A 62,657-nucleotide genomic window follows, 5' to 3' on the forward strand; every position below is an offset into this window, starting at 1 on the left:
TCTGAGTACCTGGGATTACAGACACCCACCTCCATGCCCAGCTAATTTTTGTGTTTTTAGTAGAGATGGGGTTTCACCACGTTGGCCAGGCTGATCTTGAACTCCTGACCTCAGGTGATCCGCCCACCTCGGCCTCCCAAAGTTCTTGGATTATGGACGTGAGCCTCCATGCCCAGCCATCCCTGCAGATTTTAACCTATTAGATTAAGATAAGCTATCCTTTCTCTTAGTATCTGAAGATAGATGAGCCTCTATTGCTGACTTTAAGAGCCTACCCAAGGGTCCCCTCTGTCACCTGCACACTAACTACAACTGGGACTAGACCCCACCACCAGTTTATAATAAACTGTATCCCAATTGAGCCTTCAGATGAGACACCAGCCCTGGCCAACACTTTGACTGTAGCCTATGTGAGACTTTGAAAGAGAAGATGGAAAGTTATGCTCAGGTTCCTTACCTACAGAAATTGTGAAATGGATGTGGTTTTAAGTGACTAAGTTTGTAGTGATTTGTTATATAGCAATAGATAGCTAAATACAGCACCATTTGGAAAACCTCCTTTTCTCAAACTTCTTCTATACTGTATTAGTCTCACAGAGCTTCTATAACAAAGTATCCCCAGCCCTCTATTTCTGTGGGTTCTGTATCTATGGACCTGACCAACTATGGATCAAAAATATTTGAAAGAAAAGAATGAATGCCTGCATCTGTGCTGAAGCATATACATAGTTTTTTCTTGTCATTATTCCCTGGGAAATACAGTAGAACAACTCTTTACACAGCATTTTCATTGTATTAGGTACTATTACAAGTAACCTGGAGATGATTTAAAGTATATGAGAAGATGTACCTAGGTCATATGCAAATTATACATTACTTTATATAAAAGACTTGAACATGTGTGGATGTTGGTATCCACATGGGGTCCTGGAACCAATCCTCCAGGGATACTAAGGGATGACTGTGCCACAAACTGGGTGGCTTAAAACAACAGAGATTTATTGCTTCACAGTTTTGGAAGCTAGAAATCTGAAATGGATGTGTTGGCAGGACTGTGATTCCTCTGAAACCTGTAGAGAATACTTCCCTTTTCTGTGGTTGCTTCAGTCCTCGACAGCTCTTGGCTTACAGTTGCATTAACTCTCATCTTGCCCCTGTTGTCACATGGTTTTTCCCTGTGCAGCTCTGTCTTCACAGACCCTCTTTCCACAAAGACACCAGTCATATTGGATTAGGGGCCCACCTTAGTCCAGAATGACCTCATCTCAATTTAACCAGTCACATCTGCAGTGACCCTATTTCCAAACAAAATGACATTCTGAAGTACTAAAGGTTAGAAACTTACATATCTCTTTTTTTAGTGGGGCAATGGGAGGCAGTGAAAATTCAATTCATAGCCTCTACCAAGGATGCTTTTTACTAGCATGCTACCGTAGCCTGAGTTAAACAAGCTTAATCTGTTTTGACTACAATGTTTTCACAGGGAGTAAAGGTTTGTGTTTTTCCTGATCCATGTGAGACTGATTAAATAAAAAACGAAAAGTGAGAAGTGGCAGGGACATCCATCACTTAAAATATTTAGCCAGCACTCTCAAAACCCAATGGTGCACAACTGCAGAGTCAACGCTTCACCTGATGACCTTTCTAATATCGCCGGTCAACATGGTTATTGCTCAGTGGAGAAAGGTGACAGAGCACTGAAAAAGATGGCATTTTGTTTTTCTCTCTAATGTGAGTAATAGAAGAGCTGGGAAGTTTATGGAGGTGGACGAGGACCAGTAGTTGAAGAAGAAATACAATGTTTTATATAGTTTCCAGATGAGTGTTTTATTAATGGTGACAAGACCTTACATTTAGATAATGCTCCACAATTTACACTGATCTTTCCTCCCTAGCAATGTGCCTTTTACATAGTGGTTGCCCAAAACGTGTTGGAAAACTGATCATCACAATGAGGTTGGGGTGTAGAGCAGCTCAGGTGAGAAATGTGTTGGGCAGATGTTGTTATTTTCATATTCAGATGTGTGAGTAGAACCTGGAGATATTAAGTTACTCTGTTCAAAGTCATTTCCAGATGTTATAGCAGGTTGTCTGATTTGCCGTCTAGTAACCTTTGTTTTCAGTATATTGCCTGGAACAACAACAACAATAAAAGGTGTGTTAATGAGGGAAGGAGTCTGGGGAAGAATAATGTAACCACGAAGAGGAGAGAGATAAAAGTGGATTCACCCACTCTGAGAAATGTCCCAGCCTGTGGGAGGAAGGGATGTCCACAGGCTTCCCTGGTCCTCTCCTTTCCCTGAGGAGGCACAGGCTAGAGCAGGCATGTGAGGAAGATGTCCTCAGGAGGTCAAGGCCCTTTCTGAGCGTTTCAACAGCAGTGGGCAGGAACATTCCAATCCAAAAGCAAGAACTAATTGGAGAACCAGACTCTCAATTAGCATGCCTGCCCATATCAAAACGCTAAAATGTTATTGGCCAGGCACAGGCAGGCACCTTGGTGCTTCTGCAAGCCTCAAGAAAGGTGTCAGTTTGGGCGAGGGGGCTCAAGCCTGTAATCCAAGTGCTTTGGGAGGCAAAGGACGGAGGATCACTTGAGGTCAGGAGTTTGAGACCAGCCTGGGTAACATAGCAAGACCCTATCTCTACAAAAAATTTTAAAAATTGGGTGGGCATGGTGGCAGGCGCTGTAATTCCATCTACCCTGAGGCTGAGGTGGGAGGATCATTTGAACCTAGGAGTTCCAGGCTGCGGTGAACTATGATCACGCCACAGCACCCTGGCACCCTGTCTCAAACAACAACAACAACAACAACAACAAACAAAATAAAACAAATAAAAAACAGAAAAACCTCATTAAGTTGGGTTATGAAGATATCATGTCCCAAACAAATGCTGCCTCCCTGACTTTACCCATTTTCCCTGAACATTAAAGATGTCTCCGAGAAGCCTGTTTATCCACCAAAGCGTTTAGAAAGGTGTGTGGAAGACCTGCTCCAGCTCGTAAGGACTGTGGACGGTGAGATGGAAAGAACTGTAGACTGTTATCAGGAGACGGGGTCCTGGTTTCCGATCTTGCTCTAAACAACCAGTGATCTTGGACAAGTCCTTCAACTTTGGCCTGTTGGACTCTGGTTTCTTGCATAAAATGAAATGTATTGAACATGATAGTATATCATACTTATGACCCTTTTGCAATAACAGGCAGCCCAAAATGACTTAAACAGTAAAGAATGCGTTGGCTCTAGAAGTGCAGGATGGGTTTGAGGCTCAATTGAACCCTGTGGCTCTGGCTCCATGTCTCTGATTCTCTCAGCTCTGCCCTCTGCCAGGCGGCAACTTCATATTCAGCTTTGTAGAGGAAGGAGAGACCCGTAAAGCAGGAAAATGTATCCAGCAGGCTCCAGCAAACTCACTCTTGCTCAACCTGGGCCTGCATGATGGACTCCTGGGCCCATTTCTGAACCAGTCACTGGAAGGAGCTGGTGTTCCCAGTGCTGGCTGAGATCCCACCACTGGCTGTGACCACATTGGCCCAGACTGTGAAAGAGACAGAAAGGATGTTGGAACAGACTTTGTGCATCTGCTGTCGAAGGTCTCTAAAGTTTCATCTAACTAAAGAGTCAACAAGTTTTGTGAAACAATTTAAAAAATTAAAACTTAGAAAAATCAAGGAAACCAGACTAGAGGCATACTATTAAAGAAACCTAATTCCAAATAATTTAGCTAAATTGTCCCAGGCCTTCTCGTGATACTGTGTGCAATTTAAGGATCAACGTCTTTTAGGTTTTCATGTACTTCAAAAGGGATGTTATATCATCCTAGCCATGACAATTTTACTAAGACAGCCTCTCTTCATGCTATACGGTGGTGTTATCTCTTCCTAAAGAAGAGACACTGGGAAGAAGATGCTAGAAGGAGGAAGGCGAAGAGTTACAGTGCATCTGCTTTGCCCTTTTAGTGTGTGTGCACGTGTGCATGGGTTCATATGCATGTGTATGTACATGTGTGTATGAGTGGGTGCATGTGTGCTTGTGTTTCTTTTTTAGAACCAAGGAGTGTTATTTAATAGTTATTGGCCAAAGTAAGAATGATTTTCTTATTTGATTGTACTAATCAACTTCTTTCTAGACTAATTTTTTTTTTTTTTTTTTTTTTTTTTTGAGATGGAGTTTCGCTCTTGTTGCCCAGGCTGGAGTGCAGTGGCACAATCTCGGCTCACTGCAACCTCGCCTCCCAGGTTCAAGCGATTCTCCTGCCTCAGCCTCCTGAGTAGCTGAGTACAGGCATGCACCACCATGCCCGGCTACTTTTGTATTTTCAGTAGAGACAGAGTTTCTCCATGTTGGTCACGTTGGTCGCGAACTCCCGACCTCACGTGATCCGCGCGCCTCGGCCTCCCAAAGTGCTGGTATTACAGGCATGAAACACCGTGCCGGGCCTCTAGACTGAATTTTTAATGTCATTTTAAAAGTCTGTGTAATTTTGACCCTGAGTTAAAATTACACAGACTTTTTCTTTTATATAAGCTCATAAGAGGTCACAGGGCGCCTATAAACTTGCAATTAGTATTTGTGCCTCAGCACAATAGCTAGTTAGGTAATAATTTTGTGATTTATTATGTTGTTTCTAATTATAACCTTGAGTATCAAGATACTTGTTTATATAACAATCAAATGTTTTATTCAACTGAGAAAAGCAACGAGCTCAGCTCCTGGTACAATTGCATCTGTTTAATATAATTATGACCTTTATGATGGTTATTTTAGCAAGGGCTTAACTTATGAATACTGTCTTTGAGCACAGCACATGGAATGACTTGCCCAGGTGATGTGGTTCAGACACATTTGCCTCAGTACTTGGGAATGGATGTGCAAGTGGCCTTCACATGGGTCATTTAAACGTTAGCAGGAGGATCAAATCTTGGAAGTCTTAGAGTTTACTTAGCCCACTGTCCTTGCCCAGAATGTGTCACCAAGTTTAAGTGACTCGCAAACACTCCCAAGGAAAAAATAATTAAAAGTTAGCAAAATACAAGTGGAATCCCAGATCCCTTGACTTTGGATGGACACAGTTTTCAGTAGCTTTTCTAGGCCAACTTCTTCAAAACAAAGATGCTCAAAGCCTTCTTGAGCTAACTTTACTGCCGCAGCTGGTGGATTTATTTTATTAGGCATTAAAGAATAAGGACGGAGCTGACCCAAACCGCTTTTGTTCGTGGTACTTAAGAATAGTTTGCTCTATTTCAGAATTTGCTTTTAGAGTTGAGACCAATAAAAGAAAAGCCACAAATAAGCACATTTTTAAATACATATCTGACACCAAATTTAAGGGATGTGAGCTAATTGTGACTAAAATATATTAAATGGGTAACCCAGACAGCCTAAGTACTGGGTTGTGCCTGGTTTTCAGATGGTCGTTTTTCATGCTCACAGGGACTCATTTGAAATCATTGTTATATAAATGAATCATAGTTATTACATGTCTTGTACCAACTAGCAGAAAATAATATTTATGGAAATTATAGGCTTTGAGCAATAGGCTTCAGGCAAGAGAGGCACGTATGGTGCAAATGTAGAGGGTGTATCCCTTGACCCAGTAATTCCATCTCCAGGAAAATTTCCTAAGGAAATTGTCAGATACTCAAAATGTATGTTCAAGTGTAGTTAATTTCTTATTAGTTACTGTAGTTCAATTTTCAAATATTAAACATTTTATGATAAAGAATAGATTGGCTTCCTCATACCACAGAATAATGTTCTGCCATTAGGAAAAATGTTTGTATATTTTTTGGTGGTATTAGTTTTCTGTGACTGCCATAACAAAGTACTATGAACTGGATGGCTTAAAACAACAGACATGTATTCTCTCACAATTACGAAGGCCAGAAGTCCAAAATCAAGGTGTTGATAGGGACATGCTCCCTCCCGAGACTCTAGGAAAGGATGCTCCATGTCTTCCCCAGCTTCCGGTGGCTCCAGGTGTTCCTTGGCTTGTGGTAGTATCACTGCTACCTTTGCTTTTGTGATCACATTGCCTTCTTCTCTCTGTGTCTCTGTGCCTTCCTCTCTTATAAAGACACCTGTCCCCCAGTTAGGACTTATCCTAAACCCAGGATGATCTCATCTCAAGATCCTTGACTGAATTATATCTGCAACGACCCTTTTCCCATCTGAGGTCACATTCACAGACTCTGTTTGAACACGTTTTTTGGGGAAGGGGAATGAAGGGACCACAAGCCAACCCACTACCATGAGTCAGAAAGGCAGTAGAAATATATTTATATATATATAACTATACACGGTCCACCTCTGCTCTGGTCCCTCCATCTCCTGGTGGCAGTTGGATCCCAGGCCTCTGTCCGTTTTCTCCATCTCAGTTTTGGATTGAACACCAATATAGTATACATTACTATACACGGTCCTCCCTCCACGGTGGAAGAACATAGAAATGTAACAGGATGCTAGGATGGGCCTGGAGAACCAAAATCACCAAAAGGACCCTGCTGCTAAGCCCATATGCAGATTTTTCAAAGGGAATGGAGGAGAACTTGTGGCCCATGGCAAGGAGCTCTTGGCAGGACCACAGATATGCCAAGGGGTCAAAGGGAGGGAGGCTTTGGATAACAGACTGTGAAGAGATCTCTGGAGAGAATAGTTTCCTTGCTGTGGAAGCCCACCCTTGGGAAAAAGGAAGGGGATGCTAGTGCTAAGCCATAGCCTTGGAGGGAGCTTCAAGGGGACCATTTGAAGTTAGTGATACCTGGTGTTCAATCCAAAACTGAGATGGAGAAAACGGACAGAGGCCTGGGATCCAACTGGCACCAGGAGGTGAAGGGACCAGAGCAGAGCTGTACAAGGGCTTTGGAGGAAGGGCCAGGAGAGGACTGTGCTTGGAGGACCAGCCTGGCCTCCAGGGTTTATGAGGACAAACGATGCATGGGTGCTTCCTGGGACTACATGTGGGCAAGTGGGGAGCAAGCCAGTGTATTCTCTTCCGGGGGCTGCCATAACACATTATCTCAAATGCAGGCGTTTATACCAACACGTATTAATTTTTTCACAGTGCTGGAGGTCGAAAGTCTGAAATCTGGTTGCTGGCACGGTTGCTTCCTTTGGAAGTTCTGCAGGGCAATCTCTTCCATGCCTCCCTCCTAGCTCTCGGTGGCTCCAACACCCCTTGGCGTTTTCTGGCTTGTGGGCGTGCACCCCCAGTCCTGCCTCCATCATCACATGGCCTTCTTTCCTCTGCCTCGGCATCTCTGTTTTCTCTTCTTATAAGGACACCCATTATTGGATTAGAAATCACTCTAATCTAGTATGATTTCATCTTAAACAAATTTAACTAATTTAAACTTCATTAATTTCATTTACAAAGACCCTATTACCAAATAATGTCACCTTCTGGGGTTCTGCATGCACATGAATTTTGGGGTGACACTATTTAACCTAGGATGAGATGGGGTCACCCTGAGTCAGTTCACATGAGGTGTGGAGGGGTAAGAGACCCAGGGAAGGAGGGCAGGTGTGTTGCAGGTTGGCCTGGGGCTGAGCGAGGAGCTGCAGGTAATATTTGGAATGGAGCTGGGTCCACTCTGAGCCCAGGGGAAAAACCTCCAGGCAGAAGGGAACACAGGGCATTTCTTAGGAGCCCTGAGTGGAAGGACCAGATTACCAATTGCCAGGGCCAGGGCACCAAGCTACCCAGTCCCCTGCAAACTGTCCAGTCCCCAGCCTGTGCTTGCAGGGTGAGGGTGGATAACAGAACCACCTCCTTTTCCCCTTCGCAGGTTCAGCTGCAACTGCAACTGAAAGGAAGAGGCAAGAAATGTGACAGTTGGCTTAGAGTGCTGGCTGTATCGAAGACATATGCTAATACATTTGTACTGATATGCACTATGCCCATGTATCCTGCAACGTGGCATCATCCTAATTAAAGACGTGGGTCTATTTTAGCACTGGAATTGACCACAGAGCTTTTAATTATCTGAGAGTAGCCACAGTCAGCCAGCATTCCCATTCTTGGTCAGGGGAGGATTTCCCCAACAGATTTTAAAGGGAGCACAAAAGACACAAGATGTATGTGGTGGGATTCTTGGTGAATTGATTTTTTGTTGTTGTTGATGTTTTTTGAATCTGAAGGATCCTTTTACAATGCAATGCATTTTCTTGGAAATCTGAGTTTTGCCCCCACAGAAGCAAACCAGTGAAGAGATGAAAATGAAATGTTCCTAATAGCAGGTGTGGTTTGGAATGGAAAACAGTGACCTCACCCATCCTCTGAGACACCAGGGTGGTAGACTGGGTGATGTCCCAGCAGGCCCCAGTCCGAGCGAGCGGAAGCAGGCGAGGGGAGATGGCACGTCAGGAAGAAAGGAGAGGAAGAGCAGGTTGAGAGACACAGGAAAACGTCAGCAGCTGCAGCAGCCTGGAGAGCTCTATTTTGGAAGAAGCTGCGGCAGCTCCTGCAATTCTGTCCACAGAAGGACATGCATGTTCCAATTTAACCGTGATAATTGACTGGAACCTGGAGAAAATACCAAGCCTTGCTCTCGTAGTCACAAGCCTGGGGCCCTGGGAGCCCACGGAGCCACGGTGCTTAGCAAACTCTGCCACCGAGTGCCCCCTAGCTCAACACGCCTGGAGCAGCTGGGGGAACCAACCTTGGAAACCCAGCTTTGTTTCTCTCTCCCTCCTCCTCCAGTTTATTCACAAAGCCATTAACTCCCCCGTATCCTACTTCAGAGAAAAATAAGTCTCAGATTTCCTGTCTGTTCATTAATTTTGTTTTCCCTTTTGAGGTAGGTTTTATTTGGCTTTTCAGGATGCCAATTTTCTGTTGAGTGGAAGCCAAGGGAGTGTCTGTTTGGATGTCAAAAGAAAGAATGCCAGGGTCACGGGCAAAGGGAAACTTGGAATGAACCCCAGCTCCTTGTCTAATTTCATGAGCTGAAAACTTCACGCCTTCGGTCTAGGATTTAGGCAAAAGTGTGAGTGTTTAACAGGGTCCTTTAGGGTAAAATAATTCCACACTCACATCTCCACAGTTTCTGTAGCTGCATCAGACTCAGAGAACCAAGTTCTCTGGATTTCCTTATGAAGCCACTCAATGCACATTTTTCAGAAAGGCAGGCAGGACGGCAAGGGGGGCTTGCAATCGCTGTGTAAGAAGCAAACACTGGCAACATCTGATAGCCAGAGAGGTACATCAGGCCTGCAGTGTGGCTGTCATCCCCTTTGCTTCATATCTATCCAGAGAACTGCAATTCCAATGTTTTTTTTTTTTTTCTTTTAATAGAAGGGAGAAGACAGAAACCAGAGAGCTAAAATGTAAGTCTTGCTTTTGCCTCTTACTAGCAATGCAACAAGTTTTCTCTAAGCTATCTTTTCCTTATTGGTAAAATTGGGATAGTGATGGTAGCTACCCAGTAGGGTTGTTTTAAGAATTAAATACTATAATACATGTAAGGTTCCTGCCTGGCCTGCAACATTCAACACGTGGCAGCCATTTGGACTGGTTTGTGGTGGTTGTGGTAGATTGAAAAATGCCCTCCCCACCCACAAAGATGTTCACATCCTCATCCCCAGAATCTGTGAATATGTTACTTCCGTTTTGTTTGGGCTGCCATAACCAAATACCACCGGCTGGGTGACTTAAACAGTAGAAAATTATTTTCTTACAGTTCTGGAGGCTAGAAGTCTGAGATCAAAGTGTCATCAAGTTTGGATTGTCCTGAGGCCTGTCTTCCTGGCTTGTCGATGGCTGTCTTCTCCCTGTATCTTTGCATCATGTTTCCTCTGTGTGTCTGTGTCCTAATCTCATCTTCTTATAAGGACACTGCTCATGTTGACCCACCTCTGTGAACTCGTTTTATTTTAATTTCCTCTTTAAAGGCCTTCTCTCCAAATACAGCCACATTCTGAGAAACCGGAGATTAGGACTTAAACATACGGGTTTTGGGAGACACAATTCAGTCCATAACAGTTCCGTTACATGGTAAAAGGGAAAGGTGTTATTAGGTTAAGGATCTTGAGATGAGGAGATTATTCTGGATTACCCAGGTGGACCCAATGTAACCACAAGAGCTCTTCTAAAAAGGAGAGAAGAGAGTCAGAGTCTGAGAGAAAGCTGGCCATATGATGATGGAAACCAAGGCTGGAGTTTCACATGAGGAAGACAGAGGAAGAGACCACGAGCCAAGGAATGCAGGTGGCCTCTAGAAGCTGGAAAGAACATGGAAACATTCTCCCCTGGAGCCCCCGCAGGAACCAGCCCTGCCAACACCTTGATTTTAGCCCAATGAGACCCATTGCAGATGTCTGTCTTCCAGGACTGTAAGGTAATACATTTGAATTGTGTTAATCTACTAAGTTCGTGGCAATTTGTTTAGCAGCAATAGGAAACCAATACAAGTATAACTACCAAACCCCCAACCCCAAATGTGTTACATGAATCATGACATTGGGTCAGGCTCCTTCTTTGAAAATTAATAAACTTTAATTTTCAGAGAAGTTTTAGGTTCACGGTCAAACTGAGTAGAAAGGACAGAGTTCCCGTATACTCCCTGCTACCACACATGCTCAGCCTCTCTCATGATCAGCATCCCACACCACAGTGCTGCATTTGTTACAACTGATGAACATGCATTGACACATCGTCACCCCAAATCTATAGTTTCATTAGGGATTACTCTTAATATTGTGCATTTTGTGGGTTTGGACAAATGTATAATGACATTTTCCCACCAATATAGTATCATACAGAATAGTTTCACTGCCCTAAAAATTCCCAGTGCTCCAACTATCCATCCCTTCCTATCCCCAACCCTTCACAACCACCAATCTTTCGACTGTCTCCATAGCTTTGCATTTTCCAAAATGTCATGTAGTTGGAATTGTACAGTGTGTAGTCTTTTCAGATTAGCTTCTTTCGCTTAGTAACATATATTTAAGTTTTTTTCCATGTCTTCATGACTTCATAGTCCATTTCTTTTCAGCACTGAATAATACTCCATTGTCTGGATATGCCACAGTTTATCCATTTATCTACTGAAGGACATCTTGGTTGCTTCCAGGCTTTGGCAATTATAAATAAAGCTGTTGTAAATATCCAAGTGTACATTTTCAAATCATTTGGGTAAACACCATGGAACATGATTGCTTGATCTTAGGGTACAAGTATGTTCAGCTTTGTAAGAAACCACCAAACTGTCTTCCAAAGTGGCTGTACCATTTTGCATTCCCACGGTAATGAATGAGTGTTCTTGTTATTACACATCCTCAGGAGCATTTGGAATTGTCTGTGTTTTGGTTTTTGGCCATCCTAGTAGATGTATAGTTGTATCACATTGTTGTTTTAATTTGCAATTCCTTAATGGCATGTGATGTTTAGCATTTTTTTATATGCAAATGTTTACCATTTGTACACCTTTGCCATTTGTATACCTTCTTTGATGAGTTCTACTTACATCTTAAAGTTGAGTAGTATCACTCTTCTGGCTTTCTTGTTGTTCTTGATTTCTGCATTTGGGGTTTTCAGCATCTTTATATACACTTTAGAATCAGTATTGATATCACAAAATACCTTCCTTGGATCTTTATTGGGATGGTTTTGAATAATTCTGATTATACATTATTATATTTGATGTGTTAATATTTTGTTGAGAATTTTTGCATCTATGATCAAGAGCGATATTGGTCTATATATTTTTTATTTTCTTGTAACCTCTTTGTTTGGTTTTGGTTTTAAGTTAATGTTGGCCTCATAGAATTAGGAAGCATTTTCTTTGCTTCTAACTTCTAGAACAGACTGTAGAGAACTGGTATAATTTCTTCCTTAAATGTTTGGTAGAATTCACCAGTGAACCCGTCTGGGCTTTGAGCATTCTCTTTGGAAGGTTATTCATTACTGATTCTATTTCTTTAAAGGTATAGGCTTATTCCAATTGTCTATTTTTTAATGTGTAAGTTTTGGCAAATTGTATCCTCTAAGGAATTAGTTTGTTTCATCTAGGTTATCAAATTTGTGGACTTAGATTTATTCATAGCATTCCTTTACTGTTCTTTTAGTGTCCATGAGATCTGTAGCGATGTTCCTTCTTTTATTGTGATATTAGTAATTTGTGTTACCTCTTTTCTGTTTTTTTTCTTTTCTTTCTTTTCTTTTTTGTATTCTTTGTTATCCTGGCTAGAGGCTGATAAATTTTATTAATCTTTTCAAAGAACCAGCTTCTGGTTTTATTGGCTTTTCTCTGTTGAGTTCCTATCTTCAGTTTCACTGATTTCTGTGCCAATATTTATTATATTTCTTCTGCTTACTTTGGAATTAATTTTCTCTTCTTTTACTAGTTTCCTAAAGTGTAAACTTAGACTATTGATTTCAGATCTTCTTTCCTCTTTTTCACATGCATTCAATGCTAAAAAAATTCCCCTAAGCACTGCTTTTCTAGCACACCACAAATTAAGTTGTATTTTCATTTTAATTCAGTTCAATTTTTTTTGTAATTTCCCTTAAGATTTTCTTTGACCCATTTGTGACTTTAAAGTATGTTGTTTAATCTCTAAGTATTGGGGAATTTTTCAACTATCTTTCTGTACTAATTTCTAATTTAATTCCCCTGTGGTATGAAAGCAGACATTGTATGATTTCTATCCTTTCAAATTTGTTAAGGTGTGTTATGGCTCACAATGTGCTACATCTTGGTGAATATTCCATATGAGCTTGAGAAGAATGTGTAATATGCTGTTGTTAGATGAAGTAGTCTGTAGATGTGAATTACATCCAGTTGATTGATGGTGCTATTGAGTGCAACTATGTCCTTCGTGATTTTCTGCCTGCTGCATCTGTCATCTCTGATAGAAGAATGTTAAAATCTCCAACTATAATAGTGGATTCATCTATTTCTCCAAGCAGTATTATTGGTTTTTCTCTCACATATTTTGATGCTCTTTTATTAGGCACATACACGTTAATGATTGTTGTTTTCTTGGAGTATTAACTCCTTCATCATTATATAATCATCCTCTTTAACTCTGATAACTTTCCTCGCTCTGAATTCTGCTCTGTCTGAAATGAATACAACTATTCCTCCTTTCTTTTGATTAGTGTTAGTATGATATATCCTTTTCCATAGCTTTACTTTTATGTGTCTTTATATTTCAAGTGGGCTTTTTTAAGACAAGATGTTGGGTCATATTTTGATCCATTGAAACAACCTCTGTCTTTAATCGATGTATTAGGTTGGTGTAAAAGTAATTGCAGTTTTTGCAATTAAAAGTAATAGCAGGCCAGGCGCGGTGGCTCACACCTGTAATCCCAACACTTTGGGAGGCTGAGGTGGGCAGATCACAAGGTCAGGAGATCGAGACCAACCTGGTCAACATGGTGAAACCCCATCTCTACTAAAAATACAAAAATTAGCTGGGCATGGTGGTGCATGCCTATAATCCCAGCTACTCAGGAGGCTGAGGCAGGAGAATTGCTTGAACCCGGGAGTCGGAGGTTGCAGTGAGGTGAGTTGAGATCACGCCACTACACTCCAGCCTGGCGACAGAGTGAGACTCCAGCTCAAAAAAAAAAAAAAAAAAAAAAAAAAGTAACAGCAAAACCCACAATTACTTTTGCATCAATCTAATATTTAGGAAATTGATGTTTAAAGTGATTATTGAGATCATTGGACTAATATCTACCAAACTTGTTACTATTTTGTTTGTTGCACTTGTTCTTTGCTCTTATTTTTGTCTTCTACACTGTTTCTGCCTTTTATTTCAATTGAGCATTTTATATGATGCTATTTTCTCTTCATTGTTAGTATATTATTTTTTTTCTTTCTGTACTCTTTTTAGTGACTACCTCAGAGTTTCCAACACACATTACAACTAATCCAAGTCCACTTTTAAATAACACTTTGCCATTTCATGGGTAGTGCAAGTACCTTACAATAACAAAATATTCCTAATTTCTCCCTCTTCTTCCTTGTATCATTGTTGCCATTTATTTCATTTATGCATAAACATATTATATATATATTAGAACACAATGTAGCTATTGTTATTCTGAACAAACTATTATCTGTTAGATCAAATAAGAATAAGAACAATAACACTTATTCCTTCTTCAATGCTCTTCATTTCTTAATGTTGATACAAGTTTCTGACCTATAACATTTTCCTTCTCATCAAACAACTTCTCTTAACACTTCTTTCAAAGGCAGGCCTACTGGCAACAAATTCTCTCAATTTTTGTCTAAGAATGTTCTTATTTCTCCTTCATGTAAGAAGGATAATTACATGCAGCGCAAAGAAGTGGGTTTCTTCTCTCAACACTGCAGATATTTCACTCCACTCCCTCCCTGCTTGCGTGGTTTCTGAGAAAACGTCACATGTCATTGTTATCTTTGTCTCTCTATAAGTAAGTTGTTTTCTTCTTCTGGCTTCTTTCAGGACATTCTCTTTATCTTTGATTTTTCTGAAGTTTGAATATGATGTGCCTGGCCCAGGTGTATTTCTTTTGGGCGTTTATCCTGCTTGGTGTTTTTTGGGCTTCCTGGATCTGTAGTTTGGGCGTCTGACATTAGTTTGGGGAAACTATCAGTCATTGTTGCTTCAAACATTGCTTTGTTTCTTCCCCTCTTTCTTTGCCTTCTAGTATCCCCATTACACATATGTTATGCTTTTTATAGTCATCTCACAGTTTTGGGATATTCTGCTCTGTTATTTGTTTGGTTTTGTTTTTGGTTGGGGATGGGGGGTGGGATTGGTCATTTTTTCTTTGCTTTCCAGTTTTGGAAATTTCTATTGACATATCCTCAAGCTTGGAGATTCTTTCCTTGTCTATGTCCAGTCTACTAACGAGTCCATCAACAGCATTCTTCATTTCTCTTTCAATATTTTTAATCTCTAGCCTTTCTTTTAAATTTTGTCTTAGAATATGTATCTCTCTGCTTACATTATCCATCTGCTCTTGGATATTGTCTATTTTTTTCATTAAAGCCCTTAGCATATTAATCATAGTTTTGGAGTTCTAAAAATTATTCCTATACTGAAAATTCCAAAATTCCTGCCATATCTGACTCTGGTTCTGATATTTGTTCAGTCTCTTCAAAGTGTAAGGTTTTTTCCCTTTTAGTATGTTTTGTAATTTTTTTATTAAAAGGTAAACATGATTCCTGGGGGTATTTTTCTCCAATGTTCACGGTGAGGATGCTAGAGCATCTCAGGGTGAAACATAAATGTGTGGAGACTTCCTTTGAGTGCATCCCCTGGAGTTTTTCAAACTCAGACCTGTCCATCCTGAGCCTTCAGCAATTCATCAATTACAGCTCAGCTTTCCCTACCCTGGCGTTGTTTCCCCAGAGGCTTATGCTTGTAGATTTCTGCTCTGGAAAGTTGTGACTCTCTGTATTCACCCGTCTATCTCTCCAACTTTAAGATCAGCAGTTTGTCCTGTGACCTAACTTCTCTGACAAGCCTAAGAATGTAAGAATCTAAAAATCTTGATTTTTCAGTTTGTTCAGCTTTTACTTTCTGTTAAGACAGACTGGAGACTTCTAAGCATCTTATGTGATGGATAAGAAAATTCAAGATTTTTATTTTTATGAAAGGGATTTCCTCCCAGTCAATAGTCCAAGGGTTCAGTCAGGGTGAGCCTATTAGCAAGTAAAATATTGATTGAGAAACTGACCATTAAATATATTAATATAGTCACGTTCAAATAGGATGTAGAAATGAGTAGACAGCATTTGAAATAAAGGTCTGCACAACAAATAGCACAAAACAATAATGGACAGTGAAGGGAGATATTCAGCTCATTTTATTACTAACTTAAGAAAGTTAAGAAAATAAATGCTTGACACTTTGCATAAATTGGATCATAAAAGAATAATAGCCAAAGCAATCTACTACCAAGGAAGGAAAACATGGGAATCCATCACAGACATTTGGGACCCAAACCACGTCCTACATTATAAGGGCACAAAAATACCAGGAGGGAGATGTACAGACTTGAGCTGGGCAAGGAAGAGGTCAGCTCTGGGGCCCCACTCAGGGGTGGTACAGAATATCCTGGTGTGGTGGAGGGCACAGGTGAAGGTGGAATCGAAAGAGGGAACAAGAAAAGGTGGGTTTGGGGGTACATATGCAAACTCTTATATGTGCGTTTGAGAAATCTTCAGGTCTCAGACTGTGGCTTCTGTCACTGACCTATTGCTGTTCCGTGGAAATAAACGTGGTTGGAAAATCAATAAGAATGAGCAGGTTGAGGAGGTTTCTCTTTCTCTGCCTGTTGGTACCTCCAGGAAGACTGGTTCTTACCCTGGGGAGTCCTTTGGCGGGGTGATCTTGGGGGGCTGAACTGGGACTGTAGCAACTGTGAGAGTCCAGAGATGCAGCAGACACACTCCTGCTGATCTGGGGAATTGGCTAGCACTGGATCAGGAAAGTGGGGGTGAAGTTGGTCAGCAGCTAAATATGTGACCCCAGCTCTCAGAGCTCCCGTGGTCAGTGGAGTGTGTAACAGCTCTGGTGTGTCTGATGCTCCATGACTGTTATGGACTGAATTTTTGTCTCCCCCTCAAAATTCATATGTTGAAGCTCTAATCCCCGATAGGATGGGGATTATTTGGAGATGAGGTTTAGGTGAAGTCCTGAGGGTGTGGCTCCATGATGGGATTGGCGGGTATCCTTATAAGAAGAGGAAGAGGGGTCAGAGTTCATTCTCTCTCCACTGCGAGTGCACAGTGAGAAGTCAGCCACCAGCCAGAAAGAAGGCACTCACCAGGAACCAAATCTGCTGGCACCTTGGTGCTGGATTTCCTGGCCTCTAGGACTGTGAGAGCCATAAATGTCTGTTGTTTAAGCATCCCAGTCTATAGTATCTTGTGATTGCTGCCCAAGCAGACTAAGACCCTGCCATTGTTCCCTTGTCCCTGTCTAATCCTGGACGCTCCCTACAGCTCACCCCAGTTAGAGATTTCATGTGTTCCTTGGACCAGCGGCCCCAGCTACTCCCATAGCAACTGTAGCTGGGCCCCTAACTATGCAGTGCCACTCGCAGCCTGTGTTTAGACATCAAGCCTCAGCCTGGTCTGCTAAATATCTGGAAGCACCACCTTCTCACTCAAATTCTTCCTCTTGCCAAGCAGTCTGATCTGACAGGGGTCTTGAGCAAGAAAGAAAGATAGAATTTGTCATATTTGCAGTACATAACATTCTATAGAGTAATTCATAACTTGCCCCTTTCCCTCTTCTCTTACATACATCCTTTTGTGTCTACTAACATTCCAAAATCACTGAAGAAATGAAACAACATATTATGAAATGCAATATAAAATTATTCTCATGATCAAAATTAAATCTCTTGTCGCAACCTGGAAAGAAAAATAACATGGATCAGAATAGCCCTAGGAAGCTGCCTCCAAACTTGAGGAGGGCACCAGCTGACTTTCAGGCTGACACATCACCAAAGGTGACAAGAACTGACTGTCCAGCTTCTCATACACGCGGTAACCTGGGCAAGGGAGGAACAATGTGGTGTACGTGTTGGCAACAAGTCAGGCGACACTGAAACATTCCAAGGGTAGAAAACAAGACAGAACATTAAATATTTGAACTCTGGCAATTTTTAATCCCAGCTGTGAAGGGACAGGAGGGTAAACACAGTCCACTTATAAAAGGTGTGCACATTCACAGGGGCTCTAAATAATGCAACATTGTTTTGCTCGTCCGTGCTGCTGATAGTTTCATAGTGAAAAAGTCACTCCAGACAAGTTGGCTCCGGTCACACCCGCCTCTGGAGAGAGGCCAAAATTGTTCTGCTGCAAGCCTTGCAGTGGCACCCAGACATTTTAAAAGAGGGGCTTTCCACTGTTTTGTGCTGGGATTTCTACAGAGGTGAGAGCTGAGAGGGAATCCTGGCAGTGACCACATTCTGCAATCCCACATGTGGGGACAGGTGTGCTCCACTCAAAAAAAGCCACAGTTCTCTTTGTTTAACAGAAAATTAATGACACACATGGATTCCAGTCTGAAGGAAGTAGATCATGTTTGTTTTCAGAAACAGGCTCAGCTGAGTGTGCGGAGTATGTGGGTCCCACAGCCTCCATCTGCATCTTCCATGACGTCTCTGTTGCTGCCGACAGCCATGTTCCCCACTATGTGTATTTCTATTCCTACTGGTCTGCTAATGCCCAAGGAAAGGCAGTGTTCTGAGAAGGCATACACTGAGCTGGGGCCTGGTAGCCAGGTTAATGATGGAATTGCCTGTCACAATCCCAAAGGACACCTTTCTAAAACACATGAGACAGTTCCGATGCCAGTACCCCTTACACACCCCAGCACTCTCCTGGGCCAATGACTGTGGCTAAGCAAGGATCTAACATTCCATGCCTAGTATTTGTTTGCTACTATCCTCTCTCTCCAGAAGAAAGTGAAATAAAAATGAAGAGTATTTTTGCCAACTTTCCAGAAGAAAGTGGAAGAAAAAGACTTGGGAAAGGTTGCTGAATTCAAAGATTGACAGATTACAAAAATATGTAAATTAATATATATTACTTTATATACAGTTAATATTCTATTCAGACCATAAAGAAAAATCACACCTGCCCTCCGTGGATGTTTAAAGATAGGTCCTTTACTAGACCAGAGTGTTGGAGGTTGTTGGGACAGGAGGCGATGCCGTGGAGAGACCATAGAGATGGAACGGACTTCACAACCCGGACACCAAAACCAAACAAAGACAGCATAGAATAAACTACAGTCGGTTCCCACTTAGGGAGCTTAGTATAAACAACCTGAATGAAACAGCGGCGTATTTACAGAGTGGTAAACCATGACCAAGTGAGGTTGTCTCAAGAAAGCAAAGATGGTTCAATAAAGTGATTTGTTAACAATTCATTCTACTTTTTTTTAATCAAGGAAGAACAAAATGAGATTATTTCAAGACATTTAGTAAAGTTAAATATACATTTATGTTGTAAGCTTTTAATAGTGGAAGAACAGATGCAACTTTAATGTGCTTAAAAATATAGACCCTCTTACACCGAAACTGACGTCAGCATTGTCCACGGTGAAACACTAAAGTGCTTTTTAGAACGCTGTCAAAGTAAGGAACGGGACGCAGAGGAGTCTATCATCACTCTGGCATTTAGTCCTGTTGAAATAGACTCATCAAAGAAAATAGGAAAAAGAAAGAACGTTTAAAAAACGAAAAGAAGGCAAAATTAATATGATTTGAAAAAGTTATGGCTGTAATACATGGAATATTCAAGAGTGTCAGCTGAAAATCTATTAGTAACAATATGAAAAGTCAGCAGGAAGAGAGGCCAAAATCTTAATATATGTTAGTCAATTTTATATTATGAAATATGATGACAAAAGATCCCATTTATAACAGCAATGAAAAGAATTATAGCAATAAATAAATCTTAAGGGAAATACGCAGAACACATATGAGAAAATTCTTAATCTCCAGAGGGGCATAAAGGAAGACTTTAGCACATGGAAACGTATATTTTAGTCTTATGGAGCAAAACTCAAAAATCCAAAGATGTCATGTTTTTCTAACTTAATTTGTAAATTTGATGTAATTAATTTGATTTGAAATGCTATCAGAGTTTTCTTCATAACCTGACAAGTTGATCCTACAGTTGAAATAAAATAAGCATATGAAAATATTCAGGAAAGTTCTGGAAAAATTATAGAAGAATTTGGGTGAGATAGGGACTAGCCTTATCAGACATTTAAAAGCTGTAATAAGTAAAGCAGTTTGCTATGGAGCAGAATTAAATAGCCACATCTACACCCAGGCACAAATGACTGATAATGGCTTAGTGTGTCATGCATCCTCCAGGAAATAGTTTTCAAGGGTTCATGATGTTTTCAAGGGTTCAGCCACTGCCCTGGTAACGCACGTGGGCTTCAGTCCTAGCAGGAGACTGTGATTGGTTTGGGGGATTCTCACATCCTCAAATTCTTTCACTGCTCAATCAGCCCCAAAGCAGGCCTAGCTCCAGGAACGGAACCAATTTGGAGCACATTTCTAAGTAAGTGGCTTGGAGAACAAAAGCCCCAGTCCTCTGGACCGCTTCCTGGCAATACCTGCTTTGACAGAAAGCTCACTTTGCTATTGATTCCCTAGACTGAGAAACCTGGAGGAAAAGAAGCAACAAGGGTATTTTCATGGGGACAATGACGACTGTGATACCTCTTATTCCTAAGGCACCAGATAATTCTTTTATTAATAAACTTTATTTTTTAGACCAGAGTTAGGTTTCTTAAAAAGTTGAACAGAAAACACAGTGAGTTCTCAGATACCCCCTTTCCCCACCCTAAACCTCACCCCACAGAATTTCCTCTACCATTAACATCTGGCATGAGTGTGGCGCATTAGGGTATGCACTCTGCATTGCACATCCTCCGGGTTTCCACAGTGCATAATGTCATGCATCTCCCATTTCAGTATCATACAGAGCAGTTTCACTGTCCTGAAAGTCCCCCGAGCTCCATAGATGAATTTTCAAAATTAAAATCAGACACAGGCCGGGCGCGGTGGCTCACGCCTGTAATCCCAGCACTTTGGGAGGCCGAGGCAAGCAGATCACGAGGTCAGATCGAGACCATCCTGGCTAACACGGTGAAATCCCATGTCTACTAAAAATACAAAAAAACTAGCCGGGCACGGTGGCGGCACCTGTAGTCCCATCTACTCGAGAGGCTGAGGCGGGAGAATGGCATGAACCCGGGAGGCAGAGCTTGCCGTGAGCCGAGATCGCGCCGCTGCACTCCAGCCTGGGCGACAGAGCGAGACTCCATTTAAAAAAAAAAAAAATCAAACATAAAGAGAAAGACAGAACTCTTCTGACACTGAGCTGCTTGCCTTTCTAATAACAAGAAATTTACAACCATTGTAAACTGACCTGAAATACACCAGTCACTTCGAGAGTCCTCAACTCCTAAAATCCTTAGCTAATACCAATCTTATTAGTTTCTTTTATTTATCAAGGAAGAACAAAATGAGATAATTCCAAGACATTTAGTAAAGTTCAATATACATTTATGTTGTAAACATAAATCGAAATTGGCTGCCACAACCCCAAAGGACACATTCCTAAAACACAAGAGACAGTTCCGATGCCAGTACCCCTTACACAGCCCAGCACTCTCCTGGGCCAATGACTGTAGCTAAGCAAGGATCTAATATTCCAGGCCTAGTATTTGTTTGCTACTATTCTCTCTCTCCAGAAGAGAGTCCCATCTCTTCGATGGGAAGAGAAAAATTTCATAGTTAATGTTACTTTAAAAAAAAAACAAAAAACAAAAAACAACAACCAGGCAATGAAAGACAAAGTCTTACCAGAAAAATAAAGCATTTATTACAGATTGAAAGTGATCAGAAGAAATATCACAGAATTCACAAAATCATTCTTTGTTGGAGCTTCTCTTCCTTCCAGTGCATTTTGCTGTTAAGAGAAAAGGAGCGTGAGGGTCAGACCACCACGGCATGCATTCACAGTCCAGCTGTGGAGGCCCGGGACCCAGGACTCCTGGGCATTACTTAAAGCCAGATCCGATGATACGAGACACTAGAGCAGCTATGCGAAGCAGCAGCTTCTTGAACAAACCAAAAGGGCGAGAGACACCTACAGGAGGAAGAACAGGTGACTGGGTCTGGGGAGCAGACACACAGCCCCAGAAAGCAAGCTCAAATCTCATCAAGGGAAGAATCGAAGAGACCCCAAGCAGAGGCTGCAGCCAGGTGTTGGGCCCCAGGCTGGTCTGTGAAGGTGTTTGTGGCGTGAGGTCAGAAAGGAAGGAACCAAGCCAAAGCAAAAGAGTAGGCTGTCCACAGCTGCCATCGTGAGCAGGTGTGGGGCTGGAGATCAGGATACTCCCTCCAGCCATTCATCCATTTATCAATTCATCTGTTCGATAAACACGTATGCACTGAGCATTTGCTGGGGGTTACAAAGATCAATGAGGCATAGTTTTGACCTCAAAAACCTCCCACAACCTAGTGAAGGGGGTGGAAGTAGAGTACAGCTTGGTAAATGCCAATTCCAGAGACGCCCGTGTGCAGGAAACCCGCGGAAAAGGGTTCCTGGAGAGGACACGTAAGCTGAACTCGGAGGATGAGCTGGGGTGGGGATACTGTATCCCAGCAGAGGGGGCCTGAGAGTGGAAGGGAGACCCAGACTCGGGCCCCAGGAAAACAGTCAGCTGTGTGAGGCTCTCCCATGTGACTCAGGAGACAGAAGCAGCATGCAAGGCTGGGGACAGACAGGCAGCACACTGCCAGGTGTGTGGACGAGGACTGCTGAGGCGCACACTCTGAGGGAACTCATCCCCATCCTCCAGCAGAGCAAGGTCCCAGACTCGTGATAAAATGACTCTGATGACAATGCACAGCTGCCTTTGAGGGGAACAAGACACAGCCACCAGGAAAATGCTGAACATAGCAGGCTGGAGATGCAGCTGGAACTGGAGCCAACAGTGCGGAGAGGACAGAGCTGTGAAACATTTCGGAGGAAGGATTAGCAGACCTCAGTGACCAACTGGGTGAAGTGGGGAGGAGGTCTGAGATGCATCTGCTTCAGGCCTGGGGGCCCTTGGAAGATGGGCTGGAGACAGGGGGAAGAGTGATTCTCCGAGGGAAGAATTGCATTTTGAAGGTGGTGTGGAATACCCAGACGGAGGTGCCTGGCAGGCTGCCGTTGACTCAAGCTTGGAGTCCAGGCTGGAGGGACAGTGTGGAGGAGAGGGGGAAGAATCCCCAGACAGCTGGGTGTCAAAGCCCTGGGGGTGCTTGGCATCACCCAGGAGAGGGAAGGCCATGAACAGAAGGAGAGCCGAGGCTGGAATCCTGGGGAACATCGTGGTTTCAGAGGCAGCAGGAAGAAGCTGGTCTGTGAAGAGTGAGAAGTCTTGGCCTGAGAGGGGACCAAATCTCAGAGGTCAGAGGGTTTCAAGAAAGGAATGGTCATCCACATCCAACGCGGCTGTGAGGTCCAGGAGGAGAAGGGGTGGACGTGAGGATGGGACAGCAGTGAAGTGGCTACGGAGCAGGGCGGTGTCGGGTGCAGGAGGAGAGACTGCATGAGGCCCTGGGGAACTCATGCAGATGGCGTTTTTAAAAAGACAGGATGAGGAGAGATCAAGGGAGAGTAATGAGAAGTTAGGGATAAACGAGGGGCCCGAACCCGCTCTGCAGTCAATCCTCATTGGTCACAGATGCTGTATTTGTGAATTTGCCTACTCACTGCTAACTAATAGTTATTTGAAACCCCAAAATCAGTGCTCATGGTGCTATCTCATTCCTTCTCAGACAGGCACGGAGCAGCAAAAAATTGGAGTCATCCTACCCACACCTTCCCAGCTGAGGTCAAGCAAGGCAACGCTCTGCCTCCATGTCTCAGCTCTCCTGCTATCAACAAGTGTCCTTTTCGCGGTCTATTTAATGCCCCAATTTTTGCATTTTTGTGCTTTTTGTTGATGATGTCACTGTTTAAAATAGCCCTCAAGTATAGTGCTGTCAAGTGTTTCTAAGTGTAAAAAGGCTGTGATGTGCCTTACAGAGAAAATATATGTGTGTTAGAGAAGCTTCACTCAGGCATGAATTACAGCACTATTGGCCATGAGTTCATTGTTAATGAGTCAACAGTATCTATTAAATATGGATATGGCATCTAAACAGAAACACACATGAAACAAGGTTATATACTAATCGGTTGAGGAAAACATTGGGAACAGAGGCTCAGAGAACTCTAACCCTGGATTGCCTATATGAGTGATAGTTTAGTATTCACTAATTCAATGTTCGAAGCAACTTTATAGATGATAGCTGCCTCAGATAATAAGAAGCAGCTCTACTTGGTGCAGCAATTAATTGAGTGTGCTGTGAATGCGAGTCAGAGAAAGTGTAAATGAATACAACTGCACATCGCCATGTCTCTGCCTCTGGAGTCTCGGCTGGGTCTTTTCTGCCTTCTGTGGGGCATCTGGCTCTCTTCAATAGGGGGACTGTCACAGGAGACCGTGACGAGAAGTTGTCACAAATGAATCTGATACCTGAATGTGGAAATCACTCAGAAAGCTGGCAGAGGTGGTGCGGGTTTTAGGGACCGGTCCTCCCACATAGTTGACGATAAGCAGGTATGTTTCTAACACTTTTGATCAATTAAAGTGTTTGCCATCTAGTTGGTGACTACATTTCTAGTTTCACCCAACACATGACAAATGCTTCTTAAACAAATAAGCCTTGAAGTTTTGCCCTCTCTTCCTATTTTTTTAAAATATGGAGATATGAGAAAAACAGGAAGGAAGAGGGAAGAGGCTTTGGAAACAGACAGACATCAAGAGTTCAATCTCAATCCCAACACTATCTCTAAGGGCAGGGGCCTCTAAATGCCTCTGCTTCCTCCTCTATGAAACAGAGAGAATGATGAGAATAAAACTTCATTTGATTGTTCCAACGTTTATGCAAGGGAATGTATGAATGGGTCCAAACACAGGCCCAGGCATACTTGAGAGCTGTGATATTCATGGGCACAGAGGCCAGGCACAGAGGGGCATTTAATGAACATCTGTTGAATAAATGGATAAAATTATGAGAATGATTCTTTTTACTATGCCCTTATTGACAAAAGGCCTCAATAAAAACTGCCCCATCTGCTGCTCTTGGGCGTAGTTTAGGAACTCCACACTAAAAATCAAGATTGTGACAAAGAAAAATGCATCACTCACACTGCTATGGTTTGGGTGCTGAGGGTCTTCTGGCCACTACATAATTGAAAAGTCAGAACTATTCCAGCTACAAAGATAAGAAAGTCTAAGATTCTCAAAGAGATTTTTTTCAACTTGGGAGTTGGGACCTGATTTTCTACATTTCCTACCTTAGAACAATAAATGAGAAAAAAATTCAGAGTATTTTATTTAAATATTACATTTCACTATCTACTCATATATCAAATCATTTTCTGGCAACATGAAAGAATCCTAGAACAGTGTTGAGGGCTCTGGGGATTTCATAACAAATAGCCAAAGTCTCTACCTTTAAAGAGCTCCCCAGCTGAAAAATGTCACTCACAATTTGAAAAGAGTAATTTTGTTTCTGGTCATGCATTCATTCATTCTTTCCTCCCAGTCTGATTGATTGAATTCTATACACTGTTGTTAGCACTATGAAATTGATGAAGGATATTTTTAATAATTTCATATAGACATATCATTAATATTATTTTTACTTCTTGTAAAACTGAAATAATTAACAAGGAGAATGCATCCTCAAGAAGTTTATGGTCGGCATGGTGCCTCATGCCTGTAATCCCAGCACTTTGGAAAGCCAAAGTGGCTGGATCACTTGAGGTCAGGAGTTTGAGACCAGCCTGGCCAACATGGTGAAACCCCATCTCTACTAAAAATAGAAAAATTAGCTGGGCATGGTGGTGCGTACCTGCAATCCCAGCTACTCAGGAGGCTGAGGCAGGAGAATCGCTTGAACCTGGGAGGCAGAGGTTTCAGTGAACAGAGATTGTGCCACTGCACTCCATTCTGGGCAACAGAGCAAGACTCTGTCTCAGAATGAAAAGGAAGCTTATGGTCTAGTATGGACCAAAAAAAAAAAAAAAAAAAAAACCCAAAAAGTAATAATAAACCCTTGAAGGAATTGCATCCTGAGAGGTTAAGGAACTGGATCACCATCACAGATGGGAGAGCAGGCTCAGAATCAGGCCCATGGATTCCAAATCCTATCAGATTGGCCTCCTCACTAGACCCACTGCGCTGGCCTTACCAGCCTCATTCTGTGATTTCAGGGAACCCAGCACAGTGTAGAAACCTGTCCTGCTAAAGGTCACGGGAGGGCAGAGATATAACTGGGACTTCAGTCAAATCCCATGTTCAGGTCAGGGCTGCAGCTGTCTTTAAAAATAAATGTTTTGAGTGATCAACTTCTTCATAAAAATCAGATGATGAATTTATATTGCAATACACATGTATACACATCCAACGTTATCATGTTACAATAAACAAAATAGAGCCAATCCACTGAGAACTCTATCCTCCCTGCCCCCAACCCATGATATTCTGTAAAGAAAAAGAAAGATATCATTTACATTTATAAAAAAGGAATATGATGTGTCTGTTTCTTCATAATGAGTAGATTCTTGATCTCAGTATGGAGCTGGTTTTTATATTTAGAGTTGTACCATACATTCAAAAGGAAACCTACCATTTGTATCTTTCATCCAAGAAGGCCTCCCTGGTGAATTTCCCTTCTATTTTAGTAAAATGTCAGTTGACTTCTTTCAAATCTCAATATGGTTAAAAATTAATTATACTATGCTTAACTTATGTTTTTGGTAAAAGAATTTCAAGAACCCAAAGTGAAGGATTTCATTCACTTAAAAAATATTTACTGAGTGCTATTTATTGAGTGTGCTGGGCTGTGTGCAGGGCACTGGGGAACAGTGGCAGTTGAAGTTCCTTGAGACCTCCCCTTGGGGAGTCTGGTGGTCAGATGGGTGACAGGAAACAACCAATTGCAGTGCCCTGTGATGAGGACACTACAGTGGCCCAAAAAGGGACATCATCTCTGATTCAGTGGTGGTGGCTTGGGTTGTCAACGTAGACCTCCAAAGGGAAGCGACAACTGAGCTGGGACCTGAACGGTGAGGCAGAGCTAGTCAGGTGGGTGGTCCCAGTAGAGGCAGAAGCTGGAGGAACTGCAAGTACCTCAGTGCCTCAGGAGCTGAGCAGCCAGGTAGGCTAGAGACGTGGGCAGACCCAGGTCATGAAGGCCATTGTGAGCTACACTGGGAGTTTGGACTTTATCCTGAAAGCACGCAGTGTTATGAAGACTGTAAAGCCCGTGAACACTCCAGCTTCATTATTAACTCGTGTGTGCACATGTGCGCATGTAAAATACCTATGCATGGAATTGGTATCTATAATTCCTTCTTGACATTCCTCTTACGTATGCCCTTCATGATAGCTACATTTGCTCCAATCCTGTCCCTAGTAACTGGGAATTTATACACATGTGAAACTCTATGAAGCTCAGTGCCAGTGTGATAAACCAGGACTCCATCTCTAGCTTTCTATAGAACTGGGGCAGATAGGCTGTTCCTCCTTTTGGCCCAGTGTCTGGCTGTTGCCCATCTCTGCTCAGTCCCACAAGTGAAGCAAGCATTAGTTTATATGGGGAACGGATCAGAGTCTCCTCCATGTTTCATGATAAACCTGAAGACAGTAAGCAAGGTAGACAGTGTGGGATCAGAACCTGAGGCAAGAATACAATCAATAGTTCATTGGTGATGGTAGTGAAGTAATGGACCAATGCCAGAGAAATGTGTGGGGGAAGTAAATAAGACCAGACCCCAATGTACATTCCAAGAAGATGAAGGATGAAGGGGAGTCAGTGATGCCCTCAAGATTTTTAGCTTGAGCAAATTAGGTGGATGGCAATGCCATCAATTAGGAAAGGGAGCTTGAGGAAGCTAGTTGAGTTTCAGGGACACCCAGGATACACAATGGCAATGCCACATAGGCAGTTGATATAAAGGCCTAGATCCGGACATAGAGTGTGGTAAGAGACAAGTGTTTGGAAATAATTATGCATCATTGATGGTTAAAGTCAAGCAAAAAGAAGAGATAAAAGAGTAATCTACAGAATAGGGGAAGAATTAAACTAAGGAGATCATACAAATGCTCACCAGTATTTAAAGTATACATCAGCCAGGCGCAGTGGCTCACACCTGTAATCCTAGCACTTTGGGAGGCTGAGGCAGGCAGATCACCTGAGCTCAGGAGTTTGAGACCAGCCTGGCTAACATGGTGAAACCCTATCTCTACTAAAAATACAAAAATTAGCTGAGCGTGGTGGCAGGAGCCTGTAATCCCAGCTACTAGAGAGGCTGAGGTGGGAGAATCGCTTGAACCCAAGAGGCAGAGGTTGCAGTGAGCTAGTATCATGCCATTGCATTTCAGCATGGGCAACAAGAGCGAAACTCCCTCTCAAAAAATAAATTAATAAATAATAAATAAAGTACACATCAAGAAAAGGAAGCTAGATGATATTTCATAGATGTGAGGTGAGGAGGTTGAGGAAGAAACCAGAGACCAGAGTTGTGTCAAAAAGTTTAGCAGGGAACGAAGGATGGAGGGAAGGTAATTGCTTAGATGGATGAGATGGGCCAAAAGAAGGGGCTGTGCCCTTGTTGTTTGTTTGCTCCTCAAATGAATAGACTTGATCACATCAGTGGCAACAGATACAAATGTCATAGGAGAAAGATTGAGGGTGCATGAGATTGAAGAGGCAATTGAGGAGAAGTCTTGGGAAGGAGGTCATAGAAGCCAAAAGACAAAGATTTGAATAGCACACTGTAGATATTTGGAGGCCGGCAGTTTTAAGGCATTCACTCCACATAGCTTCTATTTCTAAATACACTTGTGTGCACCTGCATTTTCTTACCTCAAGGCTGTTACTCAAAGTCAGCATTTATTCTTGCTCTGTGCTGGTGGTTTGGGTATCTTCTGTTTCCAGGAGGCAAAACCCTTCTCATAATCTCTAAAGATAGAAAAGGGAAGCATAGGCTCTGTCAGTCACATCAAGAGCTGAGACAGTGTGGACAATGTTACTACAAATTAATGAGAAGGACTGTGACAAGCATAACCTGAACCCATCTGCCATGAGAATACCTGAGGGCGTGATAACTTCATCTTCCTTATTCCACTCTCTCTCCTTCTCCCCTGTGTTGTGTTACAGCTGGGTCCAGTGCTCATTTCTCCCCACTCTGTATTACTACATGTGATGTCTCAGCCACCATGGATGCCCTCGAGGGCAGGAACTGCCACCTTTATCTTTCAGTCCTCCATGGGATCTACCCAGTGTTTGGCACACACATTTGTTGAATTAAATTAAATCATCATGTTCAAAGCAGTCTCCAAGACAGCTGCACTTCTGTGTCAATGATGCTCCTCCAGGCCCAATGTGTTTTTAGATTTTGGCTTAGAAATCTCTTCCAAGATATATAAAAGAATTGGTCACATTAATTTATATCCATATAACATTTTTAGTCCCAAATGGCATTTGTCCAATGCAGTAATCAGTTTCCAAGATGGCTTCCTGGTATTCACACTCCTGGGCAGTCCCTTCCCACATTGGGACAGGATTGGCCTGTGTGTTTAATAATAAACTATACAGGAGTGAAGTCATATCACTTCCAAGATTAGTTTATAAAAGACTGTGTCTTCTGCCTTTGGTGCTCTTGCTTGCTCATTCTCTCTCTCTCTCTCTCTCTCTCTCTCTCTCTCTCTCTCTCTTTCTCTCTCTCTCTCTATCAAATAATCATCTCTGGCGGGATCCAGCTGTCATGATTTGAGGACATTCAGAAGTCCTATGGAAAGGTTACATGGTGAGAAACTGAAGCCCTTGGTCCACCAGCCTGTGAAGAACTGAGGCTTCCTAACAACATGTGAGTGGGCTTAGAGGTGGCTCCTTCAACCCCAGTCAAGCTTCAGATGAGATCACAGCCCAGTCAACATCTTGTCTGAAACCTTTTGATAGACTCTGAGCCAGAAACACCCAGCTAAGTTTCTCCTGGGTCTTTGACCCTCAGAAACTGTGAGGTAATAAATGTGTGTTGTTTTAAGCTGCCAAATTTTGCGGTAATTTGATACATAGCAATAGATAACCAACACACCCAAGTTGATTACTAATCTGATTAATCAGATTTATTTCCAAATATCTTTTGAATATTCCCAATATCAAATCCAAGGGCAAATGTTTGCCACCAGGACAGAGATTAAAAAAAAAAAAAAAAAGAAAGCCATGGATTCTGAAGACAATTCCAAAAGAAAAGCTCATAAAAACATGTCAGCAGTGGTCATGCTGTTATAATAACTGTATATTCTCCCAAAGTGACAACTTGGATGAAATATAAAACTGGCATTTAAAAAAAAACAAGCATCAGGTTATAAGCTCTAGCACTTCAAATAAACTGGAGTATGCCTAATGAAGGTCAGACTTTGAGCTCACTGAAATGTTAATATCTGTGTTACTCATTTTAATGGGGAACGCTGAACATCAGGTGGATTTCGCAGCTCTTCTGGGAGGCAGCATGAAACAGGCACAGGTTTTAGATTCTGACAAATCTGATTAAAGTCCTGCATTGGCAATGTAGTCACAAGCAAATTAGGGAAACTCACTAAGCCTCAGTTAGTTCACCCACAAAATGGGAAAGAACACAGTGCTACCTCACAGAAAGGTTGTGACACTGAAGAAAATTGTGTTAAGCAATTAGTACAGGGTAGGCAATTTGCATATGCCAATTAATGCCATGAGTTCTTACTGCTTTCTTCATCTGTATAAGCAGGTAACACACCTGGTTGACAGGGCTATCATGAGGACCAAATGAGAAAACTGATCTGTACAGGAGAGGGACAAAATAACTTTGTTTCATCCATTTGGTGAGAAGTTTGGTTGAGTATGGCAAAAAGAAGATCATTAGACACGTTTTATGCCTGCATCAAAATATCTCATGTATGCCATAAATATATATACCTCCTATGTACCCATAAAAATTAAATTTTTCAAATTTAAAAATAGAAGATTATTAGAGTTCATGCTACTTTTTAAATGCTCCAGAGAGTGTCAGAAAAAAAATGGTGAATTCTTATTTCCTGAGCCAGATTTGATATTTTGATTCTTGGTAACTTTTAAGTCAGTTAGTGCCTCAAGGCTACCTTTTTAATGATTTGCAAAGCAAGTTTATACATTACTATTCTTTTCATTTTTACTTAAAATATTTTGTCTTTCAGAGATTTAACTCCTATGAAACAGGAAACAGCTATGAAATAGGATTTCTCAGGAGTCCAGATTGATCAGAAAAGGGTCTGGTGGCACAGCAGGAAAGAAACCACTTACCAAGTGACCGATCATAAAATTGTTCACTTGTGGACTCATCTGGAATGAGACCTGTAACACAGTAATAATCATAAGACAAGACTCCTCTCACTACTCCAGAATGTTCTATGACTTCATTATTAATGCCACAAATATGCTTCTTAAGCAAAGACACAGTAAGAGATCACCACTGAGTTTTATTGCTATCAGCACTAATAGGAAAAATGCCTCCTAAATCATAGAACACTAACCCAACCCACTTTGTATTAAAAGCCACACAGGAAAAGAAAGAAGGAGAGCCCTTCCTCCCTGAACCAAGACATTCAAAGAGATGATCAGATCTAGTTGTATGGCTGAAAGACGATAGAATTCAGCCTGTTTACTCCTGATCTTCCCAGTTACACATTCTTAAGGGGAAAATCAACACTGGCTCTGTTTACTTGGCAGAGATGTTGGGGCCATCAAATGGAATTATGTATGGAAAAGCTCTGTTGTGAATACAAAGGAATATCTAAATGAATAGTTGTATCATTACTACCTAGTGATAAAAAATAAGCAAAAGCAAAACAAAATGTTAATTTTCTATGACTGTAATTGTTGCAAGATTATATACTACGTATTTCTAGTTTTAAATGACTCACTAGAAAACAACTGCAATATGAAGTTATTTTAAGAAAAAAATTAAAAAGAACAAATCTTAACTTACCAAATAGATAACTGTTTCTCCATTTACGAGATCCCAACATGTCCCCAAATATCATCTAAAGAAATTCAGACATCAGGATGTTTCAACACATGAAAGAAAGAAAAAGAAAAGACACTGAAAAATGTAAATGTCATCTGGAAGACTCTGATATATGTTATAAATCAATTTTTAATGAAATAGGCAATATATTAAATAACTTTATATGGTATCAAATAACTTTATATGGTATCAAACATGTAAGTCTAAGAAAGCACATGGGGAAGAGCAACCTACGTGAAGTTTAAATTGCCCACAGATCTTTCCCCTAGACTGAGAATGTACTCCCAAACATAGTCGACCTCCAGAAAAGCAAAACCCTGTTACATAGACTTGCACATAGGCTAAGTTTAGGTCAAATTTTAGAGTTTTCTCTCTACAAAGTCACCGTAATATGTTCAGTAGGAAAAGGTGTCCACAAGAAGTTTTCATGAAACCACTAAAAGTCCACGCAATCATCGCAAAGGAAAGTGGTTGCTTGGCTCACAGTCTTTCTACCAAGAGTCTTGGTAGGCTGTCCTCCCCATCCTGAACAGTCACAGGTAGTCTCTTGGCCTCCATCACAGTAATAGGACCAGGAAGGGACACATACCAAGACAACTTAAGAGAGAAAGAGCATTCTTTTCAACAGATAGTGCTGATACTACCAGATATGCACATGCAAAAGAATCAGGTCGAACCCCTTCCTCACATCGTATGCAAAAATCAAATCAACATGGAGCATAGACCTAATGTAAGACTACAGAAACAACAAAACAAAAAATTAATAAACTGGACTTCATCAAAATTTAGTTTTGCTCTTCAAAGGGCACCATCAAGAAAGTAAAAGATAATCCACAGAGGGTGAGAAAATGTTTCAAAACAACTCAATAAAAAGACAAATAGTGCAATTAAATCATAGGCAAGGATTTGAGCAGACATTTCTTCAAAGAAGATGTATAATGGCCAATCATTAGTCATTAGAAAAATGTAAATTAAAACCACAATGAGAGCTGGGCACAGTGGCTCATGCCTGTAATCCCAGCACTTTGGGAGGCGAGGCAGGAGCTGAGGCCAGCAGATGGAGACCAGCCAGGCCAACATGGTGAAACCCTGTCTCTACTAAAAATACAAAAATTAGCCATGCATGGTGGCACACACATGTAGTCCCAGTTTCTTGGGAAGCTAAGGCACTACAATTGCTTGAACCCGGGAGACAAAGGTTATAGTGAGCCGAGATTATGCCACTGCACTCCAGACTGAGTGACAGAGTGAGACTCTGTCAACAACAACAAAAAAAACTACAATGAGGTACCATGTCACACTCACTAGAATGGCTAAAATAAAGACAGGCACCAACAAGTATTGACAAAAATGTATAGAAACTGAAATCCTCGTACAGTACTGGTGGGAATGTAAAATGATACAGCTGCTATGGAAATAATGTGGCAGTTCCTCAAAAAGTTAAACATAAAGTCACTATACGGTCATTAAACATCGAGTTACTATATGATCCAGGAATTCTGTTCCCAAGAGAATTAAATATATGTGTATACAAAAACTTGCCCATGAATGCTTCTAGCATCATTATCTATGATAGCCAAAAAGGGAAAAATAAACCAAATGTTGATCAACGAATGAATGGATCAATCAAATGTGGCTCTGTAAAATGGAACAATAAAAAGGAATGAAGCACTGATGCATGCTACAACATGGATAAACCTCCAGAACATTATGCTAAGTGAAACAAGTCAGTCACAAAAAACACAGGCTGTACGATTCCATTTGTATGAAATGATCAGAATGAACAAATCCATAGACACACAAAGTAGATTAGTGGTTGCCAGGTCTTGGGAGGAATGAGGAATAGAGAACAACTGTTATTGGGGTCTCTCTTCCACGTGATGAAAGTGCTCTGGATTTAAATGGTGGTGGCAGTTGTGAATATACTAAAAAGCACTGAACTGTACACATAAAAAGGGTGAATTCTATGGTATGTAAATTACATCTCCACCAAAATGTATTTTAGAAGGGGAGTATCAAAACATCACATTGTACACAGTAAATATATAAAATTTAAAATAAATTAATAATAAAGTTATATGTATAAAAGAACAAAAAAAGGGGACACCTAATCCAGGCCAACAGGGGGAATGCTGAGAGGTTTCTCTAACTGGCAGCAGAGAGAAATGCCTCCTTTCCCTCCTAAGTACAGAGGACATAGTCTGGAGTAGATTGAGGCTTTACTTCCTGCTGCAAGGAGAAAGCCTCTCTGCAGTAACGGTGGGCGTGGAGTGCGGGAGGCACAGTGACAAGAGAGAGAGAGAGAGAGAGAGGAAGGAGGAGAAGATGGAGGAGGCAGAGAAGGAAGGAGAAGGAGAGGGAGAGGGAGGAGGAAAGGGAAGAAGAGAGAGAGAGAGAGAGAGAGAGAGAGGAAGGAGGAGAAGGAGGAACAGGGAGGGGCATAGGGGAGAGGAGGCCGGGAGAGAAGAAGAAGGAGAAAAATTGTGGCACATACAGGACTGAAGGACCCTAAGTCGAGTTGTCTCTCAAGCCAACTGCTCTCCTTCCTTTCTGGGAATGTGATCCAGGGAATTACCTCTTTTTGGCTTAGACTACTTCTGGTTGAATATCTATCTCTTGAAATGAAAGGCAGTAAGTAAGTAAATGCCTGTCACCCCTCTCCTGAGCTCAGAATTCCTGTCATTATTCTTTCTCAGTTTCTCTCTCTTGGACTATTTTGGGTCTCGTGTCGGAAACCCTAGCTGACTTCATCATATCCACTCCAAATCAGAAGGATGTGTCTAAAGTCAAGCTCACTTATTAGAAACTGAAGAAAAAAAAAAAGAGAGCGCCAACCTACAACTGTACTACCTTGTACCCTTTCAGCATTGCACTCCTGATGGCGCCTGCACCAGTATAAGACTGAGTGAGTGCTTATGCACCATATGGAAAGCTTTTCTCCTCTACACATTTCTCTTTCAGGATTGAAAAAGAAATAAAAAATACAGTAATTCACATATCTATTTAGTCAAGGATAAGAGAATATTTGCAAATTTAGAAAATTATTTTCTCAATTTTTTATTGTTACTATACTTTTAAAAATTATGTCATGGAAAGTCCAAAGATTTTATATTCAGGTCTCTCATTATGTCCTTATCAGACTTACTCTAAGTCCTTATTAGTCATAATTTGGATTTTGGGGTTTAATTGCCATGGCTTCCATTTTTCTTTATCTTAAATTCCTTACTCTGGAAATTCTTCTACATTCTCTATGTGTTTTTCAAGTGATCTTTATTTTTATTACTCTGGGAGTTTTTTTCAGTTTTGTTTCTTCTATTTCTTCCTTCCGACAATAATTTGTTTGTTCTATGACTAAATTTATCCTAATCTAATGTCTTTCATATTTACAATATCACCATTTTTTTCATGGAAAATGATTACCAGTTGTTCTCTCATTTCTTCTCTGTTTCATGCAAGAAATTCATTTCAGAGTTTCCAGGAACTACTCAAGTCTCTATCTGCTTTCTTCTTTTCTTTCAAATTGTAGAATTTTTTAATTTGAGAATTTTTAAAAATAAATTTGCTCAAAAATGTTTATGATCACCTAAGCTTTAAGAACAAGCAACCTGGGAGTTTATTTTAAGATCTAATTTTTTACAAGGGCTAACTTAATATCTGAGTCTTCTTAGAAAACTTGAAATTGGAAGAAAAGAGAGTGGTCTTCACTATGCAATTAGAAAGCTGCAACACATTTGTGGGCTTTGCAAACAACCAGAACCCATTTTCCCAATGAGGGGTGGAAGAGGCGTTAACTTAGCTGGCCATTTACTAAATTCATTTTGTGTTAAAGGTCATAAAATGAACCAGAATCCATTTCTCTCAACATTCACTACTAAGCCCTAGACCCAGTTAGTATTCTCTCTCACCTCTTATTTACTTCATATTTACTCCATATTTATTCTTACCTAGTTCCAATCTGTTCATCATCTGATTCGGTTACCCTCTTCCACTCCCAACACACACACATTTAAAACGCTTTCATAACCCCCATGTCTTCAGGATAGAGCCATACATCTTGACAGGACCCTCAAAGTCCATCTTGACTGCTAGCGTTCCTCCAGCTCCACCTTGTGCCTCTCTCCCCATGTTTTTCTCATTCCTGTTGTAATAGAGTTCTGTCCATTTCAACCTACCAGTTTTCCTGGCAATTCAGGGTACTCCACATGATTTCCCCTATGCTTGAAATACCCTTCCCCCTCCACACTCTGCCCTGTTTGTTCTAACGTATACCTGCCTTCCGGATCTTGGCTGGAAGGTCAGTTCCTGGGGAAACCTGTCTGCTCCCCACGTGACCTGAATTCCTCTCACTATGTGGCCCCCAGTGCCTGCCTGACAGGGTAATTCCTGCTTAGTGGACACCTTTCCCCCAGACATGTCTATAAACTCCACAAAGGTTAGCACTGTGCTTGTCTTCCTCCCCACCGTCTTTTTGCTCATATGAACCACAGATCAAGAATAACAAAAGACTTGTGAAGTGATAAGCGTGGTCCTTGTCATTTCTGTGTTAGCTGGGCCACAGTGTATAAGGGTGTTACAACAGAATGTATTTGACTTCCTAAATATTTCAATAGGATCTAAGGAAGGAGGCCCATGGTACTTGCCCCAGCACTAAGAAACGAAGATTCTTCAACTGTGGCTCCAGGACAAGTTCGGAGATCAGCTGGGAGATGACCTTCAGAAGTTGCCAGTGTGAATGGGATCAATCAATAAGACCATGCTCAACTGGACTTTTTGTGGAGAAAGTCCTCATAAACTGTGTAAAGTTCTCTTTGTACCAATAAGGCCATCCTCTGTGATAGGAGTGTCTCAGTCATTAGTTTCATTACTTTCTAATTCTGAAATGTATTCCCAGACAAAATAGTTAAGGCGTGAGTATGTTAATTATATGGGAAAATTAACTTTTATGTGTAATTCTTGAAGTAGAAATTTTATAATATTTTAATGTCATTTTCACTAGAGTTACATCTTGAAAAACTGAACAAAAATATAAAACAAAAAGAATATGTTTGACAGAATCATCCATATAATGTTGGAAATATTTTTAAAATATCTGTCAATAATATTATCCTATTACACATGAACAAATATGTCATGTTTTTATCCCTAAAGTGAAGAGATGGCCTCTTCTTATCATATTCTTGTCCATTTCTTCCCCAGTTTTCTTGCATTTGTACAACAAGTATTTAGAAAGCTGTGTCAAACATTGTGCTGCATCAAACATTGTCCTGGGCTGACAAAAACAAACATTCCCTGCCCTCATGAGACATACAGTCTAGTAAGGAAAGCAGCCAATAATTGAACACATATATAATATAATTTCAAGGAAAAAATGTATATATTATTAATATTACAGTATTATTGCAAATCACTTTCAATGCAATTGAGGAAAAATAAGGGTCCTGCCATCCATTGAGTATCCCAGTGCCAGGCCAGATCCTTCATGTCCATCAACTTATCGGATTCTCTCAACAGCCTATAAGGTGGTCTTTATGACTGCTAGCATTTAACAGATGAAGAAGCCGTGGATCATGAGGGTTAAATGAAAGTCAAGTATCCTGACCTGGACTGCAGAGCTGGGAAATAGTTTTGAACACTGATTCAACAAAAATATCCTTCTTGATTGCACTAAACCACAGTGCCAGCGAGCCACACACTTAGATCTGAAACTTCAAAGGTTTGCTAATTGTTACTTTAAGGCCATTTCTCAGTCCCAGGGAAATCAAGTGTGTGTGTGTGTGTGTGTGTGTGTGTGTGTGTGAGAGAGAGAGAGAGAGAGAGAGAGAGAGAGAGAGAGTACAAGAGTGAAAGAATAGGCTGGGAGAAGCAGGGGATGTGGACAATGAGGCTGTAGGTGTCCAAGAGAGAATGCCACTGTGTCAGCAGAGTTCTGCGTCCCCAAGCCCAGGCAATGACCCAACTACCCAGCAAACCACTCTGTTTATCAGAAACCCACACAGACCCTAAGAGGTGCGGTCTGAGAGAAGACAAGGCCCCGGTCATACCTCTTCACTGCTGTAAGACTCAGACGTGGAGGAGGACCAGCTGCAGCGAGCATGCACGCTCTGCACCTGCTGGGCAGATACCTTCACGGTGCTTCTGCAAACAGCTGTGGGCTGGAAAAGACAAAGTGGTGAGTTCCCTCTTCAGCTGCTTGTGGAAAGGAGTAGCCTCCATCTAGTAAATCAGGAAATAATGTCAGGTTTGGCAAAATGACAAAGAAAGAAAATCTTTACAGAGGCATTTTATTTTTTCAAAATGAAAATTCCTCAAGACCGAAGCAGAAACAAATGGAATATTTAAATATCTCTTTGCTATTTGACCCATTACAAGTCTCTAGAAAAAGCAAACATGTCCCCCATGAGTACTGAGTGGGCTGCCCTGAGTCAATTTTCATTCAGACAAAAAGAAATGATGAAGAACCCCACAGGACTTCACCCTCTTCTTCTTAGACCTCAGATTTCATTAGAAATAGAAGCTTCTGACACTTTGGTATGAGTCCTTTGTAAAACAGAGTCACAGTGAGTTTCATGAAACAAATACCAAATCAAACAATCCTCTTTTAAGTAATAAAACACACGAGCTTGAACCTCGGAAAGCAAACACTTTGGAAAGCAAATTTTGGACTGCTGGAGTTGCCCTGTTCAGATGGGATTACTGCCCATGGATGTTGACTGAGTGTCTGTGGAAACCAAAGCTATTCCACCTTGGATGCCAATCTGCCATGTTGACTTCTGATTAACCCATTTCTGGGAATCCCTCTAAGATTTCCACTTCCACGTACATACTGTAAATCCTGGCCTTAGGTCAAATTCCCTACAGTATGTAAGCCCTGGATCTGGGAGGTAATGGCACAGGGATCCACTGTCTCACCTCCACCTAAGATACGGGTTCTGTTTGTAAGTCTCTATGAAGTGTTTCGTTTTTTTTTTTTTTTTTTTTTCTGGTAAACTGGATTTGGGAGCCTCTTTCTTCAGCCTCTCAGCTCCCTTGGCCTTTGGGGTTAGGTTTGCATGGACCTGCTCACCATGGAACAGTGCTGTACATGTTCTGGTCATGAGAGACACGAAAACGAACATGCTGTGTTCCTGATCTCACTAAGCCTGAAATAGTAGGGAAGACAGGTGTCATTCAACAGTCAACGGCAAAAGAACATGACATGTGCCAGGAACAGTCAGTGTTTCATAATCCTTTGTAAGAGAATTTTAAGTGTGTCTGGGATTTGTCTCTGGTGTTATATTCACTTTACCTGATACAAATACATCCTCATGTTAAAAAGCAGGAAACTGAGGCACCAGGGATTAAGTAATTTGTCAGGATCACTCAGAATCTCAGACTCCACAGCTCAATGATCAGCCACGGAGTAACACGTCCCCCACCAGGGGACACCGTGTTCACACTGTTAGCGGTAGGGCCAGATGCTAGCCAGGCAGCGGCCAAGTTCTTTGTGTGACTCCAGGTCATGGAAGAAGTGAGGCTCTTCCTTTTGTTCATTTCTGGAAGGGGTCTTCTCCCACTTACCACATAGTAGTCCCTCTGGAAGGCACATGTAGCAGGATCTTCTCCAGAATCCCTCCTGCATGTAGTCTCCCGGATGCTGAACTCTAAATTCATGACCAAGCTGTTCTCATCTAGGACCTCAACCTTCACAAAAATAAAGTATCAGAGTGTGATCAATGCATTTCTGAAGTTTACGATGCTATAAACCATTCTTTCTGCCCCCTGAGAAAAAAATTACGGAATCGTCCACCATGAAAGCAATACATTATCTTAGCAATCACCTAGTTCCATGCCTTTCTTCTCCAGCCCAGAGAGGAAAAGTGACTTACCAAAGTCCTACAATAGTTTAGTGACAAAAATGGAACCAGAATGTAGGTGTTCTAACTCCAAGGCCAGTATTGCTTCTAACACTTTACAGTGACAATTGATACTCACTATTTGTGGATTCCATATTGGCGAACTCACCTACTCACTAAAATTTATGTGTAACCCCAAAATCAATACTAGTAGCACTTACTTTGGCAATCATCTATGGACAAATGCCGAACGACAAAAATCTTGAGTCACCCAACGTGCATGTTACCAACAGAAGCTAATGGCAATCATCTATGGACAAATGCCGAACGACAAAAATCTTGAGTCGCCCAACGTGCATGTTACCAACAGAAGCTAATGGCAATCATCTATGGACAAATGCCGAACGACAAAAATCTTGAGTCGCCCAACGTGCATGTTACCAACAGAAGCTAATGGCAATCATCTATGGACAAATGCCGAACGACAAAAATCTTGAGTCGCCCAACGTGCATGTTACCAACAGAAGCTAATGGCAATCATCTATGGACAAATGCCGAACGACAAAAATCTTGAGTCGCCCAACGTGCATGTTACCAACAGAAGCTAATGGCAATCATCTATGGACAAATGCCGAACGACAAAAATCTTGAGTCGCCCAACGTGCATGTTACCAACAGAAGCTAATGGCAATCATCTATGGACAAATGCCGAACGACAAAAATCTTGAGTCGCCCAACGTGCATGTTACCAACAGAAGCTAATGGCAATCATCTATGGACAAATGCCGAACGACAAAAATCTTGAGTCGCCCAACGTGCATGTTACCAACAGAAGCTAAACGAGGAGACATTCTGCCTTCTTGTTTCAACTCTCATGTTGAAAGCAGGTGTGCTTTTTATGGTCTCTTTAGTGGCTTTTGTTTTTTTGGTATTTTTGTGCTTTTTGTTGGTAGCTTTAGTGTTTAAGATGGCCCCCAAGCCTGGTGTGGAAGACCCCACTAGTGTTCCCAAGCACAAGGCTGTGATGCACCTGACACGGAAAATATGTGAGTGAGGTAAGCTTTGTTCAGGGAGGAGTCACAGTGCTATTGGTCATGAGTTCAATATTAATGAATCAACAATATATATTAATTTAAGCATCTTCAAGCAGGAATTCACAAAACAAGGTTAGTATTGATGGGTTGACGAAAATGTTATGACCCGAGGCTCACAGGAACTGCACCTTCTATTTCCCCTAGGAGCAATGATTCTGTGTTTGCTAATTCGGTGTTCATGGTGATTTTATACAATATAACTACTACAAGTAAGAAGAATCCACTGTACGTATTTCTAAGTGTCATTTTCCTAAAAGATTGCTCCATAATTTTTTAAATAATTCCTGAAAGAAATAATTAAGCAACAAGTGCGTCTCTGCAGTACAGACTATTCTGCAGCCCTAGCTTCCTGCTTGAGCAGTTCTGATCTGTGAATGAGTTTAAATGATTTTATTCTCCTTTCCACAAAGGAAAATCATCTAAACTCTATGACAAATCTGGGGAGTTCTGATGTCACAAAGTCCTGTGACTTCTTGAGTACTCACTGTGTGTTCAGTACCAGAGGCAGAGCAGGAAGATGCCAAGTGGCTTAAATTCCAGAGGAAGTGCCACACAGTGGACACATCAAAGAAAACCATACAAGATCCTCCCGGATAGTTATGGGGCTATCAAGAAAAACAACAACATGGCAATGGGGGTGAGGGAAGGAAGCAGCTGTTTTAGAGAAAATGCCAGAAAAATCCTCCCAAGGAAGGCAAATTTAAACCGAGCCTTGAAGGATGGAAAGAAGCTCTTCCTGTGAATAGAAAGCAAAGCCAATGCCCTGGGGCGGACAAGTCCGGCTCTTGTGGCTGGAGCAACCTGACCAAGGCATGAACCACACACTACAACTTTGGAGAGATGGCGCGTGTCAGACAAGGTATGGTCTTGGAGCTCACGGGAAGGTGTTTAGATTTCATTGTCACTGCAGCGAGATGCTATCACAGGGTTTTAAGAGCTGCACCTGAATCACTGTGGCTGCTGCAAGGTAAACAGTTTAGGGCAGGAACGAGGCGGCAGCAGGAAGTCAGTGGGGAGCCCACCATGGTCCAGTACCTGACAACACCCCCAGGATCCAAGTCACTTCTTCCCTCTTAGTTTCTGAACCTACCTTGCAGCAAATTGAAGTCAGCAACACATTGAACATACTACCCAGGAAGGAGAGAGATGGAGGTAGCACTCTTTCTGTGAGAGCGAGAACTATTTTTTTTTAAATTAATTTACATTTATTTTTAATTAATTGATTAACATTAATTAACACAGAATTCATAAATAATTCAAAGTGATAGCTGTCTGCTCATTACTTATGCTTTTTTGTTTATCTTTTTTTTATTATACTTTAAGTTCTAGGGTACATGTGCATAACGTGCAGGTTTGTTACATATGTATACTTGTGCCATGTTGGTGTGCTGCACCCATCAACTTGTCAGCACCCATCAATTCGTCATTTATATCAGGTATAACTCCCAATGCAATCCCTCCCCCCTCCCCCCTCCCCATGATAGGCCCCGATGTGTGATGTTCCCCTTCCCGAGTCCAAGTGATGTCATTGTTCAGTTCCCACCTATGAGTGAGAACATGAGGTGTTTGGTTTTCTGTTCTTGTGATAGTTTGCTAAGAATGATGGTTTCCAGCTGCATCCATGTCCCTACAAAGGACACAAACTCATCCTTTTTTATGGCTGCATAATATTCCATGGTGTATATGTGCCACATTTTCTTAATCCAGTCTGTCACAGATGGACATTTAGGTTGATTCCAAGTCTTTGCTATTGTGAATAGTGCCGCAATAAACATGCGTGTGCATGTGTCTTTATAGCAGCATGATTTATAATCCTTTGGGTATATACCCAGTAGTGGGATGGCTGGGTCATATGGTACATCTAGTTCTAGATCCTTGAGGAATCGCCATACTGTTTTCCATAATGGTTGAACTAGTTTACAATCCCACCAACAGTGTAAAAGTGTTCCTATTTCTCCACATCCTCTCCAGCACCTGTTGTTTCCTGACTTTTGAATGATTGCCATTCTAACTGGTGTGAGATGGTATCTCATTGTGGTTTTGATTTGCATCTCTCTGATGGCCAGTGATGATGAGCATTTTTTCATGTGTCTGTTGGCTGTATGAATGTCTTCTCTTGTTTCAAAGAGAATAAAATACCTAGGAATCCAACTTACAAGGGATGTAAAGGACCTCTTCAAGGAGAACTACAAACCACTGCTCAGTGAAATAAAAGAGGACACTAACAAATGGAAGAACATACCATGCTCATGGATAGGAAGAATCAATATCGTGAAAATGGCCATACTGCCCAAGGTTATTTATAGATTCAATGCCATCCCCATCAAGCTACCAATGAGTTTCTTCACAGAATTGGAAAAAAAGGCTTTAAAGTTCATATGGAACCAAAAAAGAGCCCGCATTGCCAAGACAATCCTAAGTCATAAGAACAAAGCTGGAGGCATCACGCTACCTGACTTCAAACTACACTACAAGGCTACAGTAACCAAAACAGCATGGTACTGGTACCAAAACAGAGATATAGACCAATGGAACAGAACAGAGTCCTCAGAAATGATACCACACATCTACAGCCATCTGATCTTTGACAAACCTGAGAGAAACAAGAAATGGGGAAAGGATTTCCTATTTAATAAGTGGTGCTGGGAAAATTGGCTAGCCATAAGTAGAAAGCTGAAACTGGATCCTTTCCTTACTCCTTATATGAAAATTAATTCAAGATGGATTAGAGACTTAAATGTTAGACCTAATACCATAAAAACCCTAGAAGAAAACCTAGGTAGTACCATTCAGGACATAGGCATGGGCAAGGACTTCATGTCTAAAACACCAAAAGCAACGGCAGCAAAAGCCAAAATTGACAAATGGGATCTCATTAAACTAAAGAGCTTCTGCACAGCAAAAGAAACTACCATCAGAGTGAACAGGCAACCTACAGAATGGGAGAAAATTTTTGCAATCTGTTCATCTGACAAAGGGCTAATATCCAGAATCTACAAAGAACTCAAACAAATTTACAAGAAAAAAACAAACAACCCCATCAAAAAGTGGGCAAAGGATATGAACAGACATTTCTCAAAAGAGCGAGAGCTATTTACAAGTAGGGAATAATAGGCACATGCAGAACATTTTGTTTTGGAAAAAAAGTAGCAAAACTCCAAGCTTAGGATGAGGATCTTTATGTCTTCTAACATAGGACACATAATGAGTGCTGATAAAAGTAGAATTTTCTGAAAACAAGTAGAAATAAAAACTCAACCTCACTGTGAATTACTGCCTCAAATATTTATAATTTTAATATATTGAATGTTAAATCTGAGTCTCATTAAAAAATTAAAAAATAAAAACCTCTCCCATCAACTGAAGTCCATTGTTTGGGGCCCTCCACTGCAGAGCATGCTTCAGCAATTCACCGGAAAGCAATTTCATGGGAGCAAACTGGCAACACGAAAGCTTAGCTGAAAAGATGAAAATGCGGGTTTTTGGGGGGTACAGATCATTTTATTGAGCTGTGAGATAATTTTGCAACCTCTTTTGCATCTTGAAGGGGTCTTTCAAGAATAGGGAGAAACACCTAACATTTTTGCTGTTTCCTTTGAACTCACTTTCTGCCAGTAAATTTCTATTCTGTGTAATTCAAAAAATGTGGGACAGCCTAAATGCTCAACAATAAGGAATCAACTGGAGAAAATTAAAAACCCAGCATTACTGCTGAAATAAACTATGGTAATTTACAATCAGTATTACAATACGGTCCTATTTTTCTTTAAAAATGCATTTTATACCTTCGTATGAATTAAAAAACCTCAAAAGGATATCCTCTCATGGGTTTACAGTGAGTGTTTCTCACAGAAATGGACAATGAATGTTATTTTTCATTTTCCCTTCCTTGTATTTTCTGACTTTTTGTAATAATTACATTTTGGTTTTTATTTTTGAAAGAAATACAAATATATAAAAATAATAGATCCATAGCAATTCCATTTGACAATTGTGACGGTTAATTTTATAGTGTCAACTTGACTGAACCATGGTGCCCAGATATTTGGTCAACATTATTCTGAATGTTTCTGTGAAGTTATTCTTTGAATGGGATTAATATTTACATTAGTGGACTTTGAGTAAAGCAGATGACCCTCCATTATGTGGGTGGGCCTCATCCAATCAGTTGAAGGCCTTAATAGAATAAAGTCAGAAATCTTCCCATCAGAAAGGAACTCTGCCAGCAGACTGCCTTTGGATTCAAACTATAAGTTGTCCCTGAATCTCCAGCCTGCTGGCCTACCTCATCAGATTTTGTTTTTTCCTTTTGGACTTGCCAGCCTTTGAAATTGTATGAGGCAATTCCTTATAATAAATCTCTCTCTCTCTCTCTCTGTCTCTCTCTCCCCCCCCCATATATTCATATGCTTGCATTTATATATGCATACATGTCATATCGGTTCTGTTTCTCTGGAGAACCCTCACTAATAGGGCATCACTGGTCACTTAGGTTATTCAAATGAATCCCTTATTAATGGACAAAAAGGAAAGATCAGAAATGACTAGCTGAGAATAATTTAGAAAGCCAAAAACCAAAAAATGCAAAGAGGTTGAAAGGTAAAATGGACACACACAAAAAGGGCTTGGAGACCTCAGGGATCCCAAACCTCCATGGCTTTGCCTCCAAACGTACCTCAAATTTATCTGCTCCCCGCATCCTCCCTGCCCTGACTTGAGACCCCACACCAGTATCTCACCATGCTCAGTTTCTCCCCCACCCCCACTCCACACGGCAGCTAGAGAGATTGCAATGGACTGTTTGTCCCCCGCCCCAATCCGTATATTGAAACTCTAATCCCTGTTGTGGTATTTGGAGGTTGGGCTTTTGGGAGGTTATTAGGTCTTCAAGATAGAGCTCTTGTAAGTGGGATTAGCATCCTTATAAGAAGAGGCTGGAGAGTTAGCTAGCTCTCTTTCTGCCATGTGAGGATATAACAGGAAATCAGCAGTCTGCAGCCCAGAAGAGGGCCCTCACCAGAATCGGACAGTGCTGGCACCCTTACCCCGGATCTCAGCCTCCTGAACTCTGAGAAATAAGTTGGTGCTGTTTATGCATCACTTAGTCCATGGTTTGTTATGTGTTCTTGGTACTTTGTTACTGTGGCCCAAGCTAAGCAGAGATGGTTTGCAAATGCAGATGTCCCCAGGGGTTACCCATTGCCCTTAAAACAGACCCCAATCTCCTCAAAATCATGACCTAGCCATGTCCTACTCATGCCCACCTCTCTGACCTCTCTCCACTCCCACCTTTCTCTTCCAGGCTCACTTGGCTCTAGCCAGCCTCCCTCTCAAGGCCTTTTGTCCTTCAGGGCTCTCCCACTGACTCTGCCGGCTCACCCCAATATTTCCTCAAAAGGTCTTTCCATGGTGGGAATTTCCTGTCACTGGAGCGAGTCTTAGCTCAAACATGCAGCCTCAGAGGACACCTTTGCCCCATCTGACTGCTGCCCCAGACCGGGCCTGTCATGTTAACCTGCTTACCCTCCTCTATGGTACTCTCCACTATTGGAAATGAATTTGGTTTATTTAACTGTGTCCTCTTCCTCTTCCCCTTTCTTCCCCTTCCCTTCCCTCCCCATCTCCCTTCCCTCTCTTTCCCTGGTAGAAACTGCTCCCTATGAAACCACAGCCTGACTTGTCCTCTTTGCTTACCCCTCCCCAGCACAGGGCCGGTGCCCACCTTTCTTTTCTCTGCTTGTGTCCACTGAGGGAACAGTCCAAGTGAGCCTAATGTCAAGGTTGGAGCAAGAAAACCATCAATGCTAAAGTCATGTGGTTTTATCTTTTCTCATCCTTTTTCAAATTTGGAGCCCAGGAGGTGAGTAACTTGAAATCAATTACAAGAATATTTGATCCAGGTTTGTTGTTAATACCCAGTGGTTCTTCACTCAGACCACACATTAGAATGAGCAGGAGAACATTGAAGAATATGAGCCCTGCCCTCAGAGACTGGGGTTTAAGGAGTCAACCATGCCTCCTGGACATCAGAAATATTTCGATATTTAAACGTCATCCCACGCGATGATGATGTGCAGTCTGAGTAGAGAATCAGTGGGCTTGGTAAGCAAATGTGGGGGCAAAGCAGAAGGGCCCAACCCTTCTCCCTACAACCATCGAACCGTACCCCCAAATACTCATGACTAAACCACTTACTTGCTTTGAACATATTCTTAGAAGTGAAACTATGCAATTGAAAGTTTTAAATATTTACTAATTTTAACGTTTAACATGCTAGTGAATATGTTTAACACATATTTCCAACTTGCTTTTCAAATATAATTTTACCAAATTACAAACTCTCCAGCAGTAGTTGTGTTTTTTTCACCCTGTTATTCTTCTACCTCGTTATTCTTCTTTTTCACATTGCTATTTTCATTCTGCACTTTTCTTCTGTTAGAGAGGTTGAATACTTTTCCAGATCTTTCTTAGTCTTTTGTATTTCGTCTTTTGAGAATTGTTTGTAGCCCTAGTGCTAGTGATCTATTCACTCAACTCTCTCCTGAGGGCTTTGCCTCTTAGTGTATCTCTCGTGTCTGCTAGTGTAGAGAGAATTGGTATGTTTGGAGCCATCTATAGGGTGTTTATAGAAGACGTCGTTAATACACACAACATAAATCAAAATATGAAACACTCCCAATAGGAAAAAATATCACCAGGAGAGATGAAAGGAAGAGAATCTCCTTTCCAGTGGGAGAAGAAATAGAGTTCTCAACAAGAGGGCACAGGTGACTGTAGCTTGACCAATGAATTTGAATAATCAGAAAAGGGTAGGGAGAGACAAGAACAGGCAGACCTCCAGGTAAAGGAGCAGTTTACTTGAGGTGGAGAGGCAACATTTTTCGTGTGCTCATCAAGGGTCACACACATCACATATAAGTGTGTCTATTTTTAGGTGCATGTGTGTCTGGGCTCAAGTCTGGGTGACCATACCAAGATGGTGCATGAGCCAGAACACGCTCTGGTGGCTGTATCTTACAATAGCTCATCCCCACAGGCCAGATTTCCATGGTGTAAGTAATTGGTTCTCTTGGGATCTGTCTTCATGCTCTTATTCATCTAATACACTGCTAACTTTCTTCTGTAGTAAGCAATAGCTAAATCAAAAGTAAATTTAAACTGTTCATCTGCAAGGTTGGTAACAAGATCCCGATTCCACACCACCACAAGTGGATTTCATTAAGTGCCCATGGAAACTGGCATTTGAAAGACAATACAAGCAAGGAAGAGGGTTCTGTATTCTGATCCAGGAGCAACTCAACCTTTGGTGTGGCAGCTGACCAGTGCCTTCACACAACATCTCTGGATATTGCAAGTGACCCCCACTCTGGCCATGATTCTGGAATGGCACCTAAAAAAACACAGCTCATAGTCTTCATGAACTATAACCAAACTAGAAAAGAAAACTGGGTCCATTTGATTCATTTCCTTGAAATTTGGAAAAGAGAAACTGGGATCCAGGCTCTGAAGAAGATCAAGCTGAATATGTTGTATTTGGAGACTAGAACTAGGAAACCATGAGCCATGTGCTCTACAGAGTAGCAGAGGGAACAAGCTAAGAGGCAGTCCAGGAGGGATGGGGGAAGGCAGCAGGCAGACAGAGAGAAATCAACGCCCATCTGATCCCTGCTGCCTGGACCTTCGGCCGTGTCTTCATTCTCATTCCCATGCTGCCTGGCTGCACAGAGCCGTCATTCCTAAGACGTGCAACGTTATAGAACCTCTCTACCTCCCGCCTTAACCTAAATTTGCTTGAAAATATGTTCATTCCTACCTCCAAATGAGCTCCATGAAGATGATAATAAGGCCGTGAAATTACCTGGGGAACAGGAAGACGGCAGATGACTTGCTGCTCATGTTTCTCATTTCCTTTGAAGGATATTTTTACATTTCTTTCCTTGCATATCACAGACTTAGTCACTGGAAGCCCAAGTGATTACTCTTTCTCTAGCTCCCAAGGCTAAGAGGAAACAGAACTGCTGAATTTGAAAGGAGGCTCATTTCCAATAAATGAGAAGTTCTTAATAAAACACCTCAGAAAGAACCACGAGGACTTCAAGTACAAAAGCAAGATGCAGGAAACCAGAAGACAAGGTTAGAGAGGAGAATACATCAGAAGAATCAGTTATCAAGAGTGGCTTGGAGAGCCTCATGACAAAAATTGTAATTAAATCCTTTCTCTGTCAAAGAAAAGAGACAGTATGAAAGACATGACTAGCTACTATCATTTTTAAACTGGAGAACATTTCTTAAAAGTATATCCAATGAACAGACAAAAGGCAGACAGCATTGGAAGGAGGAGTAGAGAAGACTTCATTGTGCACTTACTCTTTTTAATGAGCTTCTGAATGCCCGAAACAGATACGAACTCAGTGACTGGGAATTCACTTTTGCCACAGAGGCACTGAGGGCGTCCCTCAAGGAGGATGGATCGTAGTCGTACACTGGGAAACCTGGACATACAAGCACATGGGGCACAGTGAGACAAGACACAGGCACCAGCGTGGCTCTGCATCATCCAGAGCAGGTGGCCAGGTTGGTGAATACCTTACCTGAGCAAGACCAGTAGTTCGTTCCAAGAGCAAACATAATCAATATCTTCATCATCATCATCATCTTCTCCATTCTGGAAATAATGATTGTAATCGAAAGACAGCGAGAGTGTCTCTCTATGTGTTTGGAGATGACAGTTCTTTCTAAGAGGAGCTGTCTTTATCAAACACTGGCTGCTGATTTTGACTGCAGCAATCTGTAACTTAAACAGAAACAATTGATCCTGGGGTCAATATTTTCTGCTGACTTTTCCTATGGAAATGTTCCAGTTTGAGGACACTTTTGAAGTTTGCAACTCACCAGGGAACTTTAGCCCAAAGCAAAAGGCATCAAGAGGCTCAGGATTCCACGTGTGCTGTTTATTTTGCTCTATTTTAATTTCATTCTTTTGGGGGAGGGGATATAATCTTATATTCAACAAAATGGTTAATCTTAAATTGTTGTGTATTGAGATCCCCTCATGGTTCTAAAGATTTTGCAGTTGACTGCTTATGAAAATTGTGTGTGTATAAGATCTTCTTGGAAATTATAACCTTGGAGAAGATAATTTTATGTAGGGTTCCTAAATACTCAGAGCAAGTACAAGTGCGGTAAAAAACTGGGACACACCATCCTATTAACCAACCTTCTGTGCTACTGGACACTTTTGCACATCACCTGGATAATAAGGTATTTACATGTTGATGATTTCCATGCACTGTAAGATCCTGAGGTAGTTTTTGAATGATTAAAAAGGAGAGCTACTTTATTGGAAGTACAGTTTGTGTTGTATGTAGGTCATTATGTTCTTATTTGTGGATTTCATGCATAAGAAGCTGTGTTTTGGCTCAGAAAGACCTGGACTGAGATCTTGGCTCTACCATGTACCAGGTGTATACCCTTGGGCATGGCACTCAACACCTCTGAACCTCAATTTTCTCATCTATAAAATGGGCGTAAATGGTTAGATGTCAGGTGTGTTATTAGTCAGGGTTCTCCAGATAGGAGAACCAAAATATACAGGGAGAGAGAAAGAGAGATTTTTTTATACATATACTTTAAGTTCTGGGGTACATGTACAGAACCTTCAGGTTTGTTACATAGGTATACATGTGCCATGGTTGTTTGCTGCACCCATTAACCCATCATCTACGTTAGGTATTTCTGCTAATGCTATCCCTCCCCCTAGTTCCCCACCCCCCAACAGGCCCCAGTGGGTGATGTTCTCCTCCCTGTGTCCATTTGTTCTCATTGTTCAACTCCCACTTACGAGTGAGAACATATGGTGTTTGGTTTTCTTTTCTTGTGTTAGTTTGCTGAGAATGATGGTTTCCAGCTTCATCCATGTCCCTACAAAGGATATGAACTCATCCTTTTTTATGGCTGCATAGTATTCCATGGTGTATATGTGCCACATTTTCTTTATCCAGTCTATCATTGATGGGCATTTGGGTTGGCTTCAAGTCTTTGCTATTGTGAACAGTACTGCAATAAACATACGTGTGCATGTGTCTTTATAGTGAAATGATTTATAATCCTTTGGGTATATATCCAGTAATGGGATGGCTGGGTCAAATGGTATTTTGTAGTTCTAGATCCTTGAGGAATCACCACACTGTCTTCCACAATGGTTGAACTAATTTACACTCCCATCAACAGTGTAAAAGTGTTTCTATTTCTCCACATCCTCTCCAGCATCTGTTGTTTCCTGACTTTTTAAGGATCGCCATTCTAACTGGCATGAGATGGTATCTCATGGTGGTTTTGATTTGCATTTATCTAATGACCAGTCATGATGAGCATTTTTTCGTATGTGTGTTGGCTGCATAAATGTCTTCTTTTGAGAAGTGTCTGTTCATATCCCTTGCCCACTTTTTGATGGGGTTGGTTTTTTCTTATGGCTAGCCATATGCAGAAAGCTGAAACTAGATCCCTTCTTTATACCTTATACAAAAATTAACTCAAGATGGTTTAAAGACTTAAACGTAAAACCTAAAACCATAAAAACCCTAGAAGAAAACCTAGGCAACACCATTCAGTACCTAGGCATGGGCAAAGACTTTGTGACTAAAACAACAAAAACAATGGCAACAAAAGCCAAAATAGACAAATGGGCTCTAATTAAACTAAAGAACTTCTGCACAGCAAAAGAAACTGTCATCAGAGAGAACAAGCAACCTACAGAATGGGAGAAAAGTTTTGCAATCTATCCGTCTGACAAAGGGCTAATACCTAGAATCTGTAAAGAACTTAAACAAATTTACAAGAAAGAGAGATTTTAAGGAGTTTGCTCACACGATTGTGGAAGCTGGCAAGCCCAAAGTGTGTGGTGTAGGCTGGGAGGCTGGAGCCCCAGTGAAGAGTTGCTGTTTCAGCCAATGGCAATTGACTGGCAGAATGTCTGCCTGCTCAGGTGACATCAGTCTTTTTCTATTCAGGCCTTTGACTGATTGGATGAGGCCCACCCACATAAGGAACAGTAACCTACTTTACATGAAGTCTGTCAATTTAAACGTTAATCTCATTTTTAAAAATACCTTCTCAGAAACGTCTAAAATAGTGTTTGACAAAATGTCTGAGTACCGTGGCCTAACCAAGTTGACACATTAAATTAGTCATCATAAACAGATTAAATAACAACCTCTCAGAAGAGTACTTGGCAATTAATTGCTCAACAAAAGGTAACCACTAGTAAGAATTCAATTCAATAGATACTTTTAGTATCTGCTATGTGTAAGGCAACAGGTCCAGAGAATATCTGAAATGAACTAATAATCCAGCCTATCCTTCATAAACAGTGCAAATGTGGGTGCCATCACAGGAAGTACAAATCCTTGGAGGAATTCAGAGAGAAGCTGAAGAAAGACTTCTTGGAGATGGTGGAAACATTGGCAGTTTGTGTTCTTCTCTCAAGCTAAGTGCCCAGGAGATCATTTGTCTCTTTGACCTTGGCCTTGATGGATGCAAACTCATTTAACAGGAGAGAAGGAGCCTCAGCCCAGGACAAAAGACCAGAAAAGGGAACAGTGGGAATGAGACAGCAGGCATTTGCCAAGAGATGTGGTGGGGAGCAGGGATGTTCTTTAAAGGCAGGCCAGGCACAGTTACCAACCAGGAGGATGAGGAGACCTAAACACAATAGATGTGCCCTGTAGGAAGGCAGGGATACAAAGTTTAAATTACTGCTACCATTATATAAAGCAACTTTATGAATCAAAGTATTGCCTCAGTTTTGCCTGCACTCTTCACCAAGGGACAAAAGTATGCTTCTGATGAGTTTACATACTGACCAGGTCATGATGCTCTCATGAGTATTTACTGCCCTGACCCAAAAGACGTTCTTGCTACAAGTCTTACTCATCAGCACTTTGGCACAAAGGCATGTTTAAAATCCCTGGATAATCTCAGGTTCTAAGTGCTCATTCATCTCACTCACGCACAACTCTGGATCCAACAGGTTCTGGCCACTCTCCAGCCTTATCTCGAGCCATCCTCCGTTCCCCACTAGGTGTCCTTGAGTTCCTTGGGGACACCAAATGACTTCCATCCCAAGGCCTTTCTACATGCTATTCACTGCATCAGACAATAATGACATTCCTCTTACATGCCCCCAAATCAGCTTCTCTCTACTGCTCAAGTCTCAGCTTAAAGAGCACTTCCTCAGAGAGCTTCCCTTGATCAAGCCCTGACCTAAACCAGTCTACCGTCTACTCCTCCATGCCAGTTCCATGCTTCCCTCGTTCCTAGCACTTACTGCAAATGCATAATGATCTTGCTGGTTTGCTTGATGTTGTCTTTCTCCTCTAGTAGACTCTAAGCTCCATGACACAGAAACTATGATTGTCTTATTTATGGTATCCTGAAGCACCCAGATAGGAATACGATTAAATATTTGCTGAATGAATGAGTGAGTGAATGAGCACACTTGGTCTCTCCGAACTTTAACCCAAGTCTTTCTGTTTGAAACCAGCACTAATTTCTGGTATGTAACAGGTACACAGAGCAGTGTGCTGTGAAGTGATGACCATTAAAATTTGTAATTCTATTACTTTTAACCTGCTTTGAACTCAATTCCATTAGAGTCTTCCAGATTTAACTAATGGCACCATCTGGCACCAAACTCCATGGTCTCATTAAATGAGCAGTAGTAATAAAACTAATTGCAGAAGAGTAGAGGAGATTAAGGAGACAACAATAAAATAATGTTTCCAGCACAGGGCTATTGATTTTGTTTGTAGCTTGCTGGTGTGGAGAGAGATTCTTTCATTTCTCAGATTCTCTTGGCTACAATTAAACGTTGGCACCACACATGCGGGGCAGGCACTGATTAGTGCTGAAAAGTGATGATCTAAAAATGCCTCTGCAGACTTCTGTCATGTCTAGTAAACCTAGAAGATTAAATACAAGACATCTAGTACATTTCAGGCCATAATGATCTATTTTATTCGTCTTTTTCCCATCTGCAGAAATGTGTACAGCATTAATGCCTCCCCAGTTTTGTGCTGCTCCAACACAAATTATTTAGGTAAGGTATTACAAATTATGTGGCACTAAGTGAAAAGAGTTGTGTACAATAGCTTTTTTTTTAACATAGCCTCTGGAAATTTATATAAAATTTACCTCAGAAAGCTTGACAAGAGCCATTGGAAGCCTATCAAATAAAGACGGGTGGGCATGCACATTATAGACTAATAGGTTTCATCACTATCATCTTTATTCATCTTGGTCATCTCTGTTATTTGAGAAAAATCACCTCATTTAGAGCAAATGTAAACCAAATCTTCATCTAATGCATAAACCATAGTTTTTGGAGCTGCCTTCCAATTTCATGTAATGGCATGATTTCTAAATTCCTGAACTCCACTGTCAAGATTTACCTTGATGGCCTGTAGTTCACAACCCTTCCATGTTCAATGCTATTGTTACATTTATTTGGTAGGAACCACAGGTTTATCTGCTAAGGAAAGTAGTACAGATCAGCAGGTCTCACAGTGTAGGCCCCAGACCAGCAGCTTCAGCACCTCCTAGGAACTTGCAAACTCCCAAGCCTTATCCCAGACCTGCTAAATCAGGAACTCTAGGGAGAAGATCCAGCCATCTATGCGTGTACAGGTCTCCCCATTATTCTGACTTACACTCAAGTCTGAGATGCACTGGTACAGAGCAATGGTTCTCAAAAGGGATGATTTTTGCCCATTAGGGACCCTTCGCAATGTCTGAAGTCACTACCAATCGCCACAACCAGAGGAGAGGGTTCTACTGACATCTAGTCGGTAGTAGATGGAGATACTACTGAACATGATTAATAGAGTTCACGGGACATATGCCCACAAGAAAGAAATATCTGGTTCAGAATATGAATAGTGCCAAAGTTGAAAAACCCTGGTATAGGAAAGGACAAAGAAGAGTGAGCCCCATCCCTTTAAGGACACTTCCCAAAGCTCACACACATTGATGTTTGCATCTCATTGGCCAGAAATAAGTTACAGAGCTAACCTACTGTGAGGGACAGTAGGAAATGTAATCCACTCACTGAGAGGATAGATGTTGGAATAGTACGCAAGACTTTGCCAACTTGAGTTGCAGAAACCAGGGAATTTATGCTGCATAGTATAGAGATGAAGGGCATTTCCAGGAAGACAGTTGTGCAAGAGGCTAGAGAGCAATCCTTGGTTGGAAAGTCCTCAAGAAAAGATGAAATTAATAGAGTCCTTGATAAACAATATTCAGAAGAGATTTATATGTCTGATGGAGGGTTTTAGAGTTTAATTTCTGATAAGTACAGAGAAAATCAAGTTTTTTCAATGAGGTGCTGTTATTTTCAGGAAAAAAATAAACATTTATTCAAGAAATGTTTACCAGTTGGGAATGTCTTGGTTATAGTGTGGTAACAAACATTTCCAAAGTTGCAGTAGCTGGAAACAATAAGGTTTCATTTTTTGCTTATACTACATATCCACCACGGGTTGAATGAGGCGTTTTGTTCATCATAGTTACAAATGGATGCAAGGTAATGAAGCAACTATTTATTATTATGATGATGATAAATAACACATAGCAGAAAATCTGCTCTCTTAACAAACGTTAAGTGTACAATACAATATTGTCAACTACAAGTACAATGTCACAAAGCAGATCCCTTGAACCTTTACATCTTGCACAAATGAAACTACACCCATTGAACAACTCCCTTTCCTCCTTCCCCAAACCCCTATTCTCTAGCAACCACCATTATATTTTCTATTTCTGTGAGTTTGGTTACTTGAGAAACCTCATATAAATGGAATCATGCAGTATTTGTCCTTTTGTGATTGGCTTATTTAACTTAGTGTAATGTCCTAGCACAATGTTCATCCATGACATAGCATATGACAGGCTTATTTTTATAGCTAAATCGTATTCCATTCTATGTACATACCACATTTTCCTTATCCACTCATCCATCAATGAACATTTAGGCTATTTCCACCTCTTGGCCCTTGTGAACAATGCTACAATAACCATGGGAGTGCATATATCTCTTCAAAAACATGATTTCAGTTCTTTTGGATAAATTCCCAGAAGTGGGATTGTGAATCACAAGGTAGTTATTTTTAAGTTTTTGAAGAATCACCATAGAGTTTTCTATAGCAGCTGCACCATTTTGCACTCACGTAAACAGTGTTCAAGACTTCCAACTGCTACACATGTTCACCAACACTTGTTATTTTCTGATTTTTGGATAATAACCATTCTAACAAGTGTGAGGTGACATATCATTGTGATTTTGATTTGCTTTTCTCTGATGACTAGTGATGTTGAAAATCTTTTCACATACCCATTGGCCATTTATATGTCTTCTTTGGAGAAATGTCTATTCAATCTTTTGCCCATTTTTTCATTGGGTTATTTGTGGCTTTTGGCCATTAGGTTGTAGAAGTTTCTTATATATTTCACACATTAATCTCTTATCAGATGTACAATTTGCAAATATTTTCTGCCGTTTTGGAGGTTTTCTGTTCACCCTATTGGTTGTTTACTTCACTGTGCAGAAGTCTTTTCGTTTGATTAATCCTACTTGTCTATTTTTGTTTTAGTTGCCTGGCTTTTGGTATCATGTCCAAGAAGCCTGGCTTTTGGTATCAATGTCCAAGAAGTCATTGCCAAGACCAATATCATGAAGATTTTCCCTTATGTTTTCTTCTAGGAGTTCTACAGTTTTAAGTCTTCTGTTTAACTTTTTAATCCATTTTGAGTTGATTTTTGTGTATGGAGCAAGATTAGGATCCAATCTCTTTTACACATGGATATCCAGCTTTTCCAATACCATTCATTGAAGACACTAATGTTTCCCCACTGTTTACTCTGGGGTCCCTTGGCAAAGAGCAATTGATCAGTTTTTGTACAGATTAATTTCTGGACTCTCTATTCTGTTCTATTGGTCTATATGCCTATCTTTAGGCAAGAACCACAGTGTTTTCATTACTATAGCTATATTTTGAAATCAAATAGTATAACACCTCCAGTTTTGTTCTTTCTGAAGATTGGTCTGTAGTCTTTTGTGGTTCCATATAAATTATAGAATCGCTTTCTTTTCTATTTCAATTAAAATGCCGTTAGAATTTTGATAGAACTTGCAATGAATCTTTAGATTTCTTTGGGTAGCATGAACATTTTCAGAATAGTATTTCTTGCAATTCATAAAACATAAGTTGCCTTTCTATTTATCTGTGTCTTCTTTGACTTCTTTCCACAATGTTTCGTAGTTTTCAATGTAAAAGTCTTTTGCATCTTTGGTTAAATTTATTTCTAGGTATTTAATTCACCTTGATGCTATTGTACATAAATTGTTTTCTTAATTTCTTTTTTGGATTGTTTGTTGTTAGTATATAGAAATGCAACTGATTTTTGTGTGTTGATTTTGTATTCTGCAACTTTGCTGAATTCATTTATTAGTTCTAACAGAATTTTGTGAAATCTTTAGGATTTTCCACATATAACATCATATCATCTGTGAACAGAGATACTTTTACTGCTTCTTTTTCAATTCGGATGCCTGTTATTTATTTTTCTTGCCTATTAACCTGACTAGAACTTCTAGTACAATGCTGAATAGAAGTGGGAACGTGGACATCCTTGCCTTCTTCTTGATCTTAGAGGAAAAGCTTTCAGTTTTTCACCATTGAGTATGATGTATAGCTAACAGTATGATGTTAGCTATGGGCTTTATATATATGGCCTTTATTATGTTGAGGTAATTTCCTTCTCTTCCTACTTTGCTGAATGTTTTTATCATGAAAGGGTGATAATTTTCTTAAATGCTTTTCCTGCATATATGGAGATAATTGTGTGATTCTTACACTCTGTTCTGTTAATGTGCTGTGTCACATTGATGGATTTCTGTATGTTCAACCATTCTTGAATCCCAGAAATGAATCCACTTAGTCATGGTGTATGATTCTGCTAATGTGCTGTTGGATTTATTTGGCTAGTATTTTGTTAAGGATGTTTGCACCTATATTCATCAGGGACGTTAGCCCATAATTTCTTTTCTTATAGTTTCTATTTGTGTGTAACTCTGGTCTTATATAATGAGTTTGAAAATGTTCCTTCTTTTCAATTTTTTTTTTTGAAGAGTTTAAGGATTGGCATCAATTCTTTAAATGTTTGGTAGAATTCACCAGCGACATCATCTGGTCCTGGGCTCTTCTCTGTTGGGAAGCTTTTGATTACTATTTAATCTCCTTACTTATACATGTGTTGAGATTTTCTATTTCTTCATTATTAGGTCTTTATGGGTTGTGTGTATACTTAAAATGTAAGAGAGAAGATCTCTCGTTATATGTTATTTACCAGAAAAACCTGGGTTTTCCAATGCATTGGTGTGTAATTGTTCATAGTAGTCTCTTAGAATTCTTCTTATTTCTTTGGCATTAGTTGTAATGCCTCCTCTTTTATTTCTTATTTTATTTATTTGGATCTTTTTAGTCTAGTTAAAAATTGTCAATTTTATTGATCTTTTTCAAAAATAAACTCTTAGTTTGGCTTTTTTTAATTGTTTGTCTATCCTCTATTTTACTTCTGTTAGAATCTATATAGTTTTATTCATTCTGCTAACTGTGGGTTTAGTTTATTGTTCTTTATTCTAGTTCCTTGAGGTGTACATTTAGGCTGTTTATTTGGCATCTTTCTTTTTTTTAGTGTAAGCATTTATCACTTCCCTCTTAGTACTGTGATTTTTGTATCAAGTAAGTTTTAGTATGTTATTTGTTCTCACTTGTATCAATATTTTCTGATTTCCCTTTTACTTCCTCTTTGTCCCATTAGGTATTTAGGAAAATGTCATTTAATTTCTACATATTTGCAAATATTAGTTTTCCTTCTGCTATTGATTTCTAGTTTTATTCCATTGTGGTTGAAAAAGACTTGGTGTGATTTCAATCATTTTAAATCTATTAAGACTTGTTTTGTGACCTAACATGTGTTCTGTCTTAAAGAATCTTCTGTGTGCTTGAGAAAAACATGTATTCTTCTGCTCTTGGGTGGGATGTTCTGTGTATGTCCATTAGGTCCATTCAGTCTGTAGTGTTGTCCAAGTCCGCTGCTTCCTTATTGATCTGTTATCTGGATTTTCTATCCGTTATTGAAAGTAGAGTATTGAAATATCTTACTATTATTGTGTTGCTGGCTATTTCCCCCTTTCGGTTCTATCAATATTTGCTTTACATATTTTGGTGCTCTGATGTTGTGTGCATATATATTTATATTTATCTTCCTAGTGAATTGACTCTTTTATCACGATACGATGTCCTTCCTTGTCTCTTGTGACAGTTTTGACTTCATATCTATTTTCATTGATATAAGAATGGTCACCCATGCTCTCTTTTCGTTACCATTTTCATGGAATATGTTTCCATTCTTTAACTTTCAGCCTATGTGTGTCCTTAATTCTAAAGACAGTATTTTGTATGCAGTGTACAGTTGGATCTTGTTTTTTTAAGTATATTCCCCACTCAATAGCTTTTGATTGAGATGTTTAATCCATTTACATTTAAAGTAATTATTGATAAAGGAGTTACTATAGCCAATTTTTAATTGATTTTTGTCTTTTTTTGTAGTTATTTCATCCCTTTTTTCTTGTTGTCTTTCTTTGTGTTTTACGGATTTTTTTGTAGTGACATGTTTTGATTTTTTAAAATATTTTTGTATATCTTCTGTCGGTATTTTCTTTGTATTTATCACAAGGCTTTCATAAGACATCTTGTAACAATCTATTTTAAGTTCATTGCAACTTAATTTCAATTGCACACAAAAGCTCTACACTTTAATTTCTCCATGAAATACTTTATATTATTTATTAAAGAAGGATGCTTAGATTCATTTTTAATTTTTATTGATATACAATATTTGTACATTTTTATGAGGGTACATGTGTCATTTTGATACATGCATAGAATGTCTAATGATCAAGTCAGGGTATTCAAGGGATCCAGCTGAAGGTACTTATCATTTATAAGTGTTAGGGACTTTTTAAGCCAGTTTCTTCTTGCTATTTTGAAATACACAATATATTGTTGTTAACTGTAGTCACCTTACTCTGTTGTCTAATGATGGAACTTATTTCTTCTATCTAACTGTATGTTTGTACCCATTAAACAACCTCATTTCATTTCACCCCTCACACACACAAGCCCTTCCCATCCTCTGGTAACTGTCATTCTATTATCTACCTCCATGAGATCAATTCTTTTAGCTCCCACATATGAGTGAGAACATATAATATTTGTCCTTCTATGCTTGGCTTGTTCTACCTAACATAATGACCTCCAGTTCCACATATGTTGTTGCAAATGAGAGAATTTCATTCTGTTTTTAATGGCCAAGTAGTATTCCTTTGGTTATGTGTACCACGTTTTCTCTATTCACTCAAATCTCGATGTACACTTAGGCTGATTTCATATCTTTGGTATTGTGAATAGTGCCGTAAGAAACATGGGGGTCCAGGTTTCCCTTGGATGTACTGATTTTCTTTCCTTTGAATAAATACCCAGTAGTGGGATTGCTGGATTTTATGGTAGTACTATTATTAGTTTTTTGAGAAATTTTCATGCTGTTTTCCATAATGGCTATACTAATTTACATTCTCACCAACGATGGATAACAGTTCTCCTTTCTCCACATCCTTGCCAGCATTGGCTACTTTTTTGTCTTTTAAATAATAGTTATTCAAACTGAAATAAAAGGATAACTCGCTATAACCTCAAACTCCTGGGCTCAAGTGATCCTTCTTTTTTTTTTTCTCTTTTTTTAATTATACTTTAAGTTCTATGGTACATGTGCACAACGTGCAGGTTTGTTACATATGTATACATGTGCCGTGTTCGTGTGCTGCACCCATTAACTCATCATTTACATTAGGTATATCTCCTAATGCTATCCTTCCCCCCTCCCCTCACCCCACGACAGGCCCTGGTGTGTGATGTTCCCCTTCCTGTGTCCAGTTGTTCTCATTATTCAATTCCCACCTATGAGTGAGAACATGCGGTGTCTGGCTTTTTTGTCCCTGCAATAGTTTGCTGAGAATGATAGTTTCCAGCTTCATCCATGTCCCTACAAAGGACATGAACTCATCCTTCTTTATGACTGCATAGTATTCCATGGTGTATATGTGCCACATTTTCTTAATCCAGTCTATCATTGATGGACATTTGGGTTGGTTCCAAGTCTTTGCTATTGTGAATAGTGCTGCAATAAATATACATGTGCACGTGTCTTTATAGCAGCATGATTTATAATCCTTTGGGTATATACCCAGTAATGGGATGGCTGGGTCAAGTGGTATTTCTAGTTCTAGATCCTTGAGGAATCGCCACTCAAGTGATCCTTCTTAAGAGACTTATTATTACTGATTCAATTGTGTTACTTGCTATTGGTCTGTTCAGGTTTTATATTTATTTATGGTTCAATATTGGCAGAGTTTATGTGTCCAGCAACTTACCCATTTCCCATAGGCTTTCCAGTTTGTTAGTGCATGGTTGTTCATAACAGTCTCTGATGATCTTTTGAATTTCTGTGGCATCAGTTGTTATGTCTGTTTTTTTATTTCAGATTAGGTTTATTAGGATCTTCTCTTTTTTTCTTGCTTAGTCTAGTTAGTGATTTATCAATTCTATCTTTTCAGATAAGCAATTTTTCATTTTGTTGGTCCTTTGTATTTTTATAGTCTCCATTTTATATAGTTCTGCTCTGATCTTTATAATTTATTTCCTTCTACTACTTTTTGGTTTGGTTTGTTCTTACTTTTGTAGTTCTTTGAGGTGCATCATCAGATCATTTATTTGAAATCTTTCTCTTTTTTGATGTAAGCACTTATTGGTATAAACTTCCCTTGTAGCACTCCTTTTGCTGTATCCCATGGGTTTTTGGTATGCTGTGTTTCTATCTTTGTTTGTTTCAAGGATTTTTTTTAATTTTCTCCTAAATTTCTTCATTGATCCAGTGGTCTTTCAGGAGCACATTGTATAATTTCCATGTATTTGAACAGTTTCCAAAGTTCCTCTTGTTATTAATTTTCCATTTTATTCTACTGTGCTCTGAGAAGATACTTGGTATGATTTCATTTTTTAAAAATTGTGGAGATATTTTGTGGTCTAACATATGATCTATCCTGGACAATGTTCCATGTGCTGACTAGAAGAATGTGTATTTTGCAGCTGTTGGATAAATGTTCTGTAGATGTCTGTTAGGTGAATTTTGTCTAAAGCACAGTTTGAATTCAATGTTTCTTTGTTGATTAGATGTCTACATGATCTGTATAATGCTAAGAGTGGGGTGTTGAAGTCCTTAACTATTTAATATTATCATATTGGAATCTATCTTTTCCTCTAGCTCTAATAATAATTACTTTATATATCTGGATACTCAGGTGTTGGATGCTTATACATTTAGAATTGTTATATCTTCTTGCTGAATTGATCCCTTTATCATTATATGACTTTCTGTGTCTCTCATTACTGTTTTGGACTTGAAGTCCATTTTATCTGACTTAAGTATAACTAGTCCTGCTTGCTTTTCATTTCTGTTTTTGTGAAATTTATCTTGCTATCTCTTCGTTTTCAGTCCATGAGTGTCTTTACTGATGAAACAAGTTTCTTACAGACAGCATACAGTTAGGTCATTTTTAAAAATTCATTCAGCCAGTCTATCTCTTTTAAGTGGAAAATGTAACTCATTTATATTCAAGTTTATTACTGATATGTGAGGATTTATTCCCGTCATTTTGTTTACTGTTTTCCGGTTGCTTTGTATATCTTTTGATCCTTTCTTTCTCTCTTATTGTTTATCATTGCAGTTTTGTGGCTTCTACAGTGGTAACATTTGAGTCTTTTCTCTTCCTCATATGTGTATTTGCTCTCCCAGTGAGCTTTATGCTTTCATGTGTTTTCATGAATGTCGATATTATCCTTTGTATTCCAGGTTTGGGACTCCCTTAAGCATTTCTTGTAGAACCAGTCTGTTGGTGATGAGTTCCTTCAGTTTTTG

At 40.4% G+C, this 62,657-nt stretch overlaps 1 protein-coding gene across 2 annotated transcripts; it reads right to left on the reverse strand.

Annotated features, from left to right (window-relative positions):
- Window positions 1-21,344: 21,344 nt before the first annotated feature.
- Window positions 21,345-49,325, reverse strand: SPP2 (secreted phosphoprotein 2). Of its 2 annotated transcripts, none has more exons than XM_010364380.2 (8): window positions 49,157-49,325; window positions 48,933-49,057; window positions 39,197-39,319; window positions 37,681-37,791; window positions 31,601-31,655; window positions 30,916-30,966; window positions 28,462-28,557; window positions 21,345-21,454 (listed from the first exon to the last, which is right to left on the reverse strand). In XM_010364380.2, the coding sequence occupies exons 1-7, from the start codon at window positions 49,227-49,229 to the stop codon at window positions 28,472-28,474; spliced, it is 624 nt and encodes a 207-aa protein (XP_010362682.1). In that variant the 5' UTR covers window positions 49,230-49,325; the 3' UTR covers window positions 21,345-21,454; window positions 28,462-28,471. The 2 variants fall into 2 exon arrangements, with proteins under 2 accessions (XP_010362682.1, XP_010362684.1); XM_010364382.2 differs by having other exon boundaries at window positions 21,345-21,634.
- Window positions 49,326-62,657: the final 13,332 nt, after the last annotated feature.

Source organism: Rhinopithecus roxellana, chromosome 14 (assembly GCF_007565055.1).
Source record: "Rhinopithecus roxellana isolate Shanxi Qingling chromosome 14, ASM756505v1, whole genome shotgun sequence".
In the NCBI taxonomy this organism is placed as follows: domain Eukaryota; kingdom Metazoa; phylum Chordata; class Mammalia; order Primates; family Cercopithecidae; genus Rhinopithecus; species Rhinopithecus roxellana.

What these genes read in the sequence shown, in the direction of transcription:
- SPP2 (XM_010364380.2), bottom strand. Translation starts at nt 49,229, where the DNA reads ATGGAGAAGATGATGATGATGATGAAGATATTGATTATGTTTGCTCTT. An exon ending in TCAGAAGCTCATTAAAAAGA is followed by an intron (nt 39,320 to 48,932) that starts GTAAGTGCACAA and finishes ATTTTTGTGAAG; the next exon opens with GTTGAGGTCCTAGATGAGAA. An exon ending in GAGAAACAGTTATCTATTTG is followed by an intron (nt 30,967 to 31,600) that starts GTAAGTTAAGAT and finishes ACTGTGTTACAG; the next exon opens with GTCTCATTCCAGATGAGTCC.